General features: G+C 48.2%; 3 pseudogenes; 2 read left to right on the plus strand and 1 right to left on the minus strand.

Moving 5' to 3' along the window:
- Window positions 1-3,700: 3,700 nt before the first annotated feature.
- LOC118630380 lies at window positions 3,701-3,848 on the plus strand (annotated as a pseudogene).
- Window positions 3,849-41,138: 37,290 nt separating this feature from the next.
- LOC118629373 lies at window positions 41,139-55,621 on the minus strand (annotated as a pseudogene).
- Window positions 55,622-56,308: 687 nt separating this feature from the next.
- On the plus strand, window positions 56,309-60,742 carry LOC118629374 (annotated as a pseudogene).
- Window positions 60,743-60,948: the final 206 nt, after the last annotated feature.

Genomic DNA, 60,948 nt, shown 5'->3' on the forward strand with positions numbered 1-60,948 from the left:
TCTAACCGCTGAGCCAAACCGGCCAGGGCTACCCCATGTATTCTGAGCAGTGCTTTATCTTCTAGGATTGTCCTGACATTTATGTCCCCTTCTCATTTGCTTTACTGGAATGAAAGGACTCCCTCAATGCCATGGTCCTGAGGTCTCGGAGGCAGGACACAGAGGATGGCACCAGTCTGCCCTCCTGAGGTGGAACCCTACCTATCCAGGGGTCAAGTAAGAGAATTGGTGTTTTGTCTGTTTTTTGCTTTTCATGGAAAAGAACCCTTGCCTGAATGGTGCGACAGTGTGGACGATAACATAGAGCTACTTTAACATCGAGCCGGAGCTGCCCGCCAGAGTACCTGCCTGGCACAGCTGTCTCAGACCTCTGGGGCTAAAACCCTAAAGGAACATTGTGCCCCAAAGAGCTGTCTGCAGGAACAAACAGAAAGCAGATGTTATGACTACTGAATGATGAGTCCCTTACTGAAAATTCAGAACATTGTTTAGAATGAGCATCACTGTTATGTTATCTGCACCAATAGAAGTGACTTCTTTCTAGCCTTGGCTAATTTGGCTCAACATTTAGGGCATTGGCCTGCAGACCAGAGAGTCCCGGGTTCTGTTCCCACTAAGGGCATATACCTCAGTTGCAGTTTGTCCCCAGCCCCGGTTGGGGTTGTGTATGTGGCAACCAGTGGATGTGTCTCTCTCACATCGATGTTACTCTCTCTTACTTCCTCTCTCCCTCCTGCTCTATCTGAAGATAAATGACCAAAGAAAAGTCCTTGGGTGAAGATAAAAAAAAAAAAAGAAATGACTTTCTTCTATTGATGTAACCATTCCCATTCCCTTTCTCATGAATAGCCCTCGCCTTTGTCTCCTAACTGGCGCACTGTTTGGGTTTCTGCCGGATCAGTGTGTCCCAAATAACTGTCTTTATTAATCTCAGTAAATGCTTGGTGCCTGTCACTTTGAAGACCTTTTATTTTTAGGTTAACACGAATATTCCGTTTTCCGCAGTCTGCACTCAGGAAAACTCCCCTCATTGCCCATGAAGCCACCAGGTCCCCTTGGCCGCCCCCAGCTTAGTGCAGGTGCAGGGGTTCTGGGAGGCAGACCGGAAGTGTGAGGTCCACTGCGGGACATGAGGCGGGCAGCGCAGGAAGGAACAGAGAACATAGGAACCCGGACTTACCATGCAAGTTAGTTCCTGAGTTTTCTTTCTTTTTTTCATTAAATGTATTGGAGTGACATTGGTTGATAGGATCATGTAGGTTTCAGGTGTGGATTTCTATGGCGCATGATCTGTATATTACACGGTGCGCCCACCACCCAGTCAAAGCATCTTCTGTCACCATGTGTTCGGCCTCCTCTGCCCCCCACCTCCACATCCCCTTCCCTCTGATAACCGCCACACTGCTGTTTGTCCATGAGTTTCAGTTTTATATCCCACACATGAGTGAAATCATATGGTTCTTAGCTTCTTCTGCCTGACTTATTTCTCTTAGCATAATACTCTCAAGGTCCATCCATACCGTCTTCCTAAGCCAGAGCCATTCCCTGGGCAGGTGGGCGAGGCCAGCACCCAGCTGAGGCTCAGACCTACAGGAGATGCTCAAGCAAAGGCAGCTTTTTAAAAAATTCTTTTTCTTAATTGATTTTGGAGAGAGAGGAAGGGAGGGGGGGAGGGAGAGAGAGAGAGAGAAACATTGATGAGAGAGAACATCAGTTGGCCGCTTCCTGCATGACCCCCCTGGGGATCAGGCCCACAACCTGGGCATGTGCCCTGACCCGGAATCAACCCAGTGACCTCTCGGTGAATGGGTTGATGCTCAGCCACTGAGCCACACCAGCTGGGCACAATGGCAGCTTTTTAAAAAATATGTTTTTATTAATTTTTTTTGAGAGAGGAAAGGGATAAAGATAGAAACATCAATACATCGATGTGAGAAGCATTGACTGGCTGCCTTCTTCACTCCCCAACTGGGGATCAGCCAGCAACCGGGGAATGGATGGAGCCCGGACCCGAATCCAGTCGGGACCTCTGTCTATAGGATGACGCTCAGTCCACTGAGCTACCCCGCCACACCGGGCAGGCGAGCAAAGGCAGCTTGCAGAATCCCTGCTAAGACACTGCCTGAACTGCCCCCACCAGGCACTAGTCACCAGGAGCTGCTTTATTCCAGGGCCAGTGGGGAAAGATAAGTAACCAAGAGGAAGGAAGAGCAAACAGAACAGAGAGAATCCAGGGAGAGCCGGTTCTCGCAGATGCAGCCCAGGATGTCCCTCCGCCCAGCCTGGGCCCAGCCTGGAGACCCCTAACTCCCTCCCCTCCCATGTGTCATTCCCACCTGGCAACCCCACCCGTCTCTCCATTTCTCGGGACACACCACCCACTTGCTGGTCTCATTACAGTGCCCACGACCTGGCGTGGCCCTGCCACACCCCACCACGCACTGCATCCCCTCTACTCTCTGTCCAAACCTCCAACGCGCGCCCCCTCCCCACCTCCATCCAAGGACCGCAAGGTCGGCTTCACGGAGGGCCTAGAAGCAGCGGGAAGAGGCCTGAGAGCCCTCTCCCAGCGTGGCCACCACTCTGATTCCCCGTTACTGTTCAGGAATCTTCTGCGCTCCCGCCAAGGACTCTGGATGGAAAGCCCCAGGGCCCAGCCCAGCCCCTTCCTTCTGAATCCTTAGCTCCCTCCTCCATGTCATCTGGTTCCCTCCTACTTTTCTCCCAGGTCAACAATAAGCCTCAGCTGCTGCCCAGCATCTTTCTCCCTGATTCAGGGAAATGACGCCAAATAGTATCTGTGCCCCTCCCCCCACGAGGCTGCCTCCTCATGGCCATGCACTGGTCGTCAGGTGCCTCTCAGCTCGGTGCAGCCGGGCCTCTGCGCGGTCTTAGACACAGCCTGGCCTCCACCCTTGCCTGGTCCAGCAGCCCCCCTTCCACCCACACCTGCCCCCAGGCTGCTCCCTGGTCCAGCAGCCCCCCTTCCACCCACACCAGCCTCCAGGCTGCTCCCGCTGACGTCTCTGCCCTGCTGGCTCCAACCTTCCAGGGCTGTGGCCACGAACGTTGGAGTCCTCCTTTATTCTCTCCTTCAGACCTTCCCACATCTGAGCCATGTTCCCAAGGTCCCAGAATGCTGGCCCTGTGCCCCTCCCAGCCCAGCCATCCTCTCCTCACCTCCGTCCAGCTCCCACACGCCCCCTAAATGGAAGTGGCCAAGGCTCCTCCCCAGCTGGAGGTCTCCAGTCTCTCCGGATACATGGCTACCTGTTTCAGACCCTGCTGGGCCGAGTCCTGGCAGCCCTCAGCCTCATCCCATCTGTCCTCCGGGCAGAAGGGGAGCCCCCAGGGCAGAGGCACTTGCTCGTTGGCTGCTTCCTTGGTCTCAGAGCAGTGCTTGGCATGCAGGGGGCAGATGAGGCATTTCCTTCCTTAAATTTAAAAACAGGGGAACATCTGTAATACTTTCAACAATAAAGATTAAAAAAATAAAAATTAAAGATAAAAGATGCTTGGAGGTGGGGGGGGCAGAAAAGGGAATAAAATAAAAAGAAATTTTAGGAAAATAAAACCCAAGCAAGAGGACAATCTAAAAATATCTGGATTGAATAATTCAGTAACTAAAATTTCCTATGAAACTTAACCATTGATAAAGTTTAAGGAAAGATAGTTCTTCACACTTAAAATCTTCTTTTGGATTCTTACCTGGCAGGGGAGACACCATGATCACGGAGGTGGTTTTCCCAGGGCGAGGCTTATCCCTTGCACTCCGGACGTGCTGACCCCTGCAGTTTCCCCAAATGTGGGGAACTCGACTGCATCATTTGTGGTAGTGGGGGACTGCAACATACATAAATAAATAATAATAATAAATAAAATAAAATCTTTTGGAGCCCTGGCTAGTGTGGCTTGGTTGGTTGGAGCCCGTCCTGGTGCACCAGAGTCCTGGGTTAGAGTCCAGGTCAGGGCACATACACAGGTTGCAGATTTGATTCCTGGCCGGGGTCCATGGGAGGCAACTGGTGGATGCTTCTCTCCCACATTGATGGTTTCTCTCTCTCTCTCTCTCTCCCTGTCCCTTCCTAAAATAAAGGGAGAAAGTGCACAAAGAGAAACAAATGACTTTCCGATCCCATGCTTTCTTTCCAGCTCTCCCAGTGCCAGACGGCGAGGTCTGCAAAGGCCCAAGGGCTGAGCCGGCCGCCTCTGCTCCAGGCTGTGCTCTGAGCTCTGTGCTCCCTCTTCACCTCTGGTTTCTTGGGCCGGATGCAATTATGAGCATTTTCGGGGGGCAGTTGGTGAGTTTCCTTTTCTTTTCTTTCTTTCTTTCTTTCTTTCTTTCTTTCTTTCTTTCTTTCTTTCTTCCTCCTTCCTTCTTCCTTCCTTCCTTCCTTCCTTTCTTTCTTCTTCTTTCTTTCTTTCTTCTTTCTTCCTTCTCTCTTCTTCCCCGTCTCATTTTCTTATGTATGAAGGAGGACACGCCTCTCCAGAGGTTCCCGGCATGTCTTACCCCAGGGCTGCTACTGTGCTCAAACAGTCAGTGAATGTAAAGCACAGTCAGCAGAGACACGTCTGAAAAGATGCCTGTGCTGCAGAGTCATAGATAAATGCTGAGTGTCCTAGCTGCTCATCACCGTCTCCTCTCTCAGAAGAGGGAATGCAAACACTCCAGTCAGAGTTGCTCTGCTCTGCAGTCGCTCTACACAGCTGCTCCCTGCTGCAGCCGCACGCCCAGGCTGGAGGGGATCCGCACAAGCCTCTGGAGGGGCAGTCATCACTGTCGTCCAGCCAGGCCTCAGGGGCCGTATCAGCCGCCTGTAGTCCCTAGTCCATGCTTTCCAGATTCGAGGAGTGTAAAGATCTTCTTCAAAGGTCTCTATTGTTGACTTGGCTTGTGTTTTTATAATGTTAAATGTTGCAGCTTTTCAAACATGCCTCCTGAATTCTACGAGACCTGCCCTATTAAGAGGTGGAACCTGGGCTCCTCTGGCCTCTGGCCAGGCAGGCAGAGGGCACCGGCAGTGGTGCCACCCACCTGGAATGCAGGGTTAGCAACCATCAAAGCCGCCATGCTGGGAAGCGATCCCGGGTTCTAGCTGACGGCCCCGACTGCACGGCCAGCCCACAGTCGGCACGTGAGTGTGCTGTCCTGGAAGTCTGATGCTATGAGTCCGCCGATGACCCCAGGTCCCCAGTGGAAATCCCCAGCAGAGCCTTTCTGAAGTCCCAATGCACAGAGTCAAGAAGAAACACAGAAGACTATTCTCAGCGGCCCAGGGTCCACTGCTTTGTTACATGGCTGTCATAACTGGAACAATCATGTACCACTTTGATAGAACGCCTTACGCTGCTGGTTCTTATGAAAGCTTATAAAAAGTGTGAGTTGAATGAAAACAAAATGAAAGAGTAATATGTTAGGTTTGTTCCGACTCAGCTGTGGCCCTAGAGGTCACTGTGGCCCACGCATGGCCCGTGTCGGCAGCCTGCACACCTGAACACCTGCACAGCTGAGTGTGTGGTGACCCAGCCATCGATTCACCTTCCCACAGCGGACCTTCTCCAACCTGCTGTTGTCTCCCTCGGTTTCATCTTTGCACATTGTATCTGCATCGCCATCATTCCAGGAACATCGCCTGGTGGCAACTCAACCCAAAACACACAAGCAGCTGTGGCCCTGGGACCTCTGATTGGTACCCAGTTACCAGCGGTCAAGCAAATGACTCAAAACATGGCCCGATTCACTTTTGCAAAGATTGTCTACGAAACGAGGTTCTTTCAGACCATATGGAGGACCTGTGAATCTGAGGGTCTGCCCTCCCCACTCCAGCTGGAGGAAGGCCAGACGTTAGGCCAGTCTGGCTGCAGACCAATGAGTCTCGGGTTCGATTCCGGTCGAGGGCATGTACCTCAGTTGTAGTTTGTCACCAGCTCTGGTTGGGGCCGTGCAGAAGGCAATCAATCAATGTGTCCCTCTCACATCAATGTTTCTCTCTCTCTCCCTCTCCCCCCCATTCCCCACTCTATATGGTCAAAAATAGAAAAATATCCTCGAGTGAGGATTTAAAAAATAAGTTGAGCTCAGTTGTCCGAGCAGAGGCAGCAAGAGGCGCTGTGAGGCCCACTCGTGAGGGGAGGACGGGAAGGAGAATGAGGGAATCCCACCCAGGAGGTGAGGGGAGGGAGCCATTGTTCCCGGTGCCCCCAACACTTGGGCAGGCTGCCTGCCTTCTGCTCCCCCGTGCTCCTGGGCACGCGGCCTTTCACGGATCCGCAGACACTGTCCAGCAGTAGGAACACAGAGCTGGTGTGAGGCCCCGGGATATAGGGGACACACTGATGGAGGCTACTGCATGGCCATCTCAGATGAATGCTGGAAACAACGTTTAGGGTTACAAGGAGCCCCTTTTACTGAAAGTCACGATGGGAGGATAAGAAATGAATGTGCGGTGATACAGGTGCCCCTTGTTCACACAGTGAGTGAGCCCGAGCAAGGGTGTGACAGTGACGGCGGTGTCAAACAGTGAGGGCCGGCAGGGCGACTCAGGACGCGGTGGCTCCTCAAGACGTCTAAGGCTGACAAAGCACCGAGGGTGCTGCTGCGGTCTGTCACCACAGTCACAGTGTCCAAAAATCTAATGGTAGTTACACGTCAGTGAAAATGAAGATGTAATGACCTCCCAGCCAGTTTCTCGAGTCCCTGGCCTCCTTCCCCAGGACTGCAGGGCGGAGCCGGGGCCCACGCAGAAGTGGCCGCGCAGACACAGGGCACCTCACTAGGGCACCTTCCCACATGCTCCCTGGCTGGGAGGCCACCCCAGTGCCGACGCACCTGGCGGTTTCCCTGGAGACGGTTTCCTCCTGAGGTCCATCTAAGCACTCACACTCTAACTGCCCAGACGGGGCCATCGGAGCGTGGCTCCGTCTCCAGCCCCCGGAACACCTGAATGTGGGACGGGGGCTCAGGCCACTCTGCACACCACGGGCGAGGAGGGACGGCCCACCCGCCACAACCCACCTGCCTGGGACCCCTGGCCGGAGCAGTGTGGGGAGCGCACTCAGGAATTCCAGAACGGCGGGAGACGCCCCCTTTTCAGGGGTCAGCAGAGGCCCCTGGATTTCTCACCACACCCACAGGTTGCACACAGCGGGCCCTTGGGGCCTCTCCTCGCAGGGATCAATGCGAAAAGCAGCGGGCAGTCACTCGGCGTGCTCAGAGCACACTCACGCAGCGCCTGGGGCTCGGGGCTGGCCTGGGACTTCCAGCCAAGTCCCCAGAAGCACACGAAGTGAATTAATAAGGAACAGACTGAACACCTGATGAGAGGAGCGGGAGCGCCGGGGCCCAGAGGTCAACAGCACTTCTGGAAAGGGGCTGAGGAGCCGGTTTCTCAGTCCGACTTTCACGCCATGAACTACGCACCCAACAGACGTCTGTGGCTCTCCTCCAGACGGCAGCTTTCTGGCGACCTGCGAGGGACGCTCCCGCCTGCCGGTCTCCCCGCTGCCCAGGCACCCAGCTGTGTGCCCAGCTCTCCGAACGCGGCATCCCCCAGAAACCCCGGGCGTCCACCCTCTCGGTCCGGCTGCTCACCCCACCCTCAGAGCCTCACTCATTTGTGCTCAGAGCCAGGGTGGCTTTAGAGCAAAGGCGGAGCCTGGACACTTTGCGGAGGGCCCAGCGGGCTCAGCAGAAGGGCAGGGGACCAGAGCCCCTTGAGCGCCTCTGCCTGGTGGCATCCAGTCAACACAGGGCGCCGGTGGGCCTGGGAGAGATGTCAGAGCAGGCGGCTCGCTCCTGCCTGCACGAGGCCTGCACCTCGGTCACCTGGAACCTGGGAATTCTGCTGACCTGACGGCCAAGAGGACAGAAGCCCGACGTGACGGACGCTGGGACATCCAGTCAGCCTGTTCCTGGTCCGTCCTTCTGGCCACCTCCTAACCGAGGTCCTGCACTGCTCATTGTAACACACCCTTGTTCAGAATCTGACATTTCTGAAACCTAGATGCGGCCACCAGCCAGGTGAACAGTGGTGTCGCTGTGGGAGCAGTAGCTCCATCGTTTGTGTTGGTGGGGACACTAACAGGTGACGCCTAACTTCAGCTGCAGTGTCCACAATTTCTGCTGCAGTCACATCATCACCAATGTTGAAAGCTGTTTTCAGCCTGTAGGTTGGCCTGGGTGTCACCACCCTGTATCGGAACTGAAGGTGGAGGACAGCGCGTGTCTCTCATGCCTGACCCCTGCTCTCCTGGGCATGCAAATCCCCTCTTCAGAAACCTCCGGGTGACTTCTGGCAACAGGTCATCCAATATAGAGACACCGAGATCTTGGACTCAGCTAAATAGTAAATACGGATGCAATGATGGGTTCTCAATGGACTTCACGACTGCACTGGAGAGCCTAGCGGTGGCAGAGACTTGAGCAGGCTATGACAAATGTCACTTAGTTCCCGGCGCACCTGTGAATGCCAAAAGCAACCGGACCTTTTGAGTCTGACCCTGAAGGCGTCTGCCAGTCCACCTTCCCTGGGGCTCGAGGCAGGGACTTGGTTACATTGGTCACCGCTGTCATTCCCAGTGCCTGGTGTCCGGAAAGTGGCAGAGCATGGCAAATGCTGCCTCCAGCGGGGTGGTCATCATCATCATGGCGACTGTGGATTCCCCTTTCCGAGGCACTGGTGAGGATGTTGTTGGGGGGTCACGGTGACAGGGTGCGGTGGGCTTGCACTGTTCCTCTTGGGGAGCCAACACTGAGCAGCGAGAACGCCAGGCTCCAGGACTGTGCTCACCTGTGTGCAAATCCCGCCTCTTTGTGGCTGTGCGGATTGGGCCGAGGCTCTGACCCTTCGGGCCGTGGCTTCCCCACCTGTAAGATATAACGACTAGTAGTTGTAAGGACGGAGTCAACCTCCAGTCTACCCAACACTGGACAGGGCGGGGAGCTGGCGGTCTGGGTTCTCCTGAGAGACAAGCCATAGGCTGTCTACACCTTTACCTCCACCTGTCCTCACTGTACCTGTAATTGTCTGTGTCACACCATGTCTGTCTGCCTATCCAACCATCTGTCTATAAACACAGAAAGACAGAGACTGACTTTAAAGAGCTGCCTCATGCGATTTTAGGGACTGGAGAGTCCAAGCCTTTAGGGCAGGCCAGCAGGCTGGAGCTCAGGGGGCAGCTGACGTGGCAGCTCTCATCCAAAGTCATCAGGGGAGCAGGCTGGACACTCACTCAGGGTTTCTGTGTCTCAGGCATACTTCCCTCCGGGGGTAAATCCCAGTCTTCGCTCTCGAGACCTGCTGATCGGATGTGGCCCACGCACGTTATGGAGGCCAATCCAGTTTACTCAAAATCTAATGATTTAAATGTTAATCACCTCTAGAATACACCTTTGCAGTGACCTAAACTGGTGTTGGGCCAAACACCTGGGCACCACAGCCCACCCAAGGTGACACATATATTAACCATCACAGACAGTGTCGTAACTTCTCCAAACCTTGGTTTCCTACGCACTGAAAGATGTTAATAATACCTGTCTTCACATTATTTTTTAACAAACATTTTTTCAATATTTTCCAGGTTCTAGGAAGTTCCGATGCTTGAGATCCAGCAAGGAGTGACACAGAGTCCCTGTCATCACGGAGCTCACCCTGGAGAGATGAGAGGGACGCTGGTGAATTACTGTACGAACTGTCTAGTACTAGTAAGCTCCAGGGAGGAGAATAAAGCAGGAGCTGCTGTTGAGAGGGTTAAGTGAGAATGGGTACAAGGGCACAGCCCAGGGTGGAGCACAGCCCAGGGTGGAGCTAAGCCCAGGGTGGAGCACAGCCGGGATGGAGCACAGCCCGGGGTGGAGCACAGCTGGGATGCAGCACAGCCCGGGGTGGAGCACAGCCCGGGGTGGAGCACAGCATGGGATGGAGCACAGCCCAGGGTGGAGCACAGCCCAGGGTGGAGCTAAGCCCAGGATGGAGCACAGCACAGGGTGGAGCACAGCATGGGGTGGAGCACAGCCCGGGGTGGAGCACAGTTGGGGTGGAGCACAGCCCAGGGTGGAGCTAAGCCCAGGGTGGAGCATGCAAAGTGCTCAGTCAATGTTGCTTTCCTCCCTTCCTCACTCCTCCCTTCATCCTTTCTTGCCTCCTTCCCTCCCTTGCATCTCTTCCTCCTAACACAATAAACTCTTCTTTGCCCCACCAGAAACTGGCATTTCATCTGTGAGCAAATCGTGGATGTCCCGCAGGATGCGGCAGACCCTGCCCAGGAAGAAGGCATAGGCGTTTTGCTCCCTTGGGTTCCCAAGCCCAGTTGTCTCATCCCCTGGCACAGGACTTGGGATTCGGGCGTGGCGAACATTTCGTGAAGAGCCTCAAAACCTGCGGAAGAACAACCCATCCTCCCCTGAAAGACGTTCTGAAAAACCCTGTTCACTATCCTGCAAGAGATCAGTGGTGTTATAACCAGCTTGTGCACAGGTCCTAGATGACCACGGAACTCTCTACTGGGAAATGCAGGCGAACGAAAAGACTGCAGGAGAATGTGGTGCCACAGAGGGTCCTGGGGAGTGACAGTCTCTGCCGGCCACTGAGGGCTGGGCCACACAGCGGTGGGCAGCTCTGAGGGGAGCGGTGGGGGTCCTGTGCTCGCAGGACAGTGGGCCAAGGGCTCCCACACTTGGGGCTGCCCTGCCCTTCCCGGGGGCCCCTCTCACTGCCCTTCCTTTCTGCCTGTCACAGCTTCCCTAGAACCCCTTCTGATGTCCTCTGTAACTCCTGCGACTCAGCCCACCGTGCCCAGCACTGGCACCGGGCAGGTGCCCAGTGGCCAGAGTGGTGGATATTCGCTTAGACCGTTTCAGTGCCGGGCGGAGGGACCGAGAAAGCACAGGCCCATCTGCCTGTGGATGGAGGAGCCCCGGGAGTGCGAACCTCAGAAACCCTCGACAGCAAAACCCCCGGTCGGGCAGAACCCAGCCACGCTGCCGTGCAGTGTGGTCCACTTCAAGGGTGAAAGGATGACTCTACCCATGTGAAGGCAACTACGGCTCCAGCAGCGAACACTGTTTCCAAGTGTCGTTTATGCAAAAGCTTTGAACCAGCAGCTGAAGCCAAGAGGAGCCTGGCAGCCGGCTTTGCACCCGGAAGGCTGGTCTTCCTGCCGGAGGACGGAATCTGTGGGGCTGGGGCTCCACCTGCTGTTCTGAGGGCTCTGGAAGAACAGGGGGAGCACCCAGGAGCCGGTCTGCTCGTGACCAAGGGCGCCGCAGCCCAGTTCCACAGCAGGCGGTGGGGCTCAGACAGCAGACATTTGTCTTTCTCAGTTCCAAGGCTGCCAGCCCTGGAACACAGACTTCCTACTGCTGTGCCCCAGAATGTTCAGTGCAACACCTGACTGCTTAGCCGGGGCCACTGACCTCTCTTCCCTTACACTGTCAAATACACAAGACAGCAGCCAACATAACAAGGTAGCAGGACAGTAGGAAGCTAGGAAAGAACATTAAAATATTTAAAATCTTCCCACGATCTAATCAAAAGAGCACATAATTCACAAGAGCATATAACTATATTTTAAAAATGTATAAACATTAAATTTCTAATTTAACCACTAATGTGTTCTCCATTTCTAGAACTTTAGCATATTAAGAATGTTATAAAAACTGAATCGTACACTATGTAACTTTTTGGAATTGGCATTTTTTCACTGAGGACAATTCCCTGGCGATTCATCCAAGATCCTATGTATTTATAATAAATTTATAATTTATTATTAGACTCTAAAAAAAGAAGAAGAAGAAGCTAGGAAAATTCCTGGGCAAGTGGAAGGGGAAACTGAGACAAGAGAATTAAAGGCCAAATCGTTTAGACAGCTTGCAGCCAGCTAGTGAATCCCAAGACCTCTTCTTCCCAGCCCAGGACTTGAGAGCAAATGGTTGATCCCATCCTCCCTCAGCAGGGAACACACAGCTTACACCAGCCTGGGCTGGGAGATGGAGGACAGAGACCCGGGCAATGCCATCAGTGCCAGCCAAACCCCGGGGAACAAATAACAAAACCTCATTAAAGCCAGACAGACCTAAGATAAAAGTAAACCAGATCAAAGAATAATCCCAAATTCCCCCATACCCTCATATTTATGCATCAGCATATTAAATGCACCTGGAGAGCTGGTGCATCCTCCGCGGAGACCCTGCGCTAAGATTCTCCTCCCAGAACAAGAAGGATAAACAGCCCTCAGGATCAAGATCAGCAGTGGGCACGGGACCCCTCTAGGATATGCCCCTTTCCCGGCATGAACTCTCTATTTCTTCCTAAACTCTGAGGGTCCCCATGGGAGCCACAAGCAGGGGAGAGTAGGCAGCGGCAGCTCTACCTGGTTCACCCCTGATGCTGTCTCCAGCGCCCCTTTTTCTCCGACTTCCCAGGGAACTAACACAGCCCCGCCCGACTCAGGCCTTTCCTGGGGAACCTCTAGAGCCGAAGCTGAGCCTGCCCAGGCTGTCCCCTGTCGCTTCTTCCACCCTACTCCTTCCCTTCATTGTCCCCAGCTTTAATAAACGTGCGCTCAGAGTCACCCCGATGCCTGCTGTGAATCTTCTCTACACGAAGTCGGGAACCCACGCACTGTGGCCGGCCCCAGGGAGACTGGCTCTGGGCTGGTCCCTGGTTAGTAACCACAGGAGCCATCTGCTGTGAATGAATCAAAATTATATCTGTTTTTCTTTGTCAGATTGGCAAAAATATAGAATTTGTTGGTTTCCCACAGAATCGTAGTAATTAGTTTCTGTGTGCCATGAGATGAAAAAGGTTGAAAATCACTGTCCTGGACAAGGTGCTGCAGGTGGGTTCCGTTCGAGTCCTCCCTCCTGCTTGGAGGTTTGGGCAGCACCGGCCTACACACCCCTTGGCTGACCGAAACCCCAGTCCTGACATTCAGGGCAATTGCAACTCACGACACAATGACGCTGGAGGAAACATCCACTAAGAGTGAAGACGGGGAGGCTCTATGAACAGCAGATCCAGAAATTCCATTGACTTTTGGAAGCTGGGAAAGAGAACAGAGGAGTTGTTGGAGGAGGAATACCCATGTCTGCAGGCTGGAAGGAGGGTCCGGGGCCTGCATGGAGGACTCCTGGGGCAGAACCCCGAGACTGCAGTGTGGAGGGGGGCAGCAGTGAAGGCAGGGACAGTGGTTAACATCTGGTGGGCAGCTGCACCCCATCCATCCCGCAGCTCTGCATCTGTGTGTGTGAGGCTTGGGGAGGAGGAAGACGTGGAGGACCCTTGTCTAAGAAACTTGGCAAGTGGGAGGCGAGTTGGGTGCAAATGAGCATCATATTGGATCAGTTGAAGGCAATAGTGAGAATGTCCATCTTATAAACAAGGCAGGGGGAGAGGAGCCCCTGATGAGAGGTGGCGGTGAGTCCCGATGAGCCGGCAGCCCTGGGAAGGGGCACTCTGTGCTTCCAAGCGCCTGTCTTGATAAAACTCCAACTTGTAAAAACACAAAGACACTGCAAAGCTGTTCTTCTCTGGAGCATTTGAGCTCTTGCTCCCAGGCATATGTCATCAGTTTGGCTCAAATAAACTCATAAAAACTCTCCAAAGAGAAAATGAAGTTAGACTTGCGCCCAGCAGGGCTGGGGAAGGCCTGCGATTCTGCTTTTCCATCCTGCTCCCGGGACGGGACGCAGCTCCTGGCGGAGAAGCATTTCCAGCTGGCTGACAGCCCGCCGCCTGGGGTCGGGGTGTTTTCAGCCCTGGCACACTGGCTTTGAAGCGCATGAAGTGGCCGTCACAGAGTCCCAAATCCAGACGCTCAGAGCCAGTGAGTCTCCTCCTCACACAGAAATCAGGGTGTGGACTGCAGGTGGGTGGTTCTCTGACCCAGGTGCAGCATCACCCCACGTGGTTTCCCCAGTCACTCGTGTCCATCCTGGGAACACACCACCGTGCTCAGGAGAAAGCAGGAAGAGACAAGGGTGGGACACCATGTTGCCGCTACAGTGTAGAATTTGGACTAAAAGGAAAAAAATAGTTCATAGTCAGGACAGCATAATGACATGGGAGTGGACAGAGAAAGCGGCGGGGTCGGCTGTGGGGCAGAGGAGGTCCCGTGGTCACTGAGCGGTAGCAGGTCACGGGAGGCTGTGGCCCAGAGAAGCAAGCTTGTACAATAAAGGTTTGGGCACCAAAACCATTTATCTGAGAAAACAAACTATTCATATACATACAATTACAGGTGGAGAAAAGACAAGGTAAACAGCTAAATACACAATGTTTAGGAATATGTGTAGACCCGGGGGTCAGCGAGACCTTTAACCCCAGGCTCAACACCAGAAACTCTGGAGAGATAGAGCTGACTTCCTAAAATTTAAAAATATATACCTGCTTTATACACACACATAAGTAACAAAAGTTACCAAAGAAGCCAAAAGACTAATGTAAGTTGGAAAAATATTTGCACTGCATGTGCAAGATAAATTATTAATGACATAATATATAAGCAACCCTTGATAATAAGAAAAAGAGAAGATATAAATAACCATTAAATAGAAATAAATTGTCAAAGTTATGTTAAAGTTAGCATATGAGAATTTACAAAAATTATACAAAATGATGACCTCTGTTGGCGGTAGAAATGGGCAGAAAAGGATGTTCGTTCCTGGCTGATGGGGCTGAGTGGCTTTGCCCTCTGGAGAGAAGAAGAATGGTGTGTATTGAAGTGAACCATGGGCATCCTGTCCCCTGTCATGTAGCTGGACCACAGCTGAGCTTCTAGGTGACAACATTAGAACCACCAACATACACATAACCATAGGGCATCATTGCACCTTCGTTCTGAAAATACCACGTGGCAAGTTTCCTGGAAATGGAGTGCATCAGTTGGATAGTGCTGGATTCCGCTGGGGGCATGCATTCCAGGAAATACGGTACAACCTTCCTAAGGAGGTGTGAGTGCTGTTTCCTTGGGGAGGAGGTACAGCCAAACTGGGAGTGAGAAAAGCAAGACACAGAAAAGTTTGTGAAATGTTCATCTCTTTTGGCAAAATACAAAATAGAAGCACCAAAATGTTTTAATAGAGTAGTAACATTATATGCATGTGGGAAAAGAAATGGGCTTACTTGGTGGGGAGTAAATCCAAATGAGTTGGGGGGGAGCAACATTAGCCAGTAAAGGGAGAGTTGTCTATGATAGAAACAGTGAGGATGATGTGACCCCTTTTCAGTGAGGAATGTGTGTACGTACACGGAGATCTGGGTGAGGACCAACAAGCTCATCTGGTTACTTCAGTTTGCTAGGATTTCTTCTTATGCTTTTATAAATTGCTTGAAATGCTCAATGAGCAGATAGTAGTTGTGTAATCAGAAAACACTTTTTAAAAGAAAACATAAAAATGTGATACTCCCTCCACAAATACTGCAAATGGGCCTGAGAAGACTCCAGGCTGGATGTCTGCGCATCCACTTGGCTTTCCCTGTCTGAGTAGCACCCTAAAATCTGCAGCCAGCACTCTGAGGATGCTCATTGCTCTCCCTCTGGTCCCCATCCTTGGGCTTCCACCCTGGCAGGTGCAGGACACCCCCCCCCCTGGCTGGGGGCCTGGGCGAGCATGGCCCCCCAGACCTGGAACCTGCTAGTGGCAAGCTCTTACAATGCCCTCTGCTGGGGAAACACGGCTCTATTGTGGGAAACAAAGGTCTGGAACTTTTGAGCTGCGTCTCACTTAGGGCTTCGGTGGTCCCCAACCTCCAGTCTGCAGGTGAGCTGCTGTCAGTGGGGGTATCTGGGGAGACCCTGGAGAAGCACCAGCAGAATAAACTCCTCGGGGGCAGGTAGGGGCTGCCTTGTTAGCACCTGCCCAACTTTGTCACTTAACAGTGTGGTCCGTATGGCGAAGTCTGGCGGCTGTAGACACTTGAACACTCTCCCGTGGAGAGGTGGAGTTGTTTCCTTGAAATCTGGGGCCTATGAGAGCTCTGGCCAGTGAAGAGAGGGAATCAATGCTGTGCCAGGTGAGAGAGGTGGCAGGGCCCCGCGGTCCAGGTGCCTGGGAGCTGGGTCCAGCCCGAGGCGGGTGGGAGGTGGTTTCCACCAGGGGACCCAACAGCCCACCTGCCCGCACTGCCAGGCGGGACTGAGCGCGGAGCCCCGCCCAGGGCCCCGCCCACAATCTCACTGTAATAAATTGACCTTGTTTTCAGCCTCCAAGTTTCCGCAGCTTCCTGCACAGCCGCAGGTGACCCGAGTTCCTCCTGAGGTGGGCACCTGGTGGGACGTAGGCCGCAAAACTGCCAAGACCAGGCTGGACAGTGCCGGGCACTTCACCCTGTCCTCTGCCTGAGAATGCTGCTGCCGCCCTGGTCCAGCCCCCTGGAGGCTGCTCCTGCCGGAGGGACCACAGAGCAATGGGACACCGCAGCCTGGCTTTGGAGTCTTCCCAGCTCAGCAGGCGGATGAGCCCGAGAAGGACAGACCCACCCCCTGACCGTGGCTGCCTGGGAGCTGCCTCACTGGCCCAGAGCCCCAGGGCAGGATAATAAAGTAACTCGGTGGTTTGAGACCCCGAAGTCAGTGGTTTGTATGCCGCAGCCGATTCGGGGACCCCTGCACGGTTCATCCCTGTCTCCCCAAACTGTCCCACCTGGAACAGCACTGGTGTGAGGGTGTGTGTCACGTGGGCCCTTGTTTCTGCATCTGCTCCCTGCAGGGAGTCAGCCATCAGCCTGTGGACTTCAGAAGGACTGGGAGGGTCCCCAGTGCCTTTTGTATCTGCTCAAAGGCTGCACTGGGCAAACGGCAGGGAAGGAGAATGAGGGAGAAGAGGAAGGAAAAACTGGGAAGGTAGGGAGCTCCAGGAAGTGTGAGGATGGACAGTGAGCAAGGGCCGGATTCGGGGTGCCCCTGGGGAACATCTGAGCCACAGCCATGTTGAATGCAGGCCTGGGGGGCTCCTATACTCGGGATGACAGGCCCTCCCCTCCAGTTTCTGGGCTCTGATGGCTGAGGACCATGAAGAACCGGTCTCAGGGCCAGCAGCCGGGCCCACCCACGGACGTGGACTCCACCCATGTTTTCTCTAGTGTTTTCTCGACCCCGCCATGCATCTGCCCGGACTCCAAAGGTGACAGGACATTCAGTGGGTTCGGGGAAGGCTGCAGGCGAACGCTCTGTCCCGGACCCTTCTGCGGGTGCTGCCTCCTGACGTGCGCAGCGGTTCAGGAGCCACAAGGAGCCTTACATCTGGTGTGTCTGTTTCTGCTGTGGAATGTTCTGTAGAAACCAGGAACGTTCTGACTTTCCACACAGCAGCCACGGGCCGAGTCCCTGCACTGGACTGGCCAAGGCACCCCTCACAGGTATTCAGTCAACTTAAAGGAAGATTAGAGAATGCTTCACTGAGGGACATGGCACATTTCTGTGAAGACAGCAAAATAAAGGTATCTTCCCATGTAGATTTCCAAGTTCAGAAGTCGAAATTTAAAGGCAACCAGGGGTGGCCCATGAGCAGGACAGTCCAGGCTTCAGGGCAGGACAGTGGTTAGAACTGAGAGGCTGGTCCTGGTCCTGGTTTCTCTACAGGAAGAAAGCGTGTTTGTCTTTCGGGTACCACAGCTTATCATCATTTCCAGCAGAAGGAAACTCACATCTGGGGGCGTTAGAATTCCTCCCTCAACTGGCTTTCATTTTTCTTATTTCAAATAAAGGTTTTGATTCTTTAAAGTGACAATAAAACCCTAGGTTTTAATCTTTTGTTTTTATGACCAGATGGGAGTTATAGATCTCTCAGATGGACACCAGGGACTGAACAGGGGGTGTCTGGTTAATCTCTTAGGTAGATTTTATACATGTCCTGTTTTTCCCCTGAGTCAAAAAAAAAAAAAAGGAATGAAACAGATCAGACCCAGTTACTTGCTATAATGTTAAAATTTTTCCCTTATGCTCTCAAATTTATGGATGTTTTTACTAGGCAAAATTAATGTCTTCAAAAATTGAAACTTCACTATCAGAAAAATGATATGTTTTTAAAAGAGAAAACATGCCCTGGCCAGTTTGGCTCAGCGGTTGGAGTGTTGGCCTGGGGACCAGAGAGTCCCGGGTTCGGTTCCCACTGGGGACACGCACCAAAAAAAAAAAGAAAATAAAAATAAAATAATGGATGCCCTGGCCGGTTTGGCTCAGCGGTTAGAGCGTCGGCCTGCGGTCCTGAGAGACCCGAGTTCGGTTACCGCTAAGGGCATGTACCTCGGTTGCAGTTTGTCCCCGGCCCTGGTTGGTCGTGCGGGTGGCAACCACTCGATGTGTCCCTTCACGTCGATGTTTCTCACTCTCTCTCCCTTCCTCTCTCTCCCTCCCACTCTATCTGAACAAAAAATGGAAAAATGTCCTCGGGTGAGGATTAAAAAAAACAACAAAAAAAATAATAAAATAAAATAATGGAAAGAAAGAAAACAACCCCTGTGTGTGGCCTGAGAAATGGTTTTGTCTGATGTCCTTCTCTGAGGGATGGATGGCAGTCTCCGTGGGAGCCGCGCAGCCGTCACTGTTCCACAGCCCTTGCTGCCCATTACGGGGCTGCAAGGTGGGCAAACTCGCCTTCTTTGGCATCGAGCATAATTTACTGTTCTAGTTTAAGTGCCATCAAATGACTTGGTCAAAGTTCACTATGTAGGACAGGAAACATTTCAAAATAACTCCAATTATTTTTAATAAGGGTTGGGTTATGAAGAACTATAACATGATTCCGTTTTTCCACATTCCTTGTACTGAAGTGACCTCACACCCACCCCAGAATCAGATCCTAAGGACAGGAAGGTTCCCACACAGCTCGCCTGGTTTTGTGGGGGTTTCTTAGGATCTTATATTTATTTTTGTTACAGATGTTTTTCCTTTTTGCCCCATTGAACCCTCCTCCCGTCCCCGCTCCCTCCCCACCCCAGCATTGTTGCCTGTGTCCGCGGTTATGCATACATGCATAAGTTCTTTGGTTTATCTCTCCCCTCCACTCCCCGCCCCCTCCTCTGAGGTTCGTCCGTCTGTACCCTACCTCTATGTCTCTGGGTCTATTTTGTTCATCATCTTATTTTGTTTATTATATTCCACAAATAAGTGAGATCATGTGGAATTTGTCTTTCTCTGCTTGGCTTGTTTTCACTTAGCATAATACTTTCCAGGTCCCTCCATGTCATCTCAAAGGATAAGACATCTTTCTTTCTTACAGCTGCATAGTACTCCATTGTGTATTTGTACCACTGCTTTTTTATATATTCGTCTACTGATGGACACTTGGGCTGTTTCCAGATCTTAGCTATTGCAAATAATGCTGCTATGAACATAATAGGGGTACATATAGTCTTTCTGATTGGTATTTCAGGCTTCTTGTAGTATATTCCTAGAAGTAGGATCACTGGGTCAAAAAGCAGTTCCATTTTTAATTTTTTGAGGTAACACCATATTGTTTTCCATAGTGGCTGCACCAATCTGCATTCCCCCCAGCAATGTACTAGAGTCCCCTTTTCTCCACACCCTCGCCAGCACTTGTTGTTTGATGATTTGTTGATGGTAGCCATTCTGGCAGATATGAGGTGATACTTCTTAGTTGTTTTAATTTGCATCTCTCTGATGATTAGTGATATTGAGCACTTTTTCGTATGTCTCTTGGCCATGTGTATGTCCTGTTTGGAGAGGTGTCTATTTAAGTCATCTGCCCTTTTTCTTTTTGTGGTACGTGCCCCTAGCAGGAACTAAACGGGGGACTCTCTGGTCCTCAGCCTCAACCTTTGAGCCAAACTGGCCAGGGCCATCTGCCCATTTTTTTTTTTTTTTTTACTTAGTGTTTAAAATAGATATACTTTATTATTTTTTTATTAAATCTTTATTGTTGAATGTAGAATGTATTACAGATGTTCCACATTTTCCCCCCATTGACCCCCTCCTCCCCACTCCCGCCCCCCTCCCACCTTTTCCCACACTATTGTCTGTGTCCATTGGTTATGCATATAAGTTCTTTGGTTTATTCCCTCCCCCCCAACCCCTCTCCCTTTGAGGTTTGTCAGTCTAGCAATGAATTTGTACTTCTTAATCCCTTCACCTTTTTCACCCATTCCCCCAACCCCCTCCCATCTGGCAACCAACAAAATGTTCTCTGTATCTGAGAATGTTTCTGTTCTACCTGTTCATTTTGTTTGTAGATTCCATTGTTGATAGATATGTATTCATTGCCATTTTGTTTGTTCATATATTTTATCTTTTTCTTCAAAAAGACCCTTCATCATTTGATATAATAATGGTTTGGTGGTGATGAACTCCTTTAACTTATTCTTGTCTGGGAAACTCTTTATATGGCCATCGATTCTAAATGACAGCTTTGCAGGATAGAGTAATCTTGGTTGTAGGTTCTTGGTTTTCATCACTCTGAATATTTGTTGCCACTCGCTTCTGGCCTGCAAAGTTTCTTTTGAGAAATCAGCTGACAGCCTTATGGTAACTCCCTTGTAGGTAACTAGCTGCCTTTCTCTTGCTGCTTTTAAGATTCTCTCTTTGTCTTGAACCTTTTGCATTTTGATGATGATGTGTCTTGGTGTGGGCCTCTTGGGGTTCATCTTGTTTGGGACTCTCTGTACCTCCTGGACTTGTATGCCTGCTTCCTTCACCAAGTTAGGAAACTTTTCTGCCATTATTGTTTCAAACAGGTTTTCGATTTCTTGTTCTCACTCTTCTCCTTCTGGCACCCCCAAGATGTGAATGTTGGCACGCTTGAAGTTGTCCCAGAGGCTCCTTACACTATCCTCATTTTTTTTTATTCTTTTTTCTTTTTGCTGTTCTAATTGGGCATTTTTTGCTTCCTTATATTCCAAATCTATGGTTTGCTTCTTGGATTTACCTACTCTACTATTGAATCTGTGTAAATCATTCTTTATTTCAGTTAATGACTCCTTCAATTCTGACTCTGCATCCATAATTTCTGACTGGCCCTTTTTTATGCTCTTGAGGCCCTCCCTAAGTTCACTGAGGTTCTCACTGAGTTCATTGAGTATCCTTATAAGCAGTATTTTGAACTCAGCGTCTGTTAGGTTGCTTATCTCCATTTTGCTTAGTTCTTTTTGGAGGGTTTTGTTCTGTTCTTTCATTTGGCACCTGTTTCTTTGTCTCCTCATTTTGGCTGCCTCCCTGTGTTTGTTTCTATGTATTACTTAACAGGAGGTATGGGGCTAGCTGAGACCAGATGCTGCTCATTTGAAAGAATTTAGGAAAAACCTGAAGCAGGATCCAAGACAGGCCAATCCTATGGTTAAGCAACTGGCAACAGCTTGGGTGGGCCTGAAAGTTGGGTGGGGCAGGGCCTCAGAGAGTCACCAGGGCGGAGCTACCAGTGTGAGCCAGGTTGCTGGAGTCCCAGGTATGGAGACTGTCTGCAACCCCAGGGAAGGGCTCACCAAAGGAACAAAGGCCTCTGACCACACGTTTGTCCCCGAGGAAGCCCCCTCTCCAGCCCTCGCTCCAGTGCCAAACAGCTCAGTTCTTCCCTGTATGTCTCCGGTGCCCCTCAAGCTGCCTCCCCTCCAAGCTTAGAGGGAGAGAGTCCAATAAGTTCGTGCGCGGGCCCTTTAAGGAGTTGCCTGGGGCTCCAGCCCTTCAACTTCCCTGAGCCTCAGTTCCTGCTGGTTTTTCCAGCCAGAAGTTATGGGGACTTATCTTCCTGGCACTGGAACCCTGAGCGGGGCACCTGATGTGGAATGGGGACCTCTCAGTCCTCAGGAAGGACTTTTCCAGCCAAGGTGTCCTCCTGATTTTTATCCGCCACACATGGGTGTGGAACCAGCCCTTCTCGCTACCGGCCCTCCCACCTCTGCCCCTCCTACCAGTCCCGATGTGGCTGCTGCTTTAATTCCGTAGTTTTAGGACTTCCATTCAGCTTGATTTCAGGCGTTTTTGAATGATGGTTGTTCTGTAGTTTAGTTGTAACTTTGATGTGGTTGTGGGAGGATGCGATACCGCATTTACCTACCCGCCATCCTGACCGGAAGTCTCTGCCCATTTTTAAATTGGATTCTTTGTCTTAGTTTTGTTGAGTTGTATGAGCACTCTATATATTTTGAAAATTAACCTCTTATCTGATGTATTATTGGCAATTGTGCTCTCCCATATAGTGGGTTCCCTTTCCATTTTGATGCTTGTTTCTTTTGCTGTGCAGAAGCCTTTTAGTTTGATGTAGTCCAATGTATTAACTTTTCCTTTGTTTCTCTTGCCTTAGGTGTTGTATCAGTGAAAATTCTGCTGCATATGATATCTGAAATTTTGTTGCCTACAGTTTCTTCTAAGATTTTTATGGATTCATGAGTTACATTTAAGTATTTTATCCATTTTGAGTTCATTCTGGTATATGGTGTAAGTTGGTGGTCTAGTTTCATCTTTTTGCATATAGCTGCCCAATTTTCCCAACACCGTTCATTAAAGTAGCTGTTTTTACTCCGTAGTATGCTCTTGACACCTTTGTCAAATGTTAATTGAGCATCATGTTGTGAGTCAATTTCTGGGTTCTCTGTTCTGTTCCATTGATCTATATGCCCGTTCTTGTGCCAGTACCAGACTGTTTTTATTACAATGGCTTTGTAGTATAACCTGATAGCTGGTATTGTGATCCCTCCTACTTTGTACTTCTTTTTCAAGATTTCTGTGGCTATTCAGGTCTTTTTTTGGTTTCATATAAACTTTTGGAGTGTTTGTTCTAGTTCTGTGAAATATGTCATTGGTATTTTATTGTTTTATTCTTTTTAAATTTATATTATTGTGCCCTAGCCAGTTTTGCTCAGCGGTTAGAGCATCGGCCTGCAGTCCAGAGAGACCCAGGTTTGGTTCCCGCTAAGGGCACGTACCTCAGTTGCAGTTTGTCCCCGGCCCTGGTTGGGTCGTGTGGGTGGCAACCACTCAATGTGTCTCTTTCACGTCGATGCCTCTCTCTCTCTCTCCCCCCTACTCTATCTGAATAAAATATGGAAAAATGTCCTCAGGTGAGGATTAAAAAATAATAATGATAAATTTATATAATTGTTAAATGTATGACAGATGTCCCCCTCTTTTCCACCTTAACCCTGTCGCCCCCCCACACCCACCCATCTCCCACCTTCCCCACACTATTGTCTGTGTCCATTAGTTATGCATATATGCATATACGTTCTTTGGTTTATCTCTTCCCCTCTCCCCGCTTCTCTTTGAGGTTTGTCAGTCTAACAACCAATTTATATTTCTTAATCCCTTCACCTTTTCACCCATCACCCCAATCCCCCTCCCATCTGGCAACCATCAAAAATTCTCTGTATTTATGAGTCTATTTCTGTAGTACTTGTTCATTTTGTTTATAGATTCAATTGTTGATAGATATGTATTTATTGCCACTTTATATTTCAGCTTTTTGTTCTTCTTCTTTAAGAAGATTCTTCAACATTTCATATAACACTGGTTTGGTGATGATGAACTCCTTTAGCTTTTTCTTATCTGGGAAACTCTTTATATGGTCATTGATTCTAAATGATAGCTTTGCAGGATAGAGTAATCTTGGTTGTAGGTTGTTGTTTTTCATCATTTTAAATATTTTTTGCCACTCCCTTGGGCCTGCAAAGTTTCTTTTGAGAAATCGGCTAACAGTCTTATGCAAGCTCCTTTGTAGGTAACTAATTGCTTTTCTCTTGTTGCTTTTAAGATTCTCTGTCTTTAACCTTTTGCATTTGATGATGATGTGTCTTGGTGTGGGATTCTTTGGGTTCATCTTGTTTTGGACTCTCTGTGCTTCCTGGACTTGTATGTCTGTTCACTTCACCAAGTTAGGGACGTTTTCTGTCATTATTTTTCCAAATACGTTTTCAATATCTTGCTCTCTCTCTCCTTCTGGCAACCCCATGATGTGAATGTTGGTATGCTCAAAGTTGTCTCAGAGGCTCCTTATGCTACCCTCATTTTTTAAAATTCTTTTTTCTTTTTGCTGTTCTGATTGGGTGTTTTCTGCTTCCGTATATTCCAAATCAATGGCTTACTTCTTGTCCTTGCCTACTCTACTATTGATTTCCTGTAAATTACTTTTTATTTCAGTTAGTGCATCCTTTATTTATGACTGGCCCTTTGTTATGCTTTTGAGGTCTTCACTAAGTTCTTTGATGTTCTCACTAAGTTCATTGAGCATCCTTATAAGCAATGTTTTGAGCTTTGCATCTGTTAGATTGCTTATCTCCATTTCATTTAGTTATTTTTCTGAAGTTTTGCTCTATTTTCCTTATTTAAGACATGTTTCTTTGTCTCCTCATTTCAGCTGCCTCCCTGTGTTTGTTTCTTTGTATTAGGTAGAGTCGCTGTGCTTCCCAGGTTTCCTAGGATGGCATATTATAGTAGGTGTCCTGTAGTGTCCAGTGGCATAGCCTCTCTGTTCAACCCAGCTGGGCCCATGAGGTACAGCCCTCATGTGAACTGTACCCTCTTCTGTTGTAATTGAGTCTTGATTGCTGCTGGCACATCACTGGGAGGGATTTATTCAGGCTGATTAACTGCAAGGATGAGCTGTGCCCACTGACCACCAACCTCTAACTACCTTGGAGGATCAGCTGTGCAGGGGCCCACCATATAGAGCAAGTCTTACTTCAGCAAGGTTCTGGTACCCACTGAGTCCATTCCTTGAGTGTGTCACTTGTGGAGATAGTTGGGTGGTAGTGCTTCGACATGGTCTGAAGCTGTTCACTGGGTACACTGGCTCTGGGGCAAGGTCAGCCACTGCCTGTGTTCTACCCAGGGCCACCAGGCATAAACTACAAAGCTGTCTGCAGATGGCTGCTTCTTGTGCTGGGCTTGGAGGTGCCCAGACAAAGCCTAGTTGTGAAGCAAGGCTGGCTGCTTCTAGTGCCAAGCCTGGGGCCACTTAACAAGAGGTATGGGACTCACTGAGACCAGATGCTGCTTGTTTGACAAAACATAGAAAAATCTGAAGCAGGAGCCAAGATAGGCCAATCCTATGGTAAAGCCACTGGATACAGCTTGGGTGGTCACAGAAGTTGGGTGGGGCAAGGCCTCAGGGAACCATCAGGGCGGAGCCAAACAGTGTGAGCCAGCTTGCTGGAGTCCCAGATATGGTGGCCATCTGCTGGCCTCTTGGGGAAAGGACTCACCAAAGTAAAAATGGCCTCCACCAGCAAGTCTGTCAGAGAGAAAGCTGCCTCTCCAGCTCTTGCCCTGAGGCCAAACAACTCAGTTCATCCTCGTATGTCTCTGGTGCCTTTCAAATTGCCTCCCCCACACTGGAGCCTAGAGAAAGCAAGACCCAGTAAGTCCAAGTCCACGCATAAGTTCTTTAAGAGTAACTGGTTTGGCCTCCAGCAGCCTCAGCCTCAGTTCCCACTGGTTTTTACAGCCAGATGTTATAGGATGTCTCTTCTTGGCACTGGAACCCTGAGCAGGAGGTCCTGGTGTGGGCCAGGGACACCTTGATCCTCAGGGAGGACCTTCACAACTGAGGTATCCTTCCTCATTTTTATCCACCATATATGCTGTGGGACCAGCCAGTCCATGCCTCCACCCTCCTACTAGTCTTGATGTGGCTTCTTCTTTAATTTTGTAGTTGTAGGACTTCCATTCAGCTTGATTTCAGGTAGTTCCAAATGATAGTTGTTCAGTAGTTTAGTTGTCATTTTGATTTGGTTGTGCGAGGAGTTAAGTACTGCATTTACCTACACCGCCATCGTGACCAGAACTATCATTGGTATTTTAATGAGACTTGAATTGAAATCTATAGATTGCTTTGGATAGTATGGAAATTTTATTGATGTTAATTCTTCCAATCCATGAACAAGGTATATGCTTCCACTTTTTTATATCTTCCTCTATTTCTTTTTTCAATGTCCTATACTTTTCTGAGAACAGGTCCTTTACTTCTTTGGTTAAGATTATTCCTAGGCCCTGGCCGGTTTGGCTCAGCGGTTAGAGCATCGACCTGCGGTCCAGAGAGACCCGGGTTCGGTTCCCGCTAAGGGTATGTACCTCGGTTGCAGTTTGTCCCCGGCCCTGGTTGGTCGTGTGGGTGCAGCCGCTCGATGTGTCCCTTTCACGTCGATGTTTCTCTCTCTCCCTCTCTTCCTCTCTCTCCCTCCCACTCTATCTGAACAGAAAATAGAAAAATGTCCTTGGGTGAGGATAAAAAAAGATTATTCCTAGGAGAGTGAAAAATGGTGGCGGAGTGAATGGAAGCTACACAAACCATCTCCCAGGACCAAACTGGATTTACAACAAAAATAAAGACAAATCGTAAGGAAAGGGCAACTGAAAGGCAGCTTGGAGGACCACATAACCAGGGACACTGACTCAATCCTGATAGGCTTGCGGATGCGAGAGGGGGCCAGGAGATCACGGTCCGCAGCAGCCTGGGCTGGGACCAGCGGACTCGGCTGGAAGCGGCGCCTTCGGCTGGGTCCACCTGCCTCAGCTGGAAGCTGCTGCCACCTCGGCTGCATTCGGCGACCGCGGCTGAGTCCTGTGGCCTCGGCTAGGTGCTACGTTCTTGTCTGAGTCCTGTGAACTCGGCTGGGTGCTATGCCATCAGCTGGTGACGCAGCCTCAGCCGGGAGCAGCGCCCTCGGGTTAAAAGTCTCAGGCGGCTCAACAATGCAGAGTCTGGACAGAGGCTAAATTGGTAGCAGCCACTCACCTTGGGCTCTGGCAGAAGGAAGGCAGACTGGACTAGAACTGTGTGTGGATACTAGGGATTTGGAAGGTGCTCAGAGCTTTTGCTGAGTGCAGCCACGCAGGACTGTGGTCAACTTACTCCATCCCAGGGCCCTAGGGAGAGGCGGCGGCCCCTCCCTGGGAGATTCAACCCCATCTGGTGGCCATTGAAATGCTAATTGAGGCCCATTAACAACCAGCATCTGACTCACCCTCGGGAAATCCTCTTACACTGAGCACCTGAGGGAGTTTTTCAGGCAACTCAGAAGCCAAGGTTCTTCAGGTGACCTCTACTAATAGCCTCCAGGCAAAAAAAGCTAGGGGATAACTACCATTCCCTGGGCTAGCAACTCTAACAAGGAAAGTTAAGACTTGACAGTGGTGTTTAAAGTGGGTCCTACCTGCCTCATCCAAACCCAGGAGAGGGAGCCACAAACAGCAGAACAACAACACCCACAGGGAAAATTGGGCAGACTCCAAAGCCCACTGTGATAGCCAAAATGGTGAAACACAGAAACAAAAGCCAAATGAAAGAACAAGAGACGTCTACCAAAGATGAGATAAACAAGGTGCAGTTAAGCAAGTTAACAGAACTAGAATTCAGAGCCATGATCTTGAGGAAGCACAAGAGCCTGTGTAAGGAAATAGAGATGCTGAAAACAAGCCAATTGAAAATTAAAAACCACCAATAAAAGATAAAAAATGACATATCAGAAATGAAAAACACATTGGAAGGTCTAAAAAGCAGAGTAGAGGAAGCTGAGGACCGGATCAGTGAATTAGAAGGCAGGGTAGAAAAAAATCAACCAATCAGAAAACCAAAAGGAAAAAATGATTAAAAAACAGGAAGACAGCTTAAGAGAACTGTGGTTCAACTGTAAACGTAATAATGTTTGCATCATAGGAGTCCCCGAAAAAGAAGAAAATGACCAAGGGTTAGAGAATATATTTTAAAAAATAGTGACAGAAAACTTTCCTAATTTGGAGAAGGAAGAAAGCATTCAAGTTCAAGAAGCACAGAGAGTCCCAAGTAAGAAGAACTCAAACAGGCCAACACCAAGACAAATAGTAATCAAACTGCCAAAAATTAAAGACAAAGAGAGAATCCTAAGAGCAGCAAGAAATAAGCAACAGGTTACCTACAAAGGAAACCCCATAAGGCTCTCAGCTGACTTCACACAAGAAACACTACAGGCCAGAAGGGAATGGCATGAACTAATCAAGGTCATGAAAAACAAGGATCTGAATCCAAGGTTACTCTGCCCAGCAAGGCTATCCTTCAAAATAGAAGGTCAAATAAAGAGCTTCCCAGACAAAAAAAAAAAAAGACTAAGGAAATGCATTAACACCAAACCAGCACTGCAAGAAATGTTAAAAGGACGGCTGTAATTAGCAGGAAAAATGGGGGGAAAAATACAAAACAAAACAAAACAAAACACTATATACTAAACACACTAAACAAAAATGGCAATAAATAAGTACATATCAATAATCACCTTAAATGTAAATGGATAGAATGCTCCCATAGAAAGATACAGAGTAGCTGATTGGATAAGAAAGCATGACTTATCTATATGTTGTTTACAAGAGACCCAACTCACAACTAAAGACTCACATAGGTTGAAAGTGAAGGGATGGAAAAAAATCTTCCAAGCAAACGGAAAGCGAAAAAAAAGCTGGGGTAACAATACTCATATCTAATAAAATAGACTTCAAAATGAAGGCCATAAGTAGAGACAAAGAAGGCCACTGCATAATATTGAAAGGATCTATCCAACAGGAACATATAACATTGATAAACATATATACGCCCAATATAGGAGCACCAAAATATGTTAAAAAATCTTCTGGAGGACTTCAAAGGAGAAATCGATAGCGATACAATCATATCAGGGGACTTCAACACCCCGCTGACATCACTGGATAGAACCTCTAGACAAAAAATTAGCAAGGAAACAGAGACTCTAAATGAAGCACTACACCAAATGGATTTAATAGATATCTAAAGAGAATTACACCCCAAAACTACAGAATTCACATTCTTCTCAAATGCACATGGGACATTCTCAAAGATAGACCACATTATAGGACACAAACTAAATCTCTACAAGTTCAAGAAAATTGAAATCATATCAAGCATCTTCTCAGATCACAATGGCATGAAACTAGAAATCAATTGCAACAAGAACATACAAAGACATTTGAACACATGGAAGCTAAATAGCATGTTATTGAACAATGAATGGGTCACCGAGGAAATCAAGAAGAAATAAAAAAACTTCCTGGAAACCAATGAAAATGAACACATATCAACACAAAATCTATGGGACGCAGCAAAAGCAGTTCTGAGAGGGAAGTTCTAGCACTACAGGCCTACCTCAAGAAACAAGATAAATCTCTAATACACTATCTAACCTCACAACTTAAAGAACTAGAGAGCAAACAAAAAGAAAACCTCAGAGCAAGTAGAAGGAAGGAAATAGTAAAGATCAGAGTAGAAATAAATGACATAGAGACCAATAAAAACAATTCAAAGGATCAATGAAATAAAGAGCTGGTTTTTCGAAAAGATAAACAAGATTGATGGACCCTTAGCTACACTCACCAAGAAACAAAGAGAGAGAACCCAAATGCACAAAATCAGAAATGAAAGAGGAGAAGTAACAACCGACAGCACAGAAATGCAAAAGATTGTTAACAGCTACTATGCACAATTATATGGCAACAAATTCGACAATCTAAGTGAAATGGAAAAATTTCTAGAAACACATAGTCTCCCAAAACAGGACCGGGAAGAGATAGAAAACTTGAACAGATGAATAACAACAGAAGAAATTGAAGATGTAATCAAGACTCTCCCAGCAAACAAAAACCTAGGCCCAGATGGCTTCACGGGGGAGTTTTACCGAACATTCAAAGAACTAATAACCATTCTCCTCAAACTATTTTCAAAAAGTCAAGAAGAAGGAAGACTTACAAACTTGTTTTATGAAGCCAGCATAATTCTAATTCCAAAACCAGAAAAAGACACTACAAAGAAAGAAAACTACAGGCCAATATCCCTGATGAACATAAATGCCAAAATCCTGAACAAAATAAGCAAATCGGATCCAGCAATACACCAAAAAAATTTTCCACCATGACCAAGTAGGATTCATCCCAGGGATGCAAAGCTGGTACTATATTCACAAATCAACAAACGTGATACACCACATAAATAAAATGAAGAATAAAAACCACATGATCATATCAATAGATGCCAAAAAAGCCTTCAACAAAATTCAGCATCCATTTCTGATAAAAGTGCTCAGCAATGTGGGAATAGAGGGATCATATCGAGACATAATAAAGGCCATATATGAAAGACCTACAGCCAACATCATACTCAATGGGCAGAAACTAAAAGCATTTCCATTAAGAACAGGAACAAGGCAAGGATGCCCAGTTTTGCCACTCTTATTTAACGTAGTTTTGGAAGTCTTAGCCACAGCAATCAGACAGGAAAAAATAAATAAAAGAGATCCAAATTGGAAAGGAGGAAGTGACACTGTCATTATTGCAAATGACATGATACTATACGTAGAAAACCCCAAAGACTCCATCAAAAATTTACTAGACTTAATAACAAAATTAACGTCAAGAAATCAATGGCATTCTTATACACCAATGATGAACTCACAGAAAGAGAAACTAAGAAAACCATTGCGGCAAAAAAATTAAGATACCTAGAAATAAACTTAACCAAAGAAATAATGGACCTATTCGCAGAAAACTACAGGTCATTGAAAAAAGAAATAGAGGAAGATATAAAAAAAAGTGGAAGCACATACCTTGTTCATGGATTGGAAAAATTAACATCATTAAAATACTACCCAAAGCAACCTATATATTCAAAGCAATCCCCATCAAAATACCAATGGCATACTTCACAAAATTAAAACAAGTACTTCAAATGTTTATATGGAACCAGAGAGACCTCGAATAGCCACAGCAATCTTGAAAAAGAAGAACAAAGTTGAAGAGCTCACATTACCAGATTTCAGGTTATACTACAAAGCCACTGTAATCAAAACATCCTGGTACTGGCACAAGAACAAGCATATTGAACATTGGAACAGAACAGAGAACCCAGAAATGGACCCAAGGCAATATGCTCAATTAATATTTGACAAAGGTGGCAAGAACATACAGTGGAGTAAGGACAGCCTCTTTAATAAATGGTGTTGGAAAAATTGAACAGCTACATGCAGAAAAATGAAACTAGACCATCAACTTACACCCTACACAAGAATAGACTCTAAATGGATAAAAGACTTAAATGTGATTCCTGAATCCATAAAAATCCTAGAAGAAACTGTAGGCAACAAAATTTCAGACATAATACGCAGCAGAATTTTCACTGACACATCACCTAAGGCAACAGAAACAAAGGAGAAAATGAACACATGGAACTACATCAAACTCAAAAGCTACTGCACAGCAAAAGATACAATCATCAAAACAAAAAGGCTACCCCTGTATGGGAGAGCACAATTGCCAATGATATATCAGATAAGGGGTAAATTTCCAATATATATAGAGTGCTCATACAACTCCACAAAGGACGACAAAGAACCCAATTAAAAAATGGGCAGAGGAACTAAATAAACACCTCTCCAAACAGGACATACAGATGGCCAAGAGATATATGAAGAAATGCTCAACATCACTAATCATCAGAACGATGCAAATTAAATCAACAATGAGGTATCACCTCACACCTGTCAGAAGGGCCGACATCAACAAATCATCAAACAACAAGTGTTGTCGAGGGTGTGGAGAAAAGGGGACTCTAGTACACTGCTGGTGGGTATGCAGACTGGTGCAGCCACTATGGAAAACAATACCGTGTTACCTCAAAAAATTAAAAATTGAACTTCCAATTGACCCAGTGATCCCACTTCTAGGAATATACCCTAAGAAGGCTGAAAAACCAATGAGAAAGAATATATGTACCCCCATATTCATAGCAGCACTATTTACAATAGCTAAGATCTGGAAACAGCCCAAGTGTCCATCAGTAGACGAATGGATAAAAAAGGAGTGGTACATATACACAATGGAGTACTATGCAGCTGTAAGAAAGAAAGATCTCTTATTTTTGAGACTACATGGAGGGACTTGGAAAGTATCATCCTAAGTGAAACAAGACAAAGAGAGAAAGATAAGTATCATATGATCTCACATATTTGTGGAATATAATGATCATAACAGTCTGAGGAAAAGGATAGTCCCAGAGACGTGGAGATGGGGTACAGACTGACAATCTCCAGAAGAGGGGGGAGTGGTGGGGAGATAAACCACAGAACTTATATGCATGTATGCATGAACAGTGGACATGGACAACAAACTGGGGACAGTGCAGGGAGGGAGGGAGAGGGGGGAATCAGTGGGGGAAAAGGAGAAACATCTGTAACAAAAATTAATTAATAAAAAAATTAATTCATTAAAAAATAAAAATAAATAAATAAAAAGGCAAAAAAAAAAAAGATTATTCCTAGGTATCTTAGTTTTTTGTGGCAATGGTAAATGAGATTGCTTTTCCAGTTTCTCTTTCTGTGAATTAATTATTGGTGTATAAGAATGTCATCAATTTTTTAATGTTAATTTTGTATCCTGCTACTTTGCCAAATTCATTTATTAAGTCTCATAGATTTTTTATGAAGTCTTTAGGGTTTTCTGTATCCAATATCATAATATCTGCAAATAAGGACAGCTTCACTTCCTCCTTTCCAATTTGGATCCCTTTTATTTTTTTCTTCATGTCTAATTGCTGTGCCTAAGACTTCCAGTACTATGTTAAATAAGAGTGACGAAAGTGGGCATCCCTGTCATGTTCCTCTTCTTAAGAGAAATGCGTTTAGTTTTTGCCCATTGAGTATGATGTTGGCTGTAGGTCTTTCATATATGGCCTTTATTATGTTGAGATATGATCCCTCTATTCCCACATTGCTGAGCGTTTTTATCAGAAATAGGTGCTGGATTTTGTTGAATGCTTTTTCAGCATCTATTGATATGATCATACGGTTTCTATCTTTCATTTTGTTTATATAGTGTATCACATTTATTGATTTGCAAATATTGTACCAGCCTTGCATCCCTGGGATGAATCTCACTTGGTCACGGTGAATAATTTTTTGATATATTGCTGGATCCTATTTGCTAATATTTTGTTCAGGATTTGGCACCTATGTTCATCAGGAATATTGGCCTATAGTTTGCTTTCTTTATAGCGTCTTTATCTGGTTTTGGAAATAGAATTACGCTGGCCTCATAAAACGAGTTCTTGTACTACTATATCCAGTTGGACACCAAGGGTGCCCACCAGAGAGCACTGCTCCTCCTGTTGGGGAGATGGCTGAGACTCTGATGGCCAGACGGTCCTGGTGTGGTGCTTCTATCCTTCCAGCGAGCATTCTAGAACCTCAGCGTGGGGCTCTCCGCCCCCTTGTGCTAGCCCTGTGACAATGACATTAGCACTGTTCCTTGCCATCCTCATTTCAGTGGCCTAAGCACTGCCTGGCTTTCCCGTCTAGGCTCTCCTTCCGCCAAGGACATGGACATTCCAAGGAGTTGGAAGTGAGATCTAGGAGGTGAGCACTTTGCTTCCTGTGCACTGTGTCGTAAACAGATGAACAAACTGAATTTTTACTTTAAAAAAGGAATGGAAACCCACCCATGAATGAAAGGACCCCATAAGAAAGATCAGGCGGGACTAAGGAATGCAAAAGGGACCTGGAGGCCCTCGCTTGACAGATAGAGACCCTGAAGCTCTGTGAGGAGCGGCGGGGAGCTGGGGGAGAAACGCAGTGAGCGGCTGCCCTGAGATCCACGTCCAGGGATGTCTTGTTCAATGCTCCAAATAAATAAATTATTTTGCCTCCCACATGAGTTTTTCTCTGGAACAAACAGTCATGCTTGACTGCGCCTGAAGTTAAAACCCCTCCAAGGTAAACACACAATTCTCCTCCTTTAAAAACCAGACCAAATCGGTTTCTCAAATGATTTATGGCCTGAAATAAAACCTGTTCAGTTTCTGTGAACACTACAAGACATATGGTGCTTTCTCCCCTCCTCCTCCTTTTGCAGATAAAATCATGGCTGGACTTTTCCAGAAAGAAATTAAATGGAAGCCAGAATGACAGACAGTGTAGGTACTAATGTGTGCTCCGGGAGGGAGGACCCACAGTGGCTGGAGCAGTGGGAGAGGATGGGAGAAGGCGTGACCTTGGGTCAGCGCTGGCCCTTCCAGGGTTGCTGGAGAAAACCAGTGTCCCTGAGGTCTTCCTCCCGGCTAAGAACTCAATGCCGATGTATTTCACAGCTCATCCGCTAGGTCCTGCCAACTAGTTTATGAACCGTCGACAGCTTCTGAAAATGAAGTGGTCTTTTTTTATTATTATTAAATTTATTTATTTATTTTTTTGTTACAGATGTTTCTCCTTTTTTACCCCATTGGCACCCCCCACCCCACCTTAACCCTGCCCCGTCCCCGGCTTTGTTGTCCATGTCCATTGGTCAGGCATATATGCATATAAGTTCTGTGGTTTATCTCCCCACCCCCACCCTCTCTTCTGAGGAATGTCAGTCTGTGCCCTACTTCCATGTTTCTGGGTCTATCATATTCCTCAGACTGTTATGTTCATTATATTCTGTATATAAGTGAGATCATGTGGTATTTGTCTTTTTCTGCTTGGCTTATTTCACTTAGGATAATACTTTCCAGGTCCCTCCTGTCGTCTCAAAATATAAGAGATCTTTCTTTCTTACAGCTGCATAGTACTCCATTGTGTATATGTACCACTGCTTTTTTATCCATTCGTCTACTGATGAACACTTGGGCTGTTTCCAGATCTTAGCTATTGTAAAAAGTGCTGCTATGAATATGGGGGTACATATATTCTTCCTGATTGGTGTTTGAGGCTTCTTAGGGTATATTCCTAGAAGTGGAATCACTGGGTCAATTGGAAGTTCAATTTTTAATTTTTTGAGGTAACACGATATTGTTTTCCATAGTGGCTGCACCAGTCTGCATACCCACCAGCAGTTTACTAGAGTCCCCTTTTCTCCACACCCTCGCCAACACTTGTTGTTTGATGATTTGTTGATGGCGGCCATTCTAACAGGTGTGAGGTGATACCTCATTGTTGTTTTAATTTGCATCTCTCTGGTGATTAGTGATGTTGAGCATTTCTTCATATGTCTCTTGGCCATTTGTATGTCCTGTTTGGAGAGGTGTCTATTCAGCTCCTCTTCCCAGTTTTTAATTGGGTTCTTTGTCTTCCTTTTGTGGAGTTGTATAAGCACTCTCTATATATTGGAAATTAACGCCTTATCTGATATATCATCGGCAATGATGTTCTCCCATACAGTGGGTTGCCTTTCCATTTTGATTTTTGTTTCGTTTTTTTTGCCATGCAGAAGCTTTTTAGTTTGATGTAGTCCCATTTGTTCATTTTTTTCTTCGTTTCTGTTGCCCTAGGTGATGTATCAGTGAAAATTCTGCTCCGTATGATGTCCGAAATTTTGTTGCCTACATTTTCTTCTAGAATTTTTATGGATTCATGGGTCACATTTAAGTCTTTTATCCATTTTGAGTTTATTTTTGTGTATGATGTAAGTTCATGGTCTAGTTTCATTTTTCTGCATGTAGCTGTCCAATTTTCCCAATACCATTTATTAAAGAGGCTGTCCTTACTCCACTGTATGCTTTTGCCACCTTTGTCAAATATTAATTGAGCATATTGCCTTGGGTCCATTTCTGGGTTTTTAGTTCTGTTCACTGTTCTATATGCCTGTTCTAGTGCCAGTACCAGGCTGTTTTGATTACAGTCTCTTTGTAGTATAACCTGATATCTGGTATTGTGATCCCACCTACTTTGTTCTTCTTTTTCAAAATTGCTGTGGCTATTCAGGGACTTTTTTGGTTCCATATAAACTTTTGAAGTATTTGTTCTAGTTCTGTGAAATATGTCATTGCTATTTTGATGGAGATTGCATTGAATCTATAGATTGCTTTAGGTAGTATAAACATTTTAATGGTGTTAATTCTTCTAATCTATGAACAAGGTATGTGCTTTCACTTTTTTCTATCTTCCTCTATTTCTATTTTCAATGGGCTGTAGTTTTCTACAAATAGGTCCTTTACTTCTTTGTTTAAGTTTATTTCTAGGTATCTTAATTTTTTTGCCACAATGGTAAATGGGATTGATTTTTCAGTTTCTCTTTCTGTGAGTTCATCATGGGTGTATAGAATACCGTCGATTTCTTGACGTTAATTTTGTATCCTGCTACTTTTCCAAATTCATTTATTAAGTCTAGTAGATTTTGGATGGAGTCTTTAGGGTTTTCTATGTATATCATGTCATCTGCAAATAATGACAGTTTCACTTCCTCCTTTCCAATTTGGATCCCTTTTATTTATTTTTTTCTGTCTGATTGCTGTGGCTAAGACTTGCAGTACTATGTTAAATAACAGCGGTGAAAGTGGACATCCCTGTCTTGTTCCTGTTCTTAATGGAAATGTTTTTAGTTTCTGCCCATTGAGTATGATGTTGGCTGTAGGTCTTTCATATATGACCTTTATTATATCAATAGAGATCCCTCTATTCCCACATTGCTGAGCACTTTTATCAGAAATGGATGCTGGATTTTGTCAAATGCTTTTTCAGCACCTATTGATATGATCATGTAGTTTTTATTCTTCATTTAGTTTATGTGGTGTATCACATTTATTGATTTGCAAATATTGTACCATCCTTGCATCTCTGGAATGAATCCCACTTGGTCATAGTGAATAATTTTTTTGAAGTTTTGCTGGATCCTATTTGCTAGTATTTTGTTCAGGATTTTGACATCTATGTTCATCAGGGATATTGGCCTGTAGTTTTTTTTTCTTTGTAGTATCTTTTATTGGTTTTGGAATTAGCATTATGCAGGCCTCATAAAATGAGTGTGGAAGTCTTTCTTCTTCTTGAGTTTTTTGAAAGAGTTTGCGGAGAATGGGTATTAGTTCTTTGAATGTTTGATAAAATTCCCCCGTGAAGCCGTCTGGGCCTGGGCTTTTGTTTGCTGGGAGAGTATTAATTCCATCTTTAATTTCTTCTGTTGTTATTAGACTGTTCAAGTTTTCTATCTCTTCCTAGTTCAGTTTTGGGAGATTATGTGTTTCTAGAAATTTGTCCATTTCGCTTAGATTGTCGAATTTGTTGCCATATAGTTCTTCATAGTAGCTGTTAACAATCTTTTGTAATTCTGTGGTGTCGGTTGTTACTTCTCCTCTTTCATTTCTGATTTTGCATATTTGGCTTCTCTCTCTTTGTTTCTTGGTGAGTCTAGCTAAGGGTCCATCAGTCTTGTTTATCTTTTCGAAAAACCAGCTCTTTGTTTCATTGATCCTTTGAATTGTTTTTTTGGTCTCTATGTCCTTTATTTCTGCTCTGATCTTTACTATTTCCTTCCTTCTACTTGCTCTGAGGTTTTCTTTTTGTTTGCTCTCTAGTTCTTTAAGTTGTGAGGTTAGATAGTCTTTTAGAGATTTTTCTTGTTTCTTGAGGTAGGCCTGTAGTGCTATGAACTTCCCTCTCAGAACTGCTTTTGCTGCATCCCATAGATTTTGTGTTGTTGTGTGTTCATTCTCATTGGTTTCCAGGAAGTTTTTTATTTCTTCCTTGATCTCCTCAGTGACCCATTCACTGTTTAATAATATGCTATTTAGCTTCCATGTGTTCAAATGTCTTTGTATGTTCTTGTTGCAATTGATTTCTAGTTTCATGCCATTGTGATCTGAGAAGATGCTTGATATGATTTCAATCTTCTTGAACTTGTAGAGATTTAGTTTGTGTCCTATAATGTGGTCTATCTTTGAGAATGTCCCATGTGCACTTGGGGTGTAATTCTGTGTAGACATCTATTAAATATATTTGGTCTAGTGCTTCATTTAGAGTCTCTGTTTCCTTGCTAATTTTTTGTCTAGAGGATCTATCCAGTGCTCTCAACGGGGTGCTGAAGTCCCTTGCTATGATGGTATTGCTGTTGATTTCTCCTTTGAAGTCCTCCAGAAGATTTTTAATATATTTTGGTGCACCTATATTGGGTGCATATATGTTTTTCAAGGTTATATGTTCCTGTTGGATAGATCCTTTCAATATTATGTAGTGGCCTTCTTTGTCTCTAGTTATGGCCTTCATTTTGAAATCTATTTTATCAGATATGAGTATTGCTACCCCAGCTTTTTTTCCCTTTTTGTTTGCTTGGAAAATGTTTTTCCATCCCTTCAGTTTCAATCTATGTGAGTCTTTTGTTGTGAGGTGGGTCTCTTGTAAACAATATATAGATGAGTCATGCTTTCTTATCCAATCAGCTACTCTGTGTCTTTTTATGGGAGCATTCAATCCATTTACATTTAAGGTGATTATTTATATGTACTTATTTATTGCCATTTTTGTTTTGTGTGGTTCTATTTTTCTTCCCATTTTTCCTGCTAATTACAGCAGTCCTTTTAACATTTCTTGCAGTGCTGGTTTGGTGTTAATGTATTCCCTTAGCTTTTTTTTTTTTTTGTCTGGGAAGCTCTTTATTTGACCTTCTATTTTGAAGGATAGCCTTGCTGGGTAGAGTAGTCTTGGATTCAGATTCTTGTTTTTCATGACCTTGAATACTTCATGCCATTCCCTTCTGGCCTGTAGTGTTTCTTGTGTGAAGTCAGCTGAGAGCCTTATGGGGTTTCCTTTGCACATAACCTGTTGCTTATCTCTTGCTGCTTTTAGGATTCTCTCTTTGTCTTTAATTTTTGGCATTTTAATTACTATGTGTCTTGGTGCGGGCCTGTTTGGGTTCTTCTTACTTGGGACTCTCTGTGCTTCTTGAACTTGAATGCCTTCTTCCTTCACCAAATTAGGAAAGTTTTCTGTCACTATTTTTTTGAATACAGTATATTCTCTATCCCTTGCTTATTTTCTTCTTCTTCAGGGACTCCTATGATGCAAATATTATTACGTTTCCCGTTGTCCTACAGTTCTCTTAAGCTGTCTTCCTGTTTTTTAATCGTTTTTTCCTTTTGGTTTCTGATTGTTTAATTTTTTTCTACCCTTCTTCTAATTCACTGATCTGGTCCTCAGCTTCCTCTACTCTGCTTTTTAAACCTTCCAATGTGTTTTTCATTTGTGATATGTCACTTTTTATCTCTTCTTGGTGGTTTTTCATTTCCAGTTGGTTTATTTTCAGCATCTCTATGTCCTTACTCATGCTGTTGAGCTTCCTCAAGATCATGGCTCTGTTAACATGCCTAACTGGTCCACATTTATCTCCTCTTTGGTGGAGGTCTCTTGCTCTTTCATTTGGCTTCTGTTTCTGTGTTTCACCATTTTGGCTATCACTGTGGGCTTTGGAGCCTGTCAAGTTTTCCCTGTGGTGTTGGTGTTCTGCCTTTTGTAGCCCCCTCTCCTGGGTTTAGATGAGCGAGGGAGGACCCACGTTAAATACCACTGTCAAGTCTTACTTTCCTGGTTAAAGTTGCTAGCACAGGAAAGGTACTGTTATCTTCTAGCTTTTTGCCTGAAGGCTAGCAGGGGAGGTTACTTGATGAGTTTTGGGTTGTCAGTTGATTGAAAAACTCCCTCAGGTGTTCAGCACCAGGAGCTTTCACGAGGGGGGGGGGCAGATGCTGGTTGTTAATGAGCCTCAATTAGCACTTCAATGGCCCACAGGCTGGGGTTGGATCTCCGAGGGAGGGGCTGCTGCCTCTCCCCAGAGCCCTGGGAAGAAGCAATATGGCCACAGTCCTGTGTGGCTGCAACTCAGCAAAACTCTGAGCATCCTCCACATCCCGAGTGTCCCGACACAGTTCCAGACCAGTCTGCCCTCCCTCTGCTGGAGCCCAAGGTGAGTGGCTGTGGCTGTTTTAGCCTCTGTCCCGGCTCTGCGCTGTGGGGCCGCCTGGGCGCTGCTCCCAGCTGAGGCCGCTGCTGAACTGCGACCGTGGGCTCCCAGCCCCCGTGTCACGCCTTCGCAAGCCTACCAGGATCGAGTCAGTGTCCCTGGTTCTATGGTCCTCGCAAGCTGCTTTTCAGTTGGTTTTTCCCGTCGATTTGTCTGTGTTTTAGTTGTAATTCCAGTTTGGTTCTGGGAGACGGTCTGTGCAGCTCCGTTCACTCCGCCGCCATTTTGGAATCCTCTGACGTGGTCTTCTGGGTAGTGTGTCAGTGACAGCATTTGTCTTTAAAGGTCCTCACAGTTTTCATAATCCCCTCCCTTTACCCCCTATTCCACATCCACTCTGATTCGTGCCTGGGGCGTGTCCCCGAACTGCTCTGCCGCACCTCTTCCTGCTGCGGGACGACAGTGAGAATGGGCACCTTTCTGGGCAGCGTGCTCTGTGCGGCTCCATAGCCTGTTACTGTGCCCTCTAGTTAGGGACCGGTCTGGTGTCACAGCATCTGAGTGTGTGTCTCCTGTCCTGACGCCGCCAATACCCTTGTAGAGGGTATGACAGTCAGCGTGAGTGTGTGTATTGTTTTGGGGTTTTGTTTTTGTTGTTATTTAGTTTTCTTGGGCCAATAGAAATGTTTTCTTTAAAAAATGAGTTTGAATGTTTACACTTTTATAACCATGGGTTTAGAGTACAGTTCTTACCCTCACCAGTCCATACCTTCTAGAGGATGACATTTAGATATTATATTCATATTCATAAATAAAACTCATGTGTGACTTTTTTTGTATTAAAAGTTTGCTGATATCTTGTCACCATGCGGAGAAAGGAGGGGCTGAGCTCTGGAGGTCAGAGACCACAGTGGGAGACCCAGGACCCAACCTATCCCTCCCCAGTGAGAACTCACCCCTCTCCCTAAGATACAGACTCTTGCATCCTCATTGTTATCATATTCTGATTTGTCTCAAAACCCTCACTCCCTCCAAAGTCTGGACTGTGGTTGTGGGGAAGCCCCCACAGCTCAATTCTCTTCAAGTCAAGACCAGGAGTGATTAGGGGAGGGGGTATGTGCAGACCCAGGAGGTACCCACGAGGTTCCCTCTGCAGCCCACAAAGGGCAATAATAGAAGTCAGGGTTAGGGAAAGTAGCCAGGCCAACAGCACTGTACCGGAGAAAGGGCTGGGGCCCCCCACGAAACAGGCATTAACTAGTACAGGGTGCTGGCCCCTGCAGCAGGGAGCCCGGGTGCAGCTGGCATGGGGAAGGTGCATGGCCCTCCTCCGCTGGGCTAAGCTGGCAGAGGAGGTGCTGGCCCAGAGCTTAGACAAGCTTGAACCCAGTGGTGGATTTCAGGGAGATTTCCACTCCCCGCCTTTTCCCCATAGTAAAACCTTTCCTCCTCTTGTGTGGGGAAGAGTCATGGAAAGGAACTGGGGCTGGGGTGGTGGGAGCTCCCCTCCCTTCTCCTTTCTAGGGGCGATGATCACTCCCCTTGGCTGCCACCTTGGCCCGATCCACGACAGCAACCACTGGGGTGGTCTCCACGTTGTGGGTGGGTGGAGGTAGGACAGGCCTGGAGGGTGGGGGTGAGGGCAGGGGTGGGGGCAGGGGTGGGGGCAGTGGGTCGACTGGGGTTCTGGGAGGAAGGGGCAGCAGGGCAGAGGCCTCAATGAGTTTGGTCAGTCTCTGCCATAGGGTGCCTGCTAGATGGCGTTGGCAATCTCCTGCTGCGCCGGCAGGAAGTCCAGGGAGGGGTCTGGGGCCACGGGCATGGGCAGTGGCAGAGGCAGTGGAGGGAGAGGGGCTGGAGGGCGAAGGTGCCACTTGGACCTGCTGCGTGGCTGAGGTGGTGGAAGTGGAGGGCCTGGGTGGCGGAGACGAGGCCAAACAAGGCCCGATGGGGCAGCTGGGCGGTCTGCAGGCTGGAGGGGCGAGGCCTCACGCTCCTAGGGCGGTGGGTAGCCCCTTTCCTGGGGAGTAAAGGAGGGCTGGGCCCAGGGCTCCGGGGTGCCCCCACCCTCACCCCGCCCTCCGCTGAGGCTGGTGTATCTGCCCGTGGTTCTTCCCCGCGGTCCTCGGACAACACAGAGCGTTGGGCGCAAGCACTTGGGGCCAGTGTCTGTGAGGAGGCGGCCGCTGGGGGCTGCTGGGCCCCGCGCCAGCTCCTGGCCCTGCCACCCAGGCCCAAGGATGGCGAAGCGGGTCTCCTCCTGGCAGAGAAGGCGTCCTGGCGGGAGCCCCGCGCCCACGCACAGGGCGGCAGGCGGCCAGCTCCTCCTCGGTGCGGCCTGAGACGTCCTGCAGCCCTGGCCAGTGCGCTCCAGGGACGCCCACGCTGTCCCACCCGCTCGCCCACGCGCACCCGACCGCTCCGCCCGAGGCGGGTAGAGGGCCGGCACCTCCGAGTGGGGTCGGGGTCTGGTTCTCCGGGAAAGGGAACAGCGGCTGCGCAGGCCGGAGGTCCCGTCTGCCATCAGACCGCCTGGCGCATGGGGGCGCCGCCTCACCCCCGCCTGCCCTCGGCCATGCGTGACCTTTATACGGAAAGTTTCAACCTATATTACGTGGAATGAGAGATTTTAGTGTGTGGAAAATATCATGGAATTATGTGTGATTAAAAACTACATTAGAAATAGTAAAAATATTTAACTTTCATCAATAAATGGGCCAAAATTAAATGATCTGTGGTCATAAAAGGAATAGATTTCACATTAAACCAGCTTCCTCGCTGAAGATAAAATAATAACCTTTTTTTTAGTACCACTTATTGGTGAAGGAATCAAATTAAATATCTGCCTGCCCTGCCGCAAAGTACTTAGGAAGAACAAATGCCCAGAAACCAGTTTACCTTTCTGCCATGAGCATGAGTCTAGATTGAATAGGACTGAGGATTCCGCTTAGTGGAGGGAAGGAGTCTAGGATAGAAAAGACTGAAGAAGTGTATGGAGGAGGGAGGGAGGGAGGGAGGGAGGGAGGGAGGGAGGGAGGGGCAGAGGAAGGAAGGAACGAATGTGATGGTTAATATTATGTGACAACTTGGCTGGGCCATGGGGTGCCTAGATATTTGCTCAAATATTGCTCTGAGTGTTTCTGTGAGGGTGTTTTCGAATGAGATTAACATTTAAATCAAGAGACTAAAGATGCCCCAGTGTGGGTGGGCCTCATCCAATTAATTGAAGGCATCAGGATAACAAAAACTGACCCCCAACTCCCTCCCGGTAAGAAGGCTTCCCCGGCACCTGGCCTTCAGACTCTTCAGACTCCCACTGAGCCAGCCTCTCTCCTGGGCCTCCGCCTGCCGCCCTCACTGCAGGTTCCGGACCTGCCGGCCTCCATGACCAGGTGAGCCAATTCCTCACAGTACGTCTTTCCCTCCACCTGCACACCCTGTGGGTGCTGCTTCCCTGGACAAACCTGACTAATACCCACCCCCATTTTTCCCCATTTGGAAAAACACACAAAGTTCTTCTGGAATACGATGAAACAGTGCATTTACCAAGAGAAGTGCCTCATCCCGAACACACACTGCTCTACTTACTCCCTAGAGACCAGACATAAGAGAAAACTTTAAAAAACTGAATGGGGATATGAACCCCTCATCATGAAGAAGGACTCTAGGGACTCAGTGGTCAATATGCCTTTGCCACCCACTCTCCATCTCCACATCCCAAAGGCCTTGCAGATTCTTAGGAGAAGACCTCTTCAGGACGACCTCTTCCAAATGTGGGGTGCACTTCCTTACACAGTACCGAGGACAGAAGGCTGGCGATGTATGAGCCCCCGCCCCTTGAAGTGAGGATGGGCACCTGGGCAGCTCAGCTTCCCTGGTCACTGCCACTACTCTCCAGTCGGGGGTTCCTGCCGTGCAGGGGGAGACAGAAGAGGAGGGTGGTCTGACAGCCAGTCACTTGCTTTATACAAAACTAGCAGTCCCTACAGACACCTCAATTTTGTCCAAAATTTAGTACTCCTTTAAATTAATAGATTATATATTTAGGGTAGTTTTAGGTTCACAAGGTCTGTCTTCATAGCACCATCTACTGTGGGCTTGGACCACTGCAGCCCCTTCCTGTGGGGGTGGGGAGGGGTTAGGTGGAAGGAAAAGGAGCTCCCTCGGTGACACAGACACTGATTGAGGGTGACGATCTCCTAGACATCAGGCAAGGCGCTGCGGAAATAAAAAAATTAAATAGAGTGCCAGAAAGAGGAGAGAGAGCGCAAGAAACTGAAAACCTATTTGAAAAAATAATGACAGAAAACTTCCCTAACTTGGCAAAAAAAACATACAAGTCCTGGAAACACAGAGAGCCCCAAACAAGATGAACCCCAAGAGGCCCACACCAAGACACATCATCATCAAAATGCAAAAGGTTCGCCCTGGCCAGTTTGGCTCAGCGGTTAGAGCGTCGGCCTGCGGTCCGGAGAGACCCGGGTTCGGTTCCCGCTAAGGGCACATACCTCGGTTGTAGTTTGTCCCCGGCCCTGGTTGGTCGTGCGGGTGGCAGCCACTCGATGTGTCCCTTCACGTCGATGTTTCTCTCTCTCTCCCTTCCTCTCTCTCCCTCCCACTCTATCTGTACAAAAAAGAAAAAATATCCTCGGGTGAGGATAAAAAAAAAAAAATGCAAAAGGTTCAAGACAAAGAGTGAAGAAGCAGCAAGAGAAAAGTAGTTAGTTACCTAAAAGGTAAAAAAAGGGTTAATAACATTTTAAAGAGTAAAGGTAAAAGCTTGCAAAAGGCGGAAACTGTGAAAAATGTGTTGCTTGCACGACCTTTGCTCAGCCTTCTGTTGAGTAAGGATTATCCAGATTTCTGCAAGACCATGAATCACCCAGCAGATGCAGGATGAGGTACCAGATAAGTCCAACTGCAAAGTGGACAGTGGGCCCGGCAGAGTACGTCAGCAGGAACTGCCTGAAGCTAGAAGCAGAGTATATAACCTACACCCCAACTGTTGTTGGAAGCTGACTCCTTTTTCTGGCTCAGCCCGCCTGCACCCAGGCGCATGCAATAAAATTGTTTTGCTCTACAAAAAAAAAAAAAATTAAATAGAAATAGCCTTTATTTTCTGAACCCTGTGCTCTCACTTAATAATATATAATACATCGTATAGGGAATGATAGCAAAGAAAATCTAGCAGAATAAAGTGCTAGGGACCAATGGCTTTTTTCCTACCAGGAAGGGCCTCTCTCTGTAGTTTATTACTTTTTTGTTGTTGTTGTTAATCATCATGTGAGGATTTTTCTCCATTGATTTTTAGATAGAGTGGAAGGGAGGAAAGGAGGGAGAGATAGAGAGAGAGAACAACATTGATGTGAGAGAGACACATGGATTGGTTGCCTCCCACGCAACCCCAAATGGGGCCGGGAATTGAACCCACCAGCCACCAAGGTATGTGCCCTTGACTGGGAATCAAACCAGAGACTCTTTGGTCCTTGAGCTGATGCTCTAACTGCTCAGCCACACTGGCCAGAGTTGGACTTTACCTTTTTTGGGTTGGTGGGTGTCCTGGGACATTCACCACATGGGATGACCGGGTGGAGCCTAGGGTCCACAGGCCTGGGACCCATGAGGTCGCGGTACTGAGAAAAGCCCCTCAGTCTCTTCCACGTCCTCTGTCCTCTGTTTCAGGAATATGCTTCGTTCCCCCTTCCCGTTTCCCTCAGGGACTCCCCTCCCCGACTTCTGAAACTCTATTATGCCCTAATCATAACAGACCTTCTTATGGCCTATTAAATCCTGCCCCCTTTTCCTGGATGATGGCAAAGGCTTGATTTTCTTATCTTCCCAGGAGGTGAGAGAAAATATTTACATTCCGCTTCTGTCAAGCAGCAAATTAGGAAAGTCTAGATGACACATTCAGCTATACCTGGAGACTTCGAAATGAGAAGCATGGCCAGGGTCCGAGGGGCACCTTAGGTTCAAGAGCTACATCGGATGGGGCATTTGGGGACACATCTGAATCCCAGCAATACTAGTTCTGAAAATCCTGGAAACATTTCCCAGAGGGAGGGTGTTCAGAAATGCTGAGATCCACGAACGTTCAGACTCTCACTGAACTGATGCAGAGAAGAGGTTACATCTGCCCGGACTACAGAGCTCCATCTGGAGAGAGGAGAGAAAAGACAGTTCAGCCACAGCCCAGGATGTGGAAGCCACCTATGTGTCCACTGACTGACAAATGGATAAAACCATGAGGTGTGGACATAAAATGGAACATTATACAGCCTTAAAAAGGAGGGAATCCTGAACACGCTGCAGTGTGGCTGAACCCAGAGCGCATTACGCATTGTAAAGTTAGCCAGTCGCAGGACAGATACCGTGTGACCCCACTCACATGAGGTCCCTAGTGTAGTCAAATTCATAGACGCAGAGAGGTGCTGAGAGCAGGGGACTGGGGGGGGGGGGGGGGCTGCTGTCCAGTGGCCGTCAAGTGTCAGTCATGCAGGAGGAGAAAGCTGTCGAGATGGCCCATGAACGCTGAGCCTATATAATGATACAGTGCTGTGCACCTAACATTTGTTAAGAGGATAGTTCTTAAGTTAAGTGTGCTTATCCCAATAAAATTAACACTTAAAAATAAATAAAATTGATTGCATAAACACTGAAAATGAAAAAAGAAAGCAAGAGCTCAGACATGACAGCCGTCCCAAGAGGCAGGAGGGCCAGCTGGAAAGCCCTGCAAGGCACTGCGGGGAACATTTTGGCTTGAGAATGCCACATAGATTCTGGGCTGTTTTCAGAACAATTTTTCATGCCCGGGTCAGAACCCCTTTCTCCTCCTTCCAGGAGTAGATGACCACCCTCTACTCTCGGGCAAGGGCCCAGGTGGCACTGAGCCGCTCTTAGGCCCAGCCCAGGCCAGGCTGTGCTACAGCCCCGTGCACCCACCGCCCTGGCCACAGGAGAGGTCTGGGAGGGATGTGCAGCCCCGCAGGGCAGGCAGAGTTCCCGCGCCCACTCTGGCCCAGAGGATGCCCACCGGATACCCAGAGGATGCCCACAGGATACCCCGAGGAGGCAAGAGACTCCCTGGGACCTGAGAGGAGCCCCCTTCTGAGAGCAAGAGCAGGGAGGGACCAGCTCCCAAGCAGAGGTCTCTCAGAAGCCAGGAGCCCGACTTGAGGGCGCCACCTACTGCTGAATCAGACCCTTCTCAGCGCATGAGTCAATGGACTCCTGGTGGGACTGAGGTTTCTGTCACTTCTGCCCAGATTTCTGATACGTTTCCATAAAAATAGCATCTTAATTAAGATAGAACATAAGGGTATTTGTCATATTTGATGATACATTACTACATGTAATTTTTAAAGTCAGCCATTATATGAGATGAAACAGTAATAGGTGCTACTATGACAGGTGGGGGAGCCCCTCTTCCCCCACACACACCTGGGCCAAACCACCTACAGCTCCAGTTGTTTTGACTCCCTGGCCAGAAGGTGGCGCTTGCGACACTCACCCTCTAAGGACTGTAATTTGGCTTTCTAAGTGCTCATTTGTGGTTTGCAACACTTGATGGTATAATTACAAAATAAACTCGCCACCGTCAAGGGTGCAGCTGTATGTTTTGAGGATGCAGGCAGCCCAGGTACTGCCCCTTCCCCTTTGCCCTGCCCTCCTGAGTACCACAGAGAGGACTCTGTTCGGTGGAGACCAGGGCAGTGCGTGCACTTCAGTCAGAGGAAGCAAACTGGTTCTCCGAGGAGCTCTTGAATTTTTTTTAATCCTCACCTGAGGATATTTTTCTGTTTATCTTCAGAGAGAGTGGGAGGAAGGGAGAGAGAGAGATGTGACAGAGACACACTGATTGGTTGCCTCACGCGTGATCCGACCAGGGCCCAGGACCCAGGACCCAGCCACAACCAAGGTATGTGCTCTTGAGCTAAATCAAACCCATGACTCTCTGGTCCACAGGCCAATGATCTAACTGCTGGGCCAAACCGGCCAGGGCGACCACTTGAATTTTTTAAGTTATTTGTTGAACTGACCAGTTGTCTCTTTACATCAATTTTAGAATTTAAGTATGGCAACAACTTTATCTCCGCGGAGGGACACGACGTGTTTGTGTCATTTGGTAACAAGAAGAGCAGGGCCCGCTTTCCAGTGTGGACTCTCCCATACCGACCATCGACTTTACACTCAGTAATTATTTTGGCCTCTGATGTTGGCATATTTGCATTCTCCTTTTGCTTGGCTTGAGTTTCCATTTGTTATGGTGACTGTCCTGTTCAGCTTACATTTTAATATAAACCATCTAAGTATATTTAAAAGACTATATGAAAATAAACTTTTAATACTTTTTCAGGGAAAAGGACCAAACCATTGGGTGGATACAGTACACACCTTTGACACTTTGCCTTAAAAATAGCTCCTCTGCCCTGGCCAGTTTGGCTCAGCGGTTGAGTGTCAGCCCGCGGACCAGAGAGTCCTGGGTTCAGTTCCCGCTAGGGGCACATACCACCAAAAACAAAACAAAACAATAAAAAACATTGGCACTGCCAGTCAATCGATGTGTCTCTCTCACATCGATGTTTCTCCCTCTCTTCCTCCCTCTCTCCTTCCTGCTCTAGCTGAAGATAAATGCAAAAAATAAAAAGAATAGCTCCTCTGCCCTGGCTGGTTTGGCTCAGTGGTTAGAGCATCGGCCGCTGACCAGGTTCAGTTCCTGCTAAAAGCATGTATCTTGGTTGCAGTTTGTCCCCGGCCCCGGTCAGGCTTTTGCGGGTGGCAGCCACTTGATGTGTCTCTCACATCAGTGTTTCTCTTTCTATTCCTCCCTCTCTCCTTCACGCTCTATCTGAAGATAAATGCAAAAATGACATCAGGTAAGGATAAAAAAAAGAATAGCTCCTCTTCTGCAAAAAATCTCTCTCTAGTTTACTGACCACACAAACCTTTCCTCAGACCACTCCTGTCGTTCAGGAGAATGGAGAGATACTGAAAAGGCGTCCCTCTGTCCACCTCTACTGGGAGCCCTGTTATAGGTGTCGTGGTTGCTGAGTGTGCCTGTGTGTGACTCTGTGACATTCCTCTACATCCACTGTTTCCAAACTATGAACCAAGAAGCACCAGGAAACAACCCCATGTCCCCCAACAGGAAAACGGTTAGGCCAAGGGTGGCCTGTTCATATAGTGAAATACAACTCGGCAGTAAAAATGATCAACTACTGATACACGAGGTGGATGGATCTCAGAAACATAATGTAGCATGAAAGAAACCAGACACACAGGACCATGGGCTGTGTGAGTCCATTTGTGCCGAGTTCCGGGACAGGAAGACCACCCACCCGCAGCTGTGGGGCTCAGACAAGTCGGGGGCCAGCTGGGGGCGGGCGATGGACATGGGCCTCAAGGGGCACAAGGAGACATCTGTGGTGAAGGAGTGTTCTGTCTCCACTGGACAGTAGTCTCACAACTGTGTGCATCAAATGGGGTATCCTTAAAGGAACACATCTTATTTATGCAAATTGTACCTTATAATGTTTGTCACCTTGTTAAAAATGAGTGTCCTATGGCACGTTCCAATGTGTCCTTTAAGGAGGAATCCTGGTGAACTGACACCGGGAAACGAGCATAAGAACAGCTAACCTGGTGTGTTGGTGCAGGACTTCTCAGGACCTACGCTGCTGTGATGACAGTGAGGACGCTCCATGGCCTCGAGCACAGAGCAGGAAGTGCTGCACGAGGTTGACCCCGGCTCGGGATGGCAGGTACACGTCTGTCTGTAGCTCCTACACGGCTGGTGCAGCCACAGACCCCGTTCACAGAGACCCTGCCTCCTAGTGCTGCAAAACCAACCCTCAACAGGCAACAATGATGAGAACCAAAGTGAAAAATAAAGTCTACAGCCAGCCCTCTGCTATGGGTAGGTGTTTGGGAGGGTCACCATGAAATCTCAGTCTCCTAATGGCAGCACCTCCACATCCTTAAATGCTCACCTTTCACGCTGGGGGGCTTCTCCAGTTTCTCACGCCTACAATCGACAGCCAGACCAAACACCCCTTGACCTGTCAGCGCGGTATGTGTCAGTCTGAGCAAACAGCTTTCCTCTTCAGTTTGGCGTGGAAGTGGTTTGCCTTCTCGTGTGCTTATGTGACTAGCAGCATACCACGCTGTAACCGAAGTGCCCCAAACATGATAGTTGTAGTAATATAGCTTCTGTGACCAGTCACTCGGCCCTGTCTTGCCCAGACCAATAATTCTTTGCAGATGTCACATTCGAAAAATAACACTGTTTACAGTTCACACGCTTCGGCCAGGAGTATAAAAATCTTGCTCTTCCTGACCAAAGTGGGTGCACACCATTCTAGTACAGGACACGCCAAATACATAAACCTACACCTGCTGACTATTGTTCTGCATGTATCATGGATGTCTCAGGTGGTAAATAACTGTTCAAAACAGTGACAGTCATGGGACAGGCAGCGTCACTAATGAATGCTCTGAAATGTTAGACAACAGAGACACCTGTTGTGTTCCCTGAAGAGACCCGTGTCACACACAATTTCCCTTTGGGCTCACAGCAAGTTTGTTTTGTGGAGAGATGTGATGATAAAACAAAATGAATAAAATAAAATAAAAACATTGCGGCCCTGGCTGGTTTGGCTCAGCGGTTGGAGTGTTGGCCTGCAGACTGAAGAGTCGAGGGTTCAATTCTCGGTCAAGGGCATGTACCTAGCTTGGGGGTTTGATCCCAGGCCCCAGTTGGGGTCATGTAGGAGGCAACCAACTGATGTGTCCCTCTCACACAGATGTCTCCCCCCACCCCTTCCCACTCTATCTGAAAAAAACATCAATAGAAAAATATCCTCAGGTGAGGGAAAAAAAAGCCCAGCTGGTGTGGCTCAGGGGTTGAGCATCGACCCAGGCACCAAGAGATCACTGGTTTGATTCTCAGTCAGGGCACATGCCCAGGTTGTGGGCTCGATCCCCAGTAGGGGGCGTGCAAGAGGCATCCAATTGATGTTCTCTCTCATCGATGTTTCTATCTATCTCTCCCTCCCTTCCTCTCTCTCTAAAATCAATGAAGAAAAATTATTTAAAACACAAAAACATTGCAATGATGTAAAGTAGCATTGCTCGATGACCGTGTGTACAAAAGTCACAAAAATATACAGGTTGTTAAGACACTTCTGCTGGGCACGCCCACTTTCACTCCCACTGTGCTCCGCACTCTGCCTCTTCAGTCCTGACTCCGCTAGACAGCCTGTTCCTGGGCCAGACAGCCTCCACCTGCCCACAGGGGGCCCTCTGCTGGCTGAGGGCCACAGTCCGAAATCCAGACCACTCTCAAAGCCAAATGCTTGCCTGAGTTTGAAGCCCCAAAGCCTGGCCTGAGTTTCCTTAGATTTTTTATTTATCTTACTTGGTATAAATATTCACATGTTTCATTGCACAAAAGAATATGTTTGAGCCCTGACCAGTTTGGCTCAGCAGTTAGAGCATCAGCCTGCGGTCCAGAGAGACCCGAGTTTGGTTCCCGCTAAGGGCGCGTACTTCAGCTGCAGTTTGTCCCCGGCCCTGGTTTGTTGTGCAGGTGGTAGCCACTCGATGTGTCCCTTTCACATCGATGTTTCTCTCTTTCTCTCTCTCTCCCTCCCACTCTATCTGAACAAAAAATGGAAAAATGTCCTCGAGTGAGGATAAAAAATTTTTTTAAAAAGAATATGTTTGATTTGAAGTGCTTCCCAGTCCCTGGCAGAGGTGGTTGACAATACAGAATGTATTGTCCCTTCTGCTCCCCTCCCCTAGGTGCAGCCCTCTGATTCTCCGATACCAGCTGGGTTGCAGCTCTTCAATTCACTTCTGACACCATCTCCCCTAGCTTGTGTCAGACCCCTCAAGTTAAGGGCTCAGTCCCAAGAGTCTGTCTCCACTCCAACACCAGCTGCAAGTCCCAAGGGCCACCCATACTTCTCACCAACCAGCCATAAACTCAGAGGTTCCCAGGATCCCCTCCTCAGGTTTGCAAATTTCCTGCAATGGCTCACAGAACTCAGAAAATCACTTTACTTCCATTTACCAATTTAATCTAAAGGATATGACTCAGGAGCAGTCCGATGAAAAGGTACAGGTGGTGAGGTCCGGGTGGGCCCCAGGCACCGGAGCCTCTGTCCCCGTGGAGTTAGGGTGCACCCCCTCCTGAATGCATGTGTGCTCATCAACCCTGAAGCTCTCTGATCTTGTGCAAGAGTTTTTATAAGCCAACTTCCAGCCCCTCTGCCCTCCTCAGAGAGATCAGCTGGGTCCTCCTGGTGACCAGCGCCACCCAGAGTCACCTCATTATTGTGCACTCAGGATGGAAAGGGGCTCCCTATGAATCTCAAGATGCTCTCATCGTGTAGGAAACCCAGCGTTGCAGGACGCCTGTGCCAGGAACTAGAGAACTAGACCAGGTACACCTTTTGTTCCGCGCTGCTGGCTGTCCACACAGTGCGGACCAGTGCGGGCGGCCACCCACCACTCCACTGCCCTGGTCCTGCTTTCACGGGGCCGCACTAGGTCACAAAGGACGTTTGCATGAATTAGGAAGAGATATTCTCCTAAAAGCCGCAGCTCAACCAGGGCTCCCATCCTGAGGCCCACAGCCTGGTGTCTGCAAAAGACCATCCTAACCCATAGGAAAAGTTGATAGGAGGTTATTTGAGCCAACTCTTTGAGGTCGTGCCCTGAAGCAGGCTATCCAGACTCTGAGAAAAGGCTCCAGAGAATGGCAGTTGTGCAGGTCTTCTCGTGCGTTAGCATCAAAGTCCTAGGGAGGGTTCCACGAACCCACTGGTGGGAGGCTAAGGAGGTGGGAGAAGGCAAAGCAAGGAAATGTCTAAATGGGATAAAGAACAAAACGGAGAGACACGTACTTCTTTTACATTAATGGGTACATGCCCGGCCAGTGTGGCTCAGAGGATGGAGCATCGTCCCATGGATAGAGAAGTCCTGTTTTGATTCAGGTTAGGACACAAGCCTGGGTTTTCGGTTTGATCCCCAGTAGAGAGCGTGCAGGAGGCAGCAGACTGATGTATCTCTCTCACACAGATGTTTCTATCTCTCCCTCTCTCTCTAAAAAAAATCAGTAAACATATTTTTTTTTCATCTTCACCCGAGGACATTTTTGCATTTATCTTCAGATAGAGTGGGAGGGAGAGAGGGAAGAAGAGAGATAGAGAAACATCGATGTGAGAGAGACACATCGAGTGGTTGCCACCCACATGACCCCAACCGGGGCTGGGGACAAACTGCAACTGAGGTACGTGCCTTGAGGGAACCAAACCCGGGACTCTCTGGTCTGCGGGCCAACACTCTGACTGCTGAGCCAAACCAGCCATGGCTAAAAACATATTTTTTTAAAAAAAAGCTTAACATTGATAGGTACAGGATAGTTAACATGTAACATTTACAGCATATGGAGATGGTATGCCAGCAACAAAATAACAAGGAGTCTCTGGTGCTCTTAGGGATCTGGAAAAGAAAATCACTCTGCCATTTCAAAAGCATGTTACCCTAGATGCTGAGAACAATGGGCAGGGCTCACTTAAGGTAAAGATTGACCTTTGCTAAGGAAGCTATAGGCCCAGGGAGTGACTACCCGCTATGACCAGTTAGGATTTGTGATCCGACCATCCTGTGTGGGCACTTCAGTCCCTGGCTCGCCAGGCCTGCCATGTGGCCCCCGGGCTTGTCAGGTTGACTGCAGAGCCCCTGAGGTTCACAGTGGCAAGCAAACAGGCTGCATGTCAGCCCACCCGCCCTCTCGGGCCTGCAGCAGGCAGACCACGTTTATTCAGCACATCCCACAGACCCCAAGGCTGACTGCCCGGCCACACCAGCAGCAGCTTAGGTCTGAGAAAGTGATTATTGGTTCTGGTGACAACCAGACGGTCATGTTCCCAGCACAAGAAAGCCCGCGTGAATACCTGAAATTTTCTAATAAAGCCCTAACAAGGTAGCTGCTGAAATGAGCAGTAGTCCCTCCCCTGAGTGACAACTTTGTCCTTATCAGTGACTTCCCAGGCCCATTTGTCTAATTGCACAGTGTAACTGAGACCTCCTTTGGTGGATCCCATCCCCTCGTGGGTGCCTGGTGTCCAGCCTGGGGCTGATGACCTCCTTGATCACCCAGAGCAGGCTCGGCCTCACAAGAGGCTGCCCATCTTCCCCTTGCTCGGGCTCCCTCTGGCCCCTCTGGGGCACGTAACCCCTTTGCTATAACAAGCTAATAAACCTAGAGGGTGTGTTGGACAAGTTGCTAAAAGGCAATGCAGAAGAGGAAAATGTTTAAACAGTGGGCCAGATGTGATTTCCCCCCTAGTTTAACAAAAAGCACTTGAGGAATTGAACACATCACCTTGGTCTGTGCATATCCACAAAAGTGCTTTCTTCTTCCACCTCCACTCACATTTCAGAAAACCCCACTTCCACTCACAGGAGTTTCTCCTCCATGGACCCACCTCGTCCCCCAGGCCATGGGGCCATGCTTCCAAAGCTGTACGGAAATGACACTCTGGATTGCTATATCCAGCCAAACCATCGATCAAATATAAGGATAGAATATTTTCTTTTTTAACATGTTTTTTTTATTTATTTTAGAGACAGAGGAAGGGAGAGGAAGAGATAGAGAGAAACATCAATGGGAGAGAGAAACATCAATCAGCTGTCTCCTGCACGCCCCACACTGGGGATTGAGCCTGTGACCTGGGCATGTGCCCTGACGAGGAATCAAGGTGACAGCCTCTTGGTGTATGGGACGACACTCAGCCAACTGAGCCACATCGGCCGGGGCAAGGATAGAATATTTTCAGAGACACAGGTGCCATCACCCTTCCTCCAGAACCGTCGAAGAATATGCTCCATCCAAATGAGAGCGTCAACCAGGAGAAAAGACATGGGATGCAGGAAGCTAGAGCACAACAATGGATAAGGCGATTCCCAAGATGATGAGAAGGGACACCCCAAGCTGCAGCAGAGCCCCAAACGTAAAAATCGACCAGTCCTGTTTGGACCAGCATGGCCCAGAGAAAGTGGAATAATCATCACCAAAACACCTGTTGCTATTTTCTTATCTTTCTAACTGGAGGGCTCCACCAGGTGAGCTGGGTACAGATTCCCATACATATTTTGTTTGTTTTGACCATGAGATGATTGACATTTTTAAATATTCCTTCCATGTCTGTCTCAGCAGTTCTATTTTACCCCACAAAGTGTTTTTAATGCATTGCTAGGCGCTGGCTATAAGGCATGATGAGCTGTGCAACGTGAGATTCAGAGCAGCCCGTCCCTCCGCGTGAATTTTTACCAGATAGCCCTGCTGCCCCAAATGGGGTGAGCCCCCACTTCCCAACGCTCTCTCCTCACCTTTCTCAAAACCAAAGCCAGATTACTTCCCAGAAATTCTCCACAGCATAGCTTTTCCTGGAAACCTTTACCTAACACTGACAGTATTGAGCTTCTCTTATCCAGCTGGTTTTGTGTTGCTACTCGGACTGCAAAGCGAAGCCCGTTTTCACACTACGTTTGCAGACGGAGAACGAAGGTTGGTACAGCTGTCATTTCTGGAGGAGGCGGGGCAACAGGCTTTCTAGATGACTGGTCATGATCTAGTTCTTAATCTGGGTGGTGAACACAGGAACTTTATCATTATTATTATCATTATTACTACTTAAAGTCTATAAATACAGTCATCAGTTCTATAGAAATCCCGGTTAGTCTGCTCAGGCTCGAGCACCACAGAGAGGGAACACAAACTGTTCCTCTGCAAGTCCCAGGTCAGGCGAGGCCGGCTGGGGTGTCCTGAGGCCTGTCTGGCCCTGCAGAGGGCCTCTCCTCCGCGCACAGGCTGCTCTCTGTGCCTGTGTCCTCCTCTCCTCTCCTGTCAGGACACCAGTCAGATTGGCTCAGGGCCCACCTAGTGATTTCATTTAACCTTGCCTACCTCTTTAAAGACCCCCATGGACGCCATGGCCGGTTTGGCTCAGCGGTTAGAGCGTCCGCCTGCGGTCCGGAGAGACCCGGGTTCGGTTCCCGCTAAGGGCATGTACCTTGGTTGCAGTTTGTCCCCGGCCCTGGTTGGCCGGGTGGGTGGCAGCCACTCGATGTGTCCCTTTCACATCGATGTTTCTCTCTCTCTCTCTTCCTCTCTCTCCCTCCCACTCTGTCTGTACAAAAAATGGAAAAATGTCCTCAGGTGAGGATAAAAAAAAAAAGACCCCATGGACAAATTCAGTCCCCTTCTTCGGTCCTGGGGGTGAGGATTCCAACATCTGAATTTCGGGTGGGGAGAACACAACTCAGCCCATAACAGCATCATAATTTTCAAATTTTATGATAAAAATATTAAAAATATATACAAAGTAATAAAAAGAGTAATAGGCAAAAAAAGAAAATTAAAATTTTAAAGACTCTTGCTGCAGACCACAGCTCCTCCTCTGACTAGTGTCCCCGTGTCCTCTTTTGCTGTGACTCCTACAGCTCTGACCAGCCCTGGGCACCCTCGCCCTTGGGGGCCTGGGCCGCAGCACTGTGCGCTTTGGAGCGGGAGGGGCCCTCCGCGCTCAGCGTCCACTGAGGCTCCGGCAGCCGGGGGTGTCGGTGTCCCCCGCCCCCTGCTTTGTATCCTCGCCCTCCTCTGTGGACTGCGGCGGTGGCTATGTGCCGGTTCAGTGGGCTTCTAGTGGCCAACGAGAAGGTGACCATGCAGAACCCCAATGACTGCCTGGCCTCCTGCGTGGAGAAGGTGCGCGCCCTGGAGGCGGCCAACAACTACCTGGAGGTGAAGATCCGGGACTGGTACCAGGGCAGGGGCCCAGCCCACCCGTGACCACTGCCACTACTATCAAGATGTGGGACGAGACTCTTGGTGCCACCACTGAGAACTCCAAGGCCGTCCGCAGATCAGCAATGCCCCTCCGGCTGCGGACGACGTCGAGCCGAGTTGGAGAGGCCGCGGGCCTACACCTCAAGTGGGGGCGGACGTCAGCGCCTGCGCGGGTGCTGGGCGACCTGAACCGGCCCCAGCCCAGCGTGGGATGCAGACTGAAGGCCTGAAGGAGGGGCTGGCCTACAGATGAGGAACCAAGGGGAGGAAATCTCGGGGGCCAGGTGGGCAGCCAGGTCAGTGTGGAGGTGGATTCCGTTCCTGGCATTGACCTACCCAAGATCCTGAGTGAGTGAGAAGCCAATAATAGGAGGTCATGGCTGAGAAGAACAGAAGGAGGCTGAAGCCTGGTTCACCAGCCGGACTGAGGAGCTGAACCGGGAGGTCACGGGCCACACTGAGCAACCGCAGATTCGCAAGACGGAGGTCACCACCCTGCCCCGCAACCTCCAGGGTCTGGAGACAGAGCTGCAGTCTCAGCTCCGCGTGAGCCACACTGGCAGAAATGGAGGCTTGTTTTGGAGTCCAGATGGCACAGATCCAGGTGCTGGTCAGCAGTGCTGAAGCCCAGCAGTGTGAGTTCTTGCTGACACTGAGTGGCAGAACCTGGAGTACCAGCAGCTCACCAACATCAGGACGGCAGGAGCCGGAAGGAGATCACCGCCCACCGCAGCCTGGGCGAGGGCCAGGATACCATGACAACCACCTGCCCACCACCAAGACTGCCTGAGTCCAGCAGTCCCCTGGGCTTCCTGCTTCTAGCAGAGGGATGGATGCTCCTGGGTAGGGCCATGGGAGGGGAGGGACCCTTACTCCTGGCTCTCCCTCTGACCTGGCAATCAAATGTATGGCCCAAGGGAGGGAAAAAAAGGTTAAGTAGTAAAGATTTTACTTGTTATCAGTTGTCCCAATAATGTCCTTCATGGTTGTCCTTTCTTTTCTTTTTTCCCTGGTCTGTGATCACATCCAGGATTACATGACGCACTCAGTTTCATGTTCCTTTGGTCTCCATTAGTCTGGAACATTCCTCAGCTTTAGTGTTTCATGACCTTATGATTTTTTTTTATTTTTTAATTTTATTTTTTATCCTCACCCGAGGACATTTTTCCAATTTTTGTACAGATAGAGTGGGAGGAAGAGAGAAAGAGAGAAACATCGACGTGAAAGGGACACATCGAATGGCTGCCACCCGCACGACCAACCAGGGCTGGGGACAAACTGCAACCGAGGTACGTGCCCTTAGCGGGAACCGAACCTGGGTCTCTCCAGACCGCAGGCCGACGCTCTAACCGCTGAGCCAAACCGGCCAGGGCATGACCTTATGATTTTTAAATTACAATTATTTTTAGTCACAATCATTTTGTAGAATGCCCTTCAATGTGGGTGTGTTTGGTGTTTTCTCATAATTAGGTTTTAGAAGGAGTAGCATCACAGAGATATTTTGCCTTTCTCGGGAGGCACGTGGTATCACTTTGTCCCAATTTTGGGGATGTTAACTTTGATCACTTGGCAAAGGTGATTTCTACCAGGTCGAGAGGTAGAAGCCACCCCTTTGTCCTGAGTAATTAGTTAGTAACTCAGAGAACATCCACTCCCCCATCTGGGTGCCATCGATGATGTCCTCACTTTATCATTCCTCCACAGTATTTTTTTTTTTTACATTTTATCTTCAGACAGTAGGAGGGGGAGAGAGAGAGAGAAACATCAACGTGAGAGAGACACATCGAGTGGTTGCCACCCACACAACCCCAACTGGGGCCGGGAAATAACTGTACTGAGGTACGTGCCCTTGGCCGGCATCGAACCTGGGACTCTTTGGTCTGTAGGCTGACACTCTAACCACTGAGCCAAACCAGCCAGCCATAGTATTTTTTAGTAGGCATTCCTCCGTGTCAGTAAGTTATTAATTGTTCTCATGTCCAGTCATTCCAGATTTGGTGTTGGTCCCTTTTGATATGTCTCCATGAGAAAGTTTACAAACCAAGGGGCTAAACCAGCAGACTAAACCTCTCAGCGTTTTGGAGGCCAGAAGTCTGCAACATGGTATCAGAAGAGCCATGGTCCCTCCAGAGGCTCCAGGAGGCTCCATCCTCTCTGTCCCAGCTTCTGGTGGCTCCAGGTATTCCTGGGCATGTACGTGCATCGCTCCAGCCTTTGCCTCCGTCTTGACACGGCTTCCCCTCTGTGCATACATGTCTCTCTGTACCGCAGGCCGACGCTCCAACCGCTGAGCCAAACTGGCCAGGGCCATACATGTCTCTGTGTCCTCTCCTCTTCTTTCTTTTTTATCCTCACCTGAGGACATTTTTCCATATTTTTGTTTTAGATAGAGTGGGAGGGAGAGAAAGAGAGAGAAACATCCACGTGAAAGGGACACATTGAGTGCTCGCCACCCGCACGACCCAACCAGGGCTGGGGACAAACTACAACCGAGGTATGTGCCCCTAGAGGGAACCAAACCCCAGTCTCTCTGGACCGCAGGCCCACGCTCTAACCGCTGAGCCAAACCGGCCAGGGCTCCTCTCCTCCTCTTATAAGGTCACCTGTCTTTGGGTTTAGGACCTAACCTAAATCCCAAATGATTTCATCTTAAGATCCTTAACTAACGGCACCTGCAAAGATCCTATTCCCAAATGAGATCACATTCTGAGAGTCTAAGTGGACATGAATTTGGGGGTCACAACAGAGGCCTTGGCAGATGAGAGGAGCCCCACAGTTAGCTCCCTGAGGTTAACAAGGAGAGAGCAAGCAGACCTAAGAGGGCAGCAAAGCTTCTCCTGACTTTAAGGTCTGAACCATCTTCTGTGAGACCCCTCACCACGGATATCAGCACCACCTGGGAACGCCTTAGAAAGGCACGTGCACCCCACAACTACTGAGTCGGAGTCCCTGGAGTAGAGCCCATCAGACTGTTTTAACACACCCTCCAACATGAGTCTATGGCTCTCTCAAGCTCAAGGGCCCTGTAACAGACAATGTACTTAGAGACAATGCAAAAGTAGTTGGGGTTCCATACGACTGTTTCTTATAGCATCCTTCATGTGTTGTATCCTTAAATAGGAGCAAAATTATGACAGCAACACACACAACCCTCCCCCCCAGTTGGGGGTAGGGGAACAAAATTCAAACAGTTCAGTTATGCTCTGGGGGGTCGGTGCATCTCAGCTCCCGCGGGCGTCCGGGACAGCTGCTCCCGTGAAGCCAGGTCCAGACTCCACACAGCGGCGGCCCAGGGCTCCCAAGGCACGTGTCCTGAGACAGGCCCAGGCAGAAGCCACGGAGGGCACGCCTACAGCAGTCAGAGTTCTCAGGTCCAAGGGGAAAGAACAGACACACAACCTCTTGGTGGACAAGGCTCAGAAGATCCCATGGGACCAGAATGCACTGTGGCCAGTGCGAGGGAACAGCATCTGTCACCGAGTCAGGAAGGAGATCAATGGACCAGCATGAGCATCACCTTTCCCCACTGTGGCTGCATTGCTCTCAGCAGAAGGCCCCTCCCTCCCAACCCCTCACAGCAAGTAGAAGTGACCTGACCCCCAGGCAGCTTTGGGCCATCTCATGGCGCATTTGTGCGTCACCCCACACTAAATCCCAGCTGTCTTGTAAATCAGTGGCAACCGCCACGTCAAATCTCTTCTCAAAGAACACCTCATGAAGCGTCATTGTTTTCCTTTGTTGGCTGCAAACAATTGTCCTCTGATCATGCTCTGAAATATGGCAGAATGTGATCCTTTCATTTTCAAAAGCTAGCAGCAGTGATTTAAAAAAATGGTAAGATAAATGGATGAAGCAGGGGTTTCCAGCATCCGCACCGAACACTGGTTCTGCATTCGGTTTCATAGTGTCCATGTGCTCATCAATCCACATGAGTATTTCATCCAAATGTCACTGTGCGGGCCAACCTTTCTGCCCCTGCTTTAGTGAGTCTTCACCAAACAAGCATTTCTAGAGTAAGCTACTCTTTGCCCATCCAAGAACAACCCTGGAGCACCCCCAGATGCCCTAGGTTCAGTGTGGGCAAGGACAGAGGGTGCTGGCCACGCCTACCTGGAGCGGAGACCCAGCCAGGGCCAGATCCAACCCCACCGAGCTCACACAAGTTGCTCCCTCCCTTCAAGCCCTCCTCTGTCCCCAGGTTCCCTGGTTCTCAATGGGCACACAGCCCCGGGTAATCGCTCCCTGACAGCGACACCCTACCGGTGAGCAGTGGGTGGATCTCACTCCCCTCCGATCTGTTCATGACCAAAGCAATCTCCATTGTTCAGAAGGGGAAACAGAAACTCTTCCCAGGTCCTCCCTAAGTTCATGGACCAGGCCCTGCAAATGAACTGACAGAAGACAGATCGACAAGAGAAGCAGTTTGTACCACGTCCAGTGCACAGGCCTGGGAGATGGCCAGGAGTTACTCA

Source organism: Molossus molossus, unplaced genomic scaffold, assembly GCF_014108415.1.
Source record: "Molossus molossus isolate mMolMol1 unplaced genomic scaffold, mMolMol1.p scaffold_m16_p_14, whole genome shotgun sequence".
NCBI lineage: Eukaryota > Metazoa > Chordata > Mammalia > Chiroptera > Molossidae > Molossus > Molossus molossus.